The sequence below is a fragment of the Tasmannia lanceolata genome, unplaced genomic scaffold (assembly GCF_043159265.1).
Source record: "Tasmannia lanceolata isolate RefF3 unplaced genomic scaffold, GAP_Taslan_0.1 ptg000019l, whole genome shotgun sequence".
In the NCBI taxonomy this organism is placed as follows: Eukaryota; Viridiplantae; Streptophyta; class Magnoliopsida; order Canellales; family Winteraceae; genus Tasmannia; species Tasmannia lanceolata.
Genome location: NW_027518696.1, coordinates 19286848 through 19358936, shown reverse-complemented (window position 1 = coordinate 19358936; position 72089 = coordinate 19286848). Strand labels below are relative to the sequence as shown.

The following is a 72089-nucleotide window of genomic DNA, read 5'->3' as shown; positions in this document are numbered from 1 at the left end:
GGTTTAGAAAAGAGAACAGAAAGAAGGAAAATATCTGAAGAAGAATGACGATAAGAATACCACAGCTACCGTATCTGATGAAGAGGTAGTGGAACTCTCTTTTGGAGAAGAGTGTTTGCATGTTGCGGATTAGGGAGTAGAGTAGGTTGTTGATACAATTTCTTCCTACCATGATATTCTCAATAGGGAGTTCTTCACTTTATATAAAGCAGGGGACTTTGTTATGGTGAATATGAGCAACACTAGTCTCTCAAAGATTGTGGGAATTAGTGATGTATGCATAGAAACCAATGTTGGGTGCACTTTAACTTTGAGGGATGTGCGGCGTGTTCCTGATTTGCTTCTTAATCTGATTTCTAGGATAAGCTATGGATAGGCAAATCTATGAAAGCTACCTTGATGAGGGAACATGGAAGCTTACCGCTTTTGGCATTACGGAGCATATGAGGTGAAAATCTCATTGTTGCAAACAGGAAGGTTTGTTGCACACTATAGAAGACTCGTGCAAAAGTGTGCAAGGATGTGGCAAATGTTACTGAAGACGGTTCTCCTAACTTGGGGCATAAGAGGCTTGCTCACATAAGTGAGAAGGAGTTGTAGATTCTAGCAAAGAAGGCACTTATTCCTTTCGGTAAAAGTACGCATCTTGACCGTTGTGATTATTGTTTATTTGGTAAACAACATATGATTTCTTTTCTTAAGTCATCAGAAAGAAAAATTAATGTGCAAAACACCTAGATATGCTTTACTCTGATGTATGTATGTGGTCTCATTGAGGTGGAATCCCTTGTTGGCAATCATTATTTTGTCACTTTTATTGATGATGCATTCATGAAAGTGTGGGTATACTTGTTGAGAACAAAAGATCAATTGTTCTAATCTTTTCAGCAATTTCATTTCATGGTGGAGAGAGACAGGAAAACCTTTAAAGTGTCTACGTATTGATAATGGAGGAGAGTATACATCGAATGAGTTTAGCTGCTATTGTTCTGAATACATATAAAGCATGAGAAGACAATTATAAGTACTCCACAACATAATGGCGTAGTAGAGAGGTTAAACCACACTATTATTGAGAGAGTCGGATCCAGGTGAAGATGGCTAAGTTGTCACAGTCATTTTGGGGTAAAGCAATTCGCCCCAAAGCGACACTGCTTGCTACTTAATTAACAGATCTCAATCAGTTGCTTTAGATTTTGATACTCCATTAAAGAGTATTAATAAGAAAAGATGCTTCTAACTCTCATATGAAGGTGTTTAGGTGTAAAGTATTTACTCATGTACCCAAAGAGCAAAGTTTAAAGCTTGATGACAGAGCTCACCATGCATATTTGTGGGCTATGAAATGAAAATTTTGGCTACAGACTATAGGGATCCTGAAAAGAAGAATATACTCACAAGCAGATATTTTGTGTTCCATGAAGACCAAACTTTTGCAGATTCTGAGAGGGTTGAAAAACCTAATCGTGTGGTTAATGATATTTCTAATCTTTTTTTAATAGCAACCAATTATATTAAGACAAGAAGATTGAGATGGTCAATTACAATGCGGAGAATGACAAATGCGGGAAAAACAACATGGATAAATGAGGAAAAACAAACAAAGGCTGATTAAGGAGGGAGATCGTCAAATTAGGCGAGAGCATCCTTAGCAAACCCCTCTCTCGCAAGCCAATCCGCAACATCATTTGCTGATCAATGAACATGCCGAAAGATAATAGCAAAAGATCCTATATGCTTCTTTATTTCATCGAAATATCTGTCGAACCTCCAACGATACTTAATCTCTCCCTTGATACATCGAATGACATTTAATGAGTCTCCTTCCACCACTAGGTTAGCTAACAACTTTTATCCACCAACAAAATGCCTTTATTCAATGCCCAGACCTCCGCCCCCGAGGCATCAATAATCCCAATAGGACCGGCAAAGACCCATGTAACGTCGCCCTTCTCATTCCTCAACACCCGGATATCACTGTACGAACATCATATGCTGGATACCTCATGCACTGACTAAGTGAAGTAGTTCAACACATTGTTGTACGTAGAACAGATTGTGGCACTATCCGAGGTATTTCCGCGAGTCCTCGAAATGGGATGACGGAAAAACATGCGGTGGAAACTACGAAGCTGGAGTACCTATGATTAACTTTTCGGGAAATTTCCAAATGAACAATTTCAATGAAATCTTTCAATTTCTTATTTTACTATGTTCAAGTCTTTGTATTCCTCTATCTGTAGAGTACATTGAATGCACAGCAATGGCTATAACAGAGTTTCTGTTAATTCACCCATTCTCATTCCTCAACATCCCTCCTATTCCTGATGGGCCGGGGTTTCCAAGGTAAGAACCATCAAAGTTAAGCTTAAGGTAGCCCCCTTGTGGAGGCTCCCACTTCGCCAAGACTTTATGTTTTCTTTCTACACTAAAGCAAATATCCTTCCACCCCTGGCAAAGATCATATGATGAAGTGGATCTACAAGAGGGAAGTGCAAACCATGAAAAAGCAGGGGTCTTGGTAGGTTAACATTGCCCTAATATTTCTAATCTTACATGTATTCGTTCTCCATTAAAGCATGTTACACATGAGGGAGAAATGCAAGAAGAAGATAGTAATGATCATGGATCAGATGCGCAGGTGGTCATGATGATATGATAGAGCATGAGCAAAAGGGCAGCCCCCACAGCCAGAGATAGTAGAATCTCAGGTTAGAAGATCTACTAGAGAGCATCGACAATCATTGAGATACCCTACCTCAGATTATATCTTACTTATTGATGAAGGGGAGCCAGAACTTTTTCAGGAAGCACAATCAAATAAAGGAAAAGACAGTTGGATAAAGGCTATGCAGAATGAGATGAATTCTCTGCAGAAGAAATATACTTATGAGTTAGTTGGGCTTCCTGAGGGCAAACAAACTTTGAAAAACAAATGGGTGTTCAAGCTGAAAAAAAGGATGGTAGTCAAAAGCTAGTGAAGTACAAAGTTCGGTTGGTGGCGAAAGGCTTTAGGCGAAACAAAGGGCTTGATTTTGACGATATATCTCTCAAGTTGTAAAAATGACCTTTATTCGAACAGTTTTGGGTTTGGAAGGTAGCTTTGACATAGAGCTTGAGCAGTTAGATGTCAAGACTGCCTTTCCTCATGGTGACCTTAAAGGAAGAGAACTACATGATACAACTAAATGGGTTTGAAGTGAAAGGAAAAGAACACTTGGTTTGCAGATTGAAGAAAAGTTTGTATGGGTTAAAATAGGATACAAGGCAGTAATACAAGTTCGATCATTTATGGCGGATCAGGGTACGAAAGAACAACTGTAGATCAGTGTGTATGTTAGAAAATTTCCTAGTGGTAACTTCATGGTCCGTTTGCTTTTTGTGGATGATATGTTGGTAAAAATGTTAACATGATTGACAAGCTGAAAGAAGATTTGTTCAAGTCCTTTGGCATGAAGTAGTTGGGTCCTGCAAAACATATTTTTGGGATGAAGATATTCTGCGTTAGAAAAACAAAGAAGTTGTGGTTGTCACAGGAGAGTTATGTTGAACGGGTGCTTGAAAGGTTCAATATGAATGATGGTAAGCCGGTTAGTACATCTCTTAGCAGCCATTTCAAGTTGAGTAAAAACTCATGTCCTACTAATAAAGAAGGAAAGGAAGAGATGATAAAGATTCCTTACTCCTTTGTTGTAGGGAGTCTCATATAAGTGATGATTTGCACACGACCAGATATTGCTCATGCGGTAGGTGTAGTGAGCAGATTTCTTTCTAATCCTGGAAGAGAATACTGGGAAGCAGTGAAATGGATAATGAGGTACTTGAGAGGAACTTCCAAGTTGTGCTTGAGTTTTGGTGGTTCAAAACCAGCCCTAGAAGGATTTACAGATGATGATGATGATATGGTAGGTGACCTTGATCGTAGAAAGTCAACTTCGTAATATTGTTTACTATTTTAGGGGAGAGCCGTTTCTCGGCAATCGAAAGTCAAGAAGTGCCTTATCTACGACAGAGCCAAAATACATCGCTTCTACTGAGGCAGGAAAAGAGATGCTATGGATGAAAAGATTTCTTCAAGAACTGGATTTGAAGCAAGAAGAGTGTGTGATTTACTGTGACAATCAGAGTGCCATTGACTTAAGCAAGAATGCTACATACCTCTCTCGCGCCAAGCACATTGATGTTATGTACCATTGGATCCGTGATGTGATCGAGAAGCAATTGATCCAATTGAAGAGGATTCATACTGACGGGAATCCGTCTAACATGATGACTAAGGTTGTTCCTAGAGAAAAGCTTGAGCTATGCAAAGACATGAAAATCATGGACTCCGAGTGAGGGGTCAAGGTTGGTGTTCCCTCCTCATGGGCTTGGAGGGGGAGATTGTTGTGGGGTTCAGCCCCATGATATTGGCCCCATACCCACTACAAGAGTCCTATTATTATAGGAAATGAAATTGTGGGTGTGTCCAGAATGAAAAACGATTAAGAAAAGACGAGAAAGGGGGAGGAAAAAAAGAGGGGAGCAGGAGAAGAAGAAATAAAAAAAACTAGGGTTTTTTTCTATGTGGCTTTCCGGTTTTGCCTCGGGATCAAAACCTATGGCCTAAGAAGCACGGGTCCTCTCCGGAGGCCCACACACCCGTGTTGGGTGCGTATCGGGTGCGGGTGCTCTTGCATACTCTTTGGGTGCGTACCGGGGGTACGCACCCAAACAACAAACAAAATGAAAATCCAGTTTGGGAGTTTGTGTACGTACTGGGTGCACAACCGGTTCGAATTAAATCGAAAATTACAGATTTACAATAAAGGGGTTGTCCCAATTAACAAAAGGGGGGGTTGAATATATCAAAATATTTATAATATATGGGAAAAGTGTTTGTGAGCTAGAGCTCACAAACATAGGGGGCCCACACTGTTTGAATGATCCAAACCATTCATTTGATAGGCCCTAGTATAGATAGGGTGTGCCCAAAAAACCAGCTTCATAGGATCATCCTAACCCTTCCATTTGTGGATGTTAAAATGGACCGGTATGAACCTCCATAAATTTGCCCATTTTTAACTCCGCAAATGGAAGGGTTAGGATGATCCTTGAAGCTGGTTTTTTGGTCACACCCTATCTATACGAGGGCCTATCATATGAATGCTTTGGATCATCCAAACAATGTGGGCCCCCTATGTTTGTGAGCTCTAGCTCATATAAGCTTACATGAGCTCTAGCTCACAAACACTTTTCCCAATATATATATATATATATATAGAGGAATAAGAGTGTGCGCTCAGCCGCACCAAGCTTAGGTGCGGTCGAGGGCCAAAAACTCATGTGGGCCCACATTGTTAGGATGGCCCAAAGCATTCATTTGTAAGACCCCATCATAGATAGGGTGTGTACAAAAAATCAGCTCCATAGGATCATCCTAACCCATCCAAAAGTGGAGGGCAAAATGGACAGACACCGTTTGCCACAAATCTGCCCACTTTTGCCCTCCACTTTTGAAGGGGTTAGGATGATCCAATGGAGCTGATTTTTTGTACACACCCTATCTATGATAGGGCCTTGCAAATGAATGGTTTTGATCACTACAAAAAGTGTGGGACCCATGTGTTTAGGCCCTCGACCGCACACTCTTATTCCTCATATATATATATATGAGAAAACGGTTCCTACACATATGTGTAGATAAGTTATCTACACACTAGCTTAAAATACAGTGTGGGCCACATTATTTGGGTGATCCAAACCATTAATTTTTAAGGCCCTCTCATAGATAGGGTGTCCACAAAAAATCAGATCCATAGGTTCATCCTAACCATTCGAAGAGGCAAAAAATGAACTAATTTGTGAAGGTTTAAAGACATCCATTTTACCTCCACAAATCGTAGGGTTGGGATGATCCTATGGATCTGATTTTTTGTAGACACCCTATCTATGTGAGGGCCTTTAAAATGGATGGCTTGGATCACCCAAACAATGTGGGCCCCCACTGTATTTTAAGCTAGTGTGTAGAGAACTCTCTACACATATGTGTAGGAACCGTTTTCTCTCTCTCTCTCTCTCTCTCTCTCTCTCTCTATATATATATATATATATATATATATATATATATATATATATATATATATATAGAAAGAGAGAGAGAGAGAGAGAGGAAAAGGATTGTACACTCGAGTGTACCAACCTTATGGTACGCTTGAGTGCCCAATTACATGTGGGCTCACAATTTTAGGATGATCCAAAGCATTCATTTGAAAGGTCTTTATATAGATGGGGTGTGTACCAAAAATCAGCTCCATAGGATCATCCTAACTCATCCTTTTGTGGAGGTCAAAATGGACAGACATTGTTTGTCCACAAATCTGCCCATTTTTGCCCTCGACTTTGGAGGGGTTAGGATGATTCAATAGAGCTGATTTTTGGTACACACCCTATCTATGATAGGGCCTTGCAAATGAATGCTTTGGATCACCACAAAAAAATGTGGGACCCATGTGATTGGGCACTCGAGCATACCATAAGGTTGGTACGCTCGAGCTTACAATCCTTTTCCTCATATATATATATATATATATATATATATATATATATATATATATATATATATATATATATATATATATATCCCGTAATTAAAAACCTAACAACTTAAAAGTAATATTATATTTTGGTGAAGTAATACTAGATTTTGGTGATGTTATTGTTTTTTTATTGTTCTCCAATTAAATTGTTTGAATTCTTTAACAAATTATTTAAATTTTTTTATTTTTATAAATATATAATAAAATATAAAAATATATTATATTCAGCGTACCCCCAACGTACTCGTATCCTATTTTTTTTAAATCGCGTATCCACGTACCCGTATTGTGTTGTACCCGCACCCCATACCCGTATCCATGCTTCTTGAATATTTTCACCATCGTTGAAGCCTCTTGATGCAGGGAGAGTTTACCAGGATTTGGTTTCTTTGATTTGAAGAATAGAATATGTATTTGTGGTAAGAAAGTGGGATTTATCATTACCAAAGAGGTAACCTTTATATCACTCTGAGTTTTGTATTTCCTCAATTTTAGGTGAAACTTGAGAGAGACATATTACCCATTTTAATTAGTGGAGAATACGTCGGATTTGCCTCCTGGTTTTTCACTCTTCATTGGAGGGTTTTCCATGTAAATCTTTTGTGTTCTCTTGTGTGAATGCTCTCTTGATGGTCCGATTCTTTAACCCACATATAAACTTCCTTCGAAATTGTAGTGGTTTTCTTCGACAAAAAAACCCTACACTTAAGCCCTCTCAATTCCTTCCCACTCCCAGCCTTAGAAGCAGGAACCTTCTCTAGGGGTGCCGCTCCCACCTCGGAACCTCGATTTAGCGCTCCTTAGGAAGGAGCTTCTAGGGAGCGCAACCACAGAGAGACAGGAACCGCTCTAATGACGCTCCCAGCCTGCTTCTATTACTCTATAAGTCCCACCATCACTAACTTCCTTATATCAAACTCCTCCAACTCTTCAAAGTACTTCATTGGAGTAAGCTCAAAGGCTTGTGCATCTTCAAAAGGCACGAGGAACGAGTGCACACAAATGAAGATGGTGAAGATGGTTAGAAATTAGCTTTTAGATGTACTTAAATTTTGAAAGATACATATGAAAATGGTTAGAAACTATTATTTTTTTATGTCCTTGAATTTTGAAAGATATATAAAGAAAATATTACATACACGCTCCCACGACGCTCCCAAACATAGACTCTTCTAGACCCCCACATTTCCCCGCCCCCGCTCCCGCGTCCACCCCCGCACCCACTTTGTGCTTCTAATCTCCCAGCCTCCTTGCCCCTCTCCCACCAAACATGACCTAAATCGATAATTATTCCAAAGAAACATGAAGTTCAAGATGAAATATGATGCTGGTGATTAAGAGGGAAGAAGAAGAAAGTAAAATACAAAAACACAACCAAGAGAGGAAGAAAATGGGAGCAATTCTCGACCAAATTGATATATTATCAATAATCTAAGTCTGTGCAAAATCCCCAATTCCATCTCATACAACTCATTTCATAGAACTCTTACATGGGACTCTTCCCGCAACATTAAGTACTACAATTTTCAACACTACAACTTACTAGACTTACTTACAGAAACACAATTTACTAGATTTAGTTAATGAAATATACCATACTAGACACTAGTTAATGAAGCACAACTTACTAGGCCACTTATTGAAATACAACTTATTATGACTAATAAATAAGGTGGTTGTAGAATAAGTCTTCCAAGCATTCATTACAAAACAACCTTGGGTTCTTCACCCAAGCCACCTAGGCGTGAGATGCCTGCCAAGCTGGAACTACATCAAAATAAGTCACTTTTTCTATTTTTGAGCTGCAAAATTTAATTAACGATAATCTCATGTCCAGGATTTCACATGCATCTACAATCTATTTCATGAAGCAATTAAGTACTCTTTTAAGTAAGGAAAGGAAGAACAACAAGAGAACATTGAAGATACATAATACATGTAGCCTATGTGAAGAAATTTGAAAAAGCTCATCAAAGGGAAAAGCAGGATTTGTGAGCTCTACAGTTGATATCTCAGGTTGATAGTAATTTTTCTATGGATTAGAAATTTAAGAAACATGGAATAGAATTTCTTTCCTGGGGTGTAAATCTTCATAAACAGATTTAATCGGTAGTTTTTTTCTCCTTACCTGGAAATGAATGTTTCACTGTGCATAAGTTGTTGCTCAAATGGTTTTTTGAGTCAATTTCGCAAGCTTTCTGCAAAGAGATGGTGGAACCAAAATTCAGAGACGTCTTCGGTGGCCTACACCGCTTTTTCTGTTCATGAAAGAAGGTTTGTTCTTGAAAAATGTTGCTGGTTAAAATGTCTTCTCTCTCACACACAGTTTTATCGAAAATAAGTACATTGAAACGCATATTTCCATCATATCTAAAAACTAGAAATTCAGAAACCCTTAGGGAATGGGCTTTGGCAAATTCCTGCCAACCATCCTGTAGATATGTACCATTGACAGTTTTGCTCAATTCCACATGCCAAACCCTACTGCTAGGACCCTCTAGAATGACTGTTCTTTTAGATGATGCTTCCTTTGAAATATGCTTCATGAAAGCTGGCGGAATCCGCTACAAATTTAAAAACAGTTACAGTTTCAGCATAGCATTTAGGTGTAGTATAATGGGTTATTGTCCATATTTAACTTCCCGGGTAAATGAAAAAGAACACAAATAAGAACTAAAAAATAGTACTAACCAGGAATAAACAACAAAGAACAGAACAGACCATTAAAGCAAACAGATACAACATCGATTTCATAGCAAATTTAAATACAGTTGAACATTCAGCACGCCATTTTTCGTGGGGGCAGAGGGGAGGTGTTCAGAATAGTGGGTTATTTTGCATATTTAGTGTACCGAATAAGTAAAAACGAATAAAAACAAAAGGTATAAAATAGTTCTATCCAAGAAGAAACATCAGATAACAGAACAAACCCTTAAAGCAAACAGATGCAACATCAATTTCATAGTAAAAAAAAATCCATACACTCTAAAGCAAATACAATGCAATTAGCAATGAAAGGCAGTATCCAAAGAAAGCAAAACCTAAGATTTTCATTTGGAAATAGAGAGAAACGAAATGGATAAGAAAAAGAAATACCAGACGGTTGGAGAAGTCTCCCAACAGAACTTTGAAGAAGTGGGGCTTCCTTTCCAAGCAGTTTCTAAGTGGTGACCTTGCCATTCTAGAATCAAAACAAGGGTTTGAAGTGCTCTGAAAAAAACAGATATTTCCATTAGTCAAATGGTGCATTTGGAGATGGGATGGAAGAAAAAGCAAATACTGGCAGGTGACATGTGGCATCTTCTTCCCAAACAATTGTACCTTGAACCACTGTAGTTCAATTTTAATGAGGAGACCTTCAATTTATGACAGGGAAATGATATATTTGTCCCTTTTTTCTTACTTAAGACAACCCTCTCTGGTATATTTTTCACTGCTCTTCTACAGCTCTTCCAAGTATAAAAGGGTATAAAAAAAGGGAAATGTTATCAGCACTAATGTATTTTGATGAGGGCACTCCTCACTTTATTAAAAGTACTGTTTGGCCCACACCATAAGATGATCCAAACCGTCCATTAGATGGGCCACAGCCTAAATAGTTTATGTCCCAAAAATTATTTCCATAGGTTTATCCTAACCCTCCGATCTATAGAGGGTTAGGATCAACCCTCTAACATCCAGATTGGAGGGTTAGGGTCAACCTATGGAAATAATTTTTGGGGCACAACCTATTTAGGTTGTGGCCCATCTAATGGACGGTTTGGATCATCCTATAGTGCGGACCATACCGTACTTTTAATAAAGTAAGGAGTCCCCTCATCAAAATACAGTACTGCTGATCACATTTCCCTTAAAAAATCATTTCCCTTTAAATAACCATTTCAAAAAAAAAAAAACTCCTTTAAATAAGCACGTATCTTTTCCCTCTAAAATGTAGAAATAAAACTATTCCAAGGAAAAAAATTTCTTAGATAAATATTTTCGTGCAATCTACACAGGGCCTAAGGATCAATGCTGAGATCAATTCTTGAGTCCCACACGGGGACATGCATGTGTAATCTTGACCGTTAGTCTCATAGAACACATCATGAGACGACCCACATGGTTTTTGATCTCATGCCAAATAGACATCCCATGCGGACTAAAGAGAATCAACAATTTAACTTTCCAACAAACCTAAAAGAGTCTCCATGGATTAACAGTCTAGGGTCTTTCAAAAGATGTGAATCTCAATGAAATTTGACTAGACTTATGGTCACAGTTGCATCAACAGATCTAATCACATCTAGATTGCACACGTGAGGCCCATAGTGACAAAAAATCATTCTAAGCGGCAATTTAGACTAAAAAAAGATACTAATATTTGCACTACCATGTTTTGATAATGAAGCGAACTCAACTTGTCTTTTCTTTTCTAAATAGGAAGTTGATAGCTTTTGCGGGAAATTTAATTGCCTTTGATGGCTGTATAAAAAATCAAAAGGCAAGTTGAGTTTGTCCCGTTGTAAAAATAATAATGATAATTGGGAAAATCATTTAAAAAATGTAAAGTTTATGCGAAATTGTGAACAAAGGGTATTGATTTGAAATTTATAAAAAAAGTGTTGCCAGGTGAAAGAAGATGGTTTTTCGGACAAATATACTCCTCCTACCTCTTTTTTCTCTCCACCTTTTTGCACCTATCCCTATGCACTTATTACCTTCTCACCTACCACCTTCTTCTTCCTCAAGACTTTTCTAACGTGGAAAACTCCATGGAAGGGTTTTGAAGGTTGCCATTTACAACAGGGTTTGGTAATCATGAGGGTTTATTCATGATAAATTTATCGAAGAAGAGTTACAAAATGCAAATAAAATGAATTTTGAGCTTAAAACTGAATTTTGTTATTTTCTCTATTTTCAAGATAAATCTATTTTCTTTGTATTTTTTTATTCTAAAACATCAAAATCAAGCTTCAATTTATGGTTGCCTGCATGACACTAAGATCAAAATGTATATCCCTATTATCCTTCGAATTTTTACTCAATTTGAAAATAAAAATCTTTGGAATTATCCCTATTCTACTGGCTTCCGTCGGAAGTCCGAACAAAACTTCGGACTTCCAACGGAAGACAGTCAAACTTTGTAGTTCGGTAATTGTCATATGTTAGTGCATCATTTTGGTATTTTTTTCGTAATTTTAATACTTTGCTTCTATTTTTTCATAATTTTTCATTTAAAACTTAGCACTTCAGCCACAAATCCGTAATGATTACTATTTTTTGCAAGTAATGATTACTATTTTTTGCAATTATGCTTTTGCTAGCCACCTTTGCACCCATATTACTTCTGCCAAGCATCAAAGGATGGGCCACAAGCCGAGAAGTTGCCTCGGCAAAGGTGGCTAGCAAATTACCATACAAAAAAGGGAAATGTTATCCACACTACTGTATTTTGATGAGGGCACTCCTCATTTAATTAAAAGTACGGTATGGTTCCCCCATAGGATGATCCAAAGCGTCAATTAGATGGGCCACAGCCTAAATTGGTTGTGTCCCAAAAATCATTTCCATAGGTTGATCCTAACCCTCCGATCTATAGAGGGTTAGGACCAACCCTCTAACATTCTGATCAGAGGGTTAGGATAAACCTACGGAAATGCTTTTTGGGGCACAACCTATTTAGGCTATGGCCCATCTAATGGACGGTTTGGATCATCCTATGGTGCGGGCCATACCGTACTTTTAATAAAGTGAGGAGTGTCCTCATCAAAATACGGTAGTGCGGATAACATTTCCCAAAAACATCTTAAAAAATACGGCAAAAATCCGGGTGACACGCGGGTCGACTCGGCCCGTACGGGCCCGGCGTGGGAACCACATTTTCTACCTCGGAACCACTAGGGAATCAAATTTTATACCTCGGAACCACTAGGGAACCACATTTTCTACCCCGGAACCACTAGAGAACCACATTTTATACTCCGGAACCACTAGGGAACCACATTTTATACCTCGGAACCACTACTGAACCACATTTTATACCCCAGAACCATTACGGAACCACATTTTATACCTCGTAACCACTGTGGAACCACATTTTATACCTCGGAACCACTAGGGAACCACATTTTATACCCTCGAACCACTACCGAACCACATTTTATGCCTCGAAACCACTAGGGAACCACATTTTCTACCCCGGAACCACTAGGGAAACACATTTTATACCTCGAAACCACTAATTAACCACATTTTCTACTCCGGAACCACTAGGGAACCACATTTTCTACTCCAGGACCACTAGGGAACCACATTTTCTACCCCGAAACCACTAAGGAACCACATTTTATACCCCGGAACCACTACGGAACCACATTTTATACCTCGGAACCACTATGGAACTACATTCTATACTCTGGAACCACTACGGAACCACATTTTATACCCCGGAACCACTACGGAACCACATTTCATACCTCAGAACCACTAGGGAACCACATTTTATACCCTGAAACCACTAGGAACCACATTTTCTACTCCGGAACCACTAGGGAACCACATTTTATACCCCGGAACCACTAGGTGACCACATTTTATACCCCGGAATCACTAGGGAACCACATTTTCTACCCCGGAACTACTAGGGAACCACATTTTCTACCCCGGAACCACTACGGAACCACATTTTATACCTCGGAACCACTAGGGAACCACATTTTATACCCCGGAACCATTAGGAGGGGTATATTTGTCCTAAAAGCCATCTTCTCTCACCTGACAACACCTTTTTTATAATTTTCAAATCACTACCCTTTGTTCACAATTTCGCATAAACTTTGCATTTTTTTAATGATTTTCCCATGATAATTTGAACGACAGCAATTCAAGTTTTTTGTTTACAACGACCTTCAATATATAATTGTATCCCTTTAAGTCATGACCATATCATTTCCCTCTAAATCGTGTAAATGATAAAGAAATTATGAAAAAAATGTTACACAACAAATGTTTTTCACACAATCCAATTGAGGCCAACTTCTTTCTTTAAAAACTTTCTTAATTCCCTATATTATATTTTTGTGGTCGTCTCTCAACTGCATCGACTGGTCTCAAATCGGATTCTTTCCTTAGGTTGAAGAAGAAGTTTGATAGCGACATTTTGCATGGATTTGCTAGGGCAACTGAGTACCTTCCACGAGTTCAAAAGAGAGTTGTTGAATACCAAGAATGGGAGGTGATACTAGACTTGAATTCATTTTATTAATATTTAGAGCTAGAAATCATAAATTGAGAGTGATATATATGATGAATATTCGGATGTGGATATTTAATCACTACTAAAAGTTCAAATGAGTTATTAACTTTTGATGGTGACAAAATGATCAGGAAATCACTTAAAGGCGATGATTGATATGCTCTACAAAATTATGAAGGGACAACCAAAAGAATTTGGATCTAAAAGCATATTAGGTAAACCAATAGAGATTGAAGAGATCTGTTAATGGAAAAACAATACATCATTTTCTTCGTCAATTTTCATTGACGCATTTCTAAGGGCCTCTTTGGATACCTCTAACATTTTATTTGCATATAATCTTATATTCAAATGGTTTTGAAGTTAATTGTGATTATTTTCAAATAATAGTTATAATAGTTTTTGAAATGACACGGGGCAACTTACTAAGCAATTACAAAACTTCCTAAATTTAGGACAAAAATGCAGTAACTATTCAAATTAGAGTCTATACAGTCTAAAAGACCGGTTTACCCTCTTAGTGTTAGAATATGTGAGATCTCACCAATAGGTTAGATTAGGCAACTATGATTTGATTAGGTAGAATAAAATCACATCTTCCAAGATTTGATTTGGGTTAATTGGGGAAGATTATGCAGGCATGCTAGATTAGGTATTGAGATTATCTTCTCATATCTTGTCAAATCTCTTTCCATAAATCTTGTGATACTAGTTTCTATGTTAATCCTCTTGAGTGTTCTATATAAACACTCATTAGGCTTGATTGTAAGATAAGCAAAGATTAGTGAAAATCTTCAATATTTACATGGATCAGAGCCAGCGATCTTGGAGTGATCACAAGACAAATAGTTGCTCTCTCCGGTGGACGGCCGATCTAGCCGTCCGCCCGGCAACCATCGCTCCCACATTCTCTTTCTCAAATTAACACCACTAGTACTGCCTTCCTTACCAGCTTCATCAGTTTCAATCTCCTTGCATCCTTAGCATAATTCCTTAGCATTCTTGTTCAGTCTCCTTGCATTCTTCTCTCATCTAATTCTCAAGACTATCGTGGTTGCCGTCAATAACCCCTCATCTTCTTGAATGTACCCCTCTCATTATCTTGTGCCAATTACATGGTCTCCTTATTTCGCTGTCAACACCTTCACAAATAAAAAAAAGGGATTTGCATTTGCAAAACACATATTTGATATTTGCACACTTTTTCCCAATGTCCAATTTTTAGTCAATAATTGTTGCCACCATTCCTAGCCGTTGTTTGTCGCTTTCTCTTCTACTTCTTTCCTCTCTTTCTTTATATTTTTATCTTTCGCATATTTCGGTTGAGGTACCTCGTTGTGGTGTGTGCCCGAAATAGGAGCTCTACTCAGTTGAGGGGCCTCTCCTTGAGGTTCGTGCCTGAGAGAGCAATTTCTCTCTTTCATAAGGATCGGTATCTCAAGCTGACCTGTGAAGTCTGCCTATTGAGGCTTTCTTTTACCCATAGAGGCCATTTCTTGCCCATTCTGGCATTGGTCCATTGTGACCCATTTTCAGAAGGTTCGATATTCTAATCGGCCTAATGACTCGCCCATTCAGGCTTGAATCCAATTCAGTTCATTGAAGCTCTTCGCGGCTCACCTTTTAATGCAACACATTCTTCAACAACAGGCGGCCATCATCTTCAACAATATTGGCAACATACATCAAGCAGACATCAATTGCGACAACGTGCAACAAAATTGGCAAATTTTTACATTTTTTTGGGGATATTCATTGTAATCAAACGTATATCGATTTTCAATCCATATACGTTTGAGGGGGCATGTTAGAATATGTGAGATCTCACCAATAGGTTAGATTAGGCAACTATGGTTTGATTAGGTAGAATAAAATCACATCTTCCAAGATTTGATTTGGATTAATTGGGGAAGGTTATGCAGCAGGCTAGATTAGGTATTGAGATTATCTTCTCATATCTTGTCAAATCTCTTTCCATAAATCTTGTGATACTAGTTTCTATGTTTATCCTCTTAGAGTGTTCTATATAAAAACTCATTAGGCTTGATTGTAAGATAAGCAAAGATTAGTGGAAATCTTCAATATTTTACACTTAGAATGTCTCCTGCCATCTCATTTTTTTTCCTACTTATTCATCTCCTTCAATTGATATCTTTTTGTTCTTCGTGTGATTGTATTCAATGCACTGATGTCCTCCAATTCAACTTGGAAGGAGGAGGAGGAGGAGGAGAAGAATCAACCAAATTTGGCAAAAAATCACCTTAAAATCAGCAAAAATAGGGTTGGATTGGTACAAATCGGCTTAAATTGAAAAGTCAGGTTGAATCAGTAAAAAATCAGGAATCGCCGAAAAATAGGTTGAATCGGTAAAAAATCATGTTGAATCATCAAAATATTGAGTCAAATCGATTAAGATTGGTTTTTTACCGATTCAACCTGATTTAACCCAACTTTTTTATTTAAGCCAATTTTTCACTGATTCAACCCGATATTTTGACAACTCAACCTGATTTTTTGACATATCAACCCAATTTTTCGCTGATTATCGAATTTAAGCTGGTTTTTTTCCGAATTTTTTGTTAACTTTGCTGATTTTTTTTTCTTCACCCTCTCCTTCCACTTCTCCCTATTCTTATTCTTCAAGGGTGATAGAGATCTTCAAACCACACAACAGCAATAGGTTCACAGGTAGAGAGAAGAACAATAGCAGAAGAGAAAAGAAATAAAATGAGTGAAAGGTCAAAAGTAAGAAAGAGAGAGGGAAAAACAGTATTTTGAATCATAAGATGTCCCTAATGGGTGAATAGTTTTGAAATTACCTTTCTTCATTCATTTCAGCTACTTAGGGGCCGTTTGGATATACGGATTTTAGAATCCGGGATTTCTTCAAAATTGTAGCTACGAGATAAGAGAAGAAGTGGACCAGCCATCGTTTTTGACTTCTCACCCTTCTTTCTGTCAGCAAGAGAGTGGCAGATCCTCCCATATTTCCAGGTTTTAGAAATCTCAGGATGCGGGAGAGATTTCTAAAACCTGTATTTCTCACTTAAAATCCAAGAAATGCTGTGACGACAGCACACAACTGCTTGATCATGAACCCTCTTTTGCACTGTTTTCAAACTAAAAACCTGGATTCTAAAATCCGTGTATCCAAATGGCCCCTTATTATAATTACCTCGAAGAATGCCCAATGATATATTTAGTGGCTTCCAAAGATGTGCCCAAACAAAACTAAACTACACTAATATTGTTTACAAATAAGGATCAATTTTGGTGGCATGCAAAGTGGCTTAAAGTCCGTCTTAATCCTAGTTGATTGTAAACATCCACAAATTGGCATAAGTGCATATATACACACTACCTGCTATTGATGCGCTTCCCAGGCAATGCACAAGTCAGCTCTGGTGAGCCAAAAGAGTTCATAAAGGAAATATAACTAGTAAAACATACAAAATATATGCAGTTTTAGTAGTAAGTTCTCTTTCAACCGAGAAAAGATATATACAGAGCATGTTCACTTTCAACTAAAAAGGAGATATAAATACAGAAATTTATCCATCAGTATTTAGTTACATACCATGTCTGCGTAGAAACATCTTCCTTCGCTCAAAATTGAAGTAATGCACAGAACCAAAGCTCCAACATCTATACAGAGGACCAAAAGAACACAACTTTAAGCATCCCAAGAACCAGTAATAGCTAATCAGTAGAAAACAGATAAACGAGGAGTAACTTTAAGCCGCAACGCATAAAAAAGACTTCTTATTGATATTTTATTCATAAAAAGAGAAATAGCAGCCTACATCTCTTGAGTACCTCTATCAGCTTTCTAGACAAACATCCTGGCTAATGAGTGCAAAGAAAGTCCCAGCTAAGTTCCTCTTATTATTATATGGGATTTTCTAATGTCCATCGCAAAAGGCACAGTCCGAATCTCCAAACAATTAATTAATAAAATCCATCGCGGGTCACAACCCTATTACTGTTGGGAAAAAACCATTTCCCGCTTTGATCGAATCTGTGAGGAAACGATTGAACACAAACAATGGAAATATACGAACAACAAATAAAGTATCAACAAACAACCGCAATCAACGCAAGAGAATTTTTAAGTGGAAAACTCCTTCAACGTGAAGGATAAAAACCACATGACCTTTCTCAGAGTCCACCCAAATCTCCACTATAATACTTTAGGTACAAAAACTAATTATCAACATCATCAATAGGATAAACATCCCCCACTCCAACAACAATGGAATCCATAAATATGAGTGAAGATAGAGCAACAATATCAACTCCAACAAAGAAGAAAAAAATGAAGAAAATGGTGAAGATCTCACTCAAAATCTATAGTCCGTAAAAGACCCAGAAACCTGATTTAGAGAACTCCAAATCAAAATCCAACAGTTCAGAATGTAGATCAGGAAGTCATGAACCTACTGTCCAAAAATCAGCTCAATCGGACCACGGATCAACCTCCGATCGTCAGTTTGATTACTGTTGTGCAGAAACCCCTATTTCCTGCGAATTTCTCCTCTTTTCTCCTCTATTTTTGTTATTCTACTGTTGCCAAAGATTAGGGCTACACTTGGAGATATACTTTAAGTATAGAAAGACTATAGTGCCCCTCTAGTTCAAACAAATTCCAAGTACGCCGTTATTGGGCTGGACTTTAACCCAACAAATCTCCCCCTCCAGCCCAATGATGGAGATTCCAACACTAACTCCTTAAGTGGAATCCATGCCGATCAGATGCCGGCAAAACTCAAACTTCTCTCTCGGAAGTGCCTTTGTCATCATGTCTAAACCATTGTCTTCGGTATGTACTTTCTGTAGTTCCAACTCTTTGGACTCTAAGATGTCTCGTATCCAATGATACCTCACATTGATATGTTTCGACCTTGCATGAAAAGTGAAATTCTTTGCGAGGTGAATAGCACTTTGACTATCACAAAGTAGCACATACCTTTCTTGAGTGAGACCAAGTTCCTGTGTAAGCCATTTCATTCAGAGCAACTCCTTGCAAGCTTCGGTTGCTGTGATGAATTCTGCCTCTGTTGTGGACAAGGCAACACATTGTTACAATCTTGACTGCCAAGCCACAACTCCCTCTATAAAATTGACCAAACAGCCTGAAGTAGATTTCCTAGTGTCAACATCTCCTGCCATGTTTGAATCGGTATTGTGGACCCCGATCCGAGAGAGAGGTGGGGGACGAGCCCCTAGCGGCCTCTTAGGATCATCCATGTGAAAGGAGAGCTCTACCAAGGAACTCTCAAAACGGTTGCCACCTTCATAGCATAGCACGAGTGGCGATATAAAAGAGATACATCTCGATTCGGGAACAAGTCCGGATTCGAAACGTACCTAAACAAACTCAGAGTCGCCATCCACGGTATACGGCCATGGATCCTTTAAACAAAAATATGCTCTGTATACCATGGATAACCAGAAATATATATGGGTTCATGCCTGATTACGAATGGAGAAGGTCTGAGAGCACCCTCAATTCGTCCGAGTGCAAGCACTTGGTCTCTTATGCCATTTATTATTAAATTTAAAGAGTTTTGGGCGAAAATCATATGAAATAGGAACAATTCTCAGGAATCGTCTACCTAAGCATGCATTTCCTGAGGATAAAGAAATAAGCATACACAAAATTAAATGAAAAAAATGTGTCACCTAAGCAAAGCTAGGTTATAAGTGACATGCCTAATGGGGGTCTAAGTTCTGGTAGACATACACATGCAAGCTACAACTAAAGGTATAGTATCAATGCAAGAAAGTAAGAAAACACATCAAAACATAAAACACAAATCAATCCTATATATGACAGGACAAGACAAATCCTAACTCTAATGTGACTTGACTCGGACCAAGATGGCTGTCCATCCCAGCTGCTCTACGTATTCCGACCTCGGGAAGAATCGGAGTCAACGTAGTTCGATGACCTATTCTAAACTACGATGCCTAATCATCTAGAACCGCTATCCTAGACTCGATCCACTAGACTCGATTGATTTTTAAAGTTTTTTTACACGATTACTTAAGTTCAGGTGAATTGTAGTTTTCAGGACTCTCTATATGCCATAATTAATGCAAGTTGATTAGCCTTAAACTAATGCAGGTGGGCCCTACATCCTATGTATATCTAGGCTGTGCAACCTAATGAAAACCATGGGCTGACTATATGCTCCCTAGTCTAGCCATCGGTTCGACTAAATGTCTAACTGATCGACTCGAGGCCTCCTAACTCTAGGGACACTCACTCGACAGGACACACCATATCAATACAAATCAAGACAACCTCCTAACTCTAAAACAAATTAAACAGCTAGGACAGACTCCTAACTCTAGGGGAAGATCTTTTAAAAAGATTTTGAAGAAGCTTTGTATTTTTTAAGTTTTGACAAATTTATTTTTAAAGGTTTGGCTGGACCTGGGATGTGGATCCCAACCTGCACTACGTACCTCGTGGAAGAGGATCAAGCCAACGTAGTTCGAAACGAACTCTCCTAATTACCACTAAAAAGCTTAACATTCCAAATGATTTAAAGCTTTTTTTATGTTTTAAAGTTTTCATATGTTTTTGAGTTTTAAGATATTTTCAAATGTTTTTGTTTTAAATTTTAAAGTGTTCAAGTATTTTTTTTTTTAGATTTTTTAAAATATTTTCACTCTTTTGGTCAAAGACCTAAAGAGAACACACAAAACAACAAACTAGGGCAAAACCCTAAAGTTACGGGAAAACCCCGAACAAGCAAACTAGTGTCAAAGACACTTGAACTAAACCTCAAACAAGTAACTGAAATCTAAAGTAAAGAGAAAGGATAATGTCTCTAACAAATCAAACTCGAACAAGACTACGCCAGTCTCCAAGGATAAACCTCTAAACCAAGCGACACTAAAAAGGGATTACAAATTAGGTACAAGTAGGGGAGGTTCTATAAATGAGACACTGTATGCCTCCTATGAGTATACTCCTTACCAAACTAAAGCGACCTCCCTAAGGGTAGGTCCAAAATGAGGCTTGTCTCCAAAAGAGAACTACCTCAATGAGATAGAGTGTGTCTCCTAGCACGGAACTCGCTAATAAGACCACAATGGTCTCCTAAATGAGGAAGAGAAACTACAACTTAAATGTTTCTAAAAGACTAGAGAAGTCTCTTAATAAAAGAGGGGAAGCTCTACTAAGACTGAACAAGTCTCCTAAAATAATGGGCTTGGGCTAGCGCCTTCATCGCCCTCATTTTGCATGTGAGCACACTCGAGAGTAAATTTATGACTATATAGCATTAGCTTTATAAGTTTGTAAATAAGATTCAGGAATAGACACAAGAAGGTAATACCAATCATCATAAATTTATGAAAGCGTGCATTTTCAAAATAGGTGAAGCGGGCTGCTATAGGCATTATCAGGTCTCAATAACAAGAGGAGGGTCTGCTATGAGTCACTATCCTAGATCCATATCAAGACAAAACTTGTTCAATGTTTCTCTCATTAGCACAATTACTAAGAATCAATCAAAAGCTTAATCATTCATTGATTTGGAGAACATTCTATATAAGCACTTGTTAAAAATACTTCTCAAATGATCATGCGACATCAATTAACCATACAAACCATGACATGAATTATGCAAAACAAGGGATGAACTAGGCGAGCACAAAGGCTGATATATGGACTGTATTATTATCAAAACAAAAGTTAAATCATGAACTGTATAGTGTTAAAATCTGTTGGACAGCAGCTATATGACACTGGACAGCAAATATGTACTTCTGAACCAAGTAAAAAAAATCACAAATATGCCTGTATAACCCGTGGAACAATAATGGGACAGCAATGGGAGGAATCAAATACTCAAATATACATAATGACACAACTGAACTGAAATTAATCATGTACTCATTTTAGAACGATGCTTTACCAATATCAACCCCTGATGCGATTATGCATACTACGCTATTTGGATAAAGTCCAATCACTCATCTGCTTGAATATTGACTACACAAATGACATGCCATGTAGGTAAATTAATCATTAAAACTGATAAATGTAAAATAATATAGCAATGCTCTCAAAATAGAATAGTGTAAATATTAATCCTTTAATACTATCTTAGGGTAATTATATCATCACCAACGTACTAACTTATTTCGTCTGTCGGTATTCCAAGAGATATCAAAAAGTTATTATGATCTCCATATAAAGCTTTTACATGCCCAATAAATAAATAAATAAAATTCAGCTAAAACAATATGGATAATAAAATAAGATTGTATTGTTATCATACATAGAGTAGAAAATGGGAATGATATTAAATTAACCATATATTAATTTATATATATGCAAACAGACCTTACCTTTTTGACATTCTAAAAAAAATCAAAGTATGATTATAACTACCATAAAGGGACTCTTACAAGACAATAAAAAAAAACAAACCTGAGCACAAAATTATCAAAACATGGTTAAACTGAGTAGAAAACGACATTTGCACCATCATGTTTAGATACTTGAATTATCCTTGAAGGTCTAACGGATTGTCACAATATTGCTAAAAGTTCCCAAATGGTTCTTGTAAGCCAATTAGAAAGAAAAGATAATATCAAATGTAGCTATAAAAATTTGTGAACGTAATACAATGTTCCTAAAGAACAAAATGAGGAGACATTTGTTTATTAATAGAACCTAGGAACGTGTACCAAAGGTATGACCCAAATACTCTGATTACCAAGGGATTATCTAACACCTCAATAATGTGAATGAATACAAACAACTAGTGTGAAAATATCTTGCAGACTCTTAATCATTCGGTTCAAAATTAAAATTGCAAAAAAGGGCTAGAAATTATCTAAGCAGTATGCAACAATGAAATAAGAGTTGAGAATCTTACATAAACAATGTATAGGTATTATTACAGGACAACTTCAACAGACATGGACAGAGTTTTTGTCAAAACAGCGCTAAGCTATGGACAGATTTGCATCTCAAACAGAGGCTGAAATGCTGACCAAACTATACCCAAAACAGAGACTGGATTATTGTGCAGAAAATGTGCAATATTTGCATTAAAACTGGGTAGCAACATAGTGAAAACTGTGCTCAAACAAAGCTAAAGTGGGGTTGGATCTGCGTTTAAACAGGGGCAGCCGTGGGGCTAAAAGCTGGGCTCAAACAGGGGTAGATTTGGGGATGAAAACTGGGCTCAAACAGGGGCAGATTTGGGGATGAAAACTGGCCTCAAACAGGGGTAGATTTGGGGATGAAAACTGGGCTCAAACAGGGGCAGATTTGGGGCTGAAAACTGGGCTCAAACAGGTGTACCAATACCATATAGAAACAAAATATGCAATTATAATGACCCAGCTGTCTATATAAGACCATACTCTTCTATTGACGTATTCCATTCACAGCCTAAATATATGCACCATGTGACAGAACAGACATCTCTAATCATTTTATAAATGCATGGATAAATAGTTACTTAGTAGTCCATTTGCAGAGTCTAACACATGCTCTAAATGATGCCTGAAAGATGGAGAGAAAATAATGATTTGCTTTTATCTTTTTCTTTCTTATCATAGACTTAAAAAAAATTTGAATTGATTTGTTCTATCCAGTTTTAATTCCTGTCCTGCACTAGTTCAATTCGGTTATGTTCTTCTTGTAATTGTTCAGTTCAGGAAACAAAAATATATTGTTCAAAAGATACTTATGCATACAACTCAAGCTTCAAAACAAATAAACTCCCAACAAAATCATGAGAACCAATCACCTCGATTCTAAATCTGCCACTAACCAAATATACCCTTGCTCAAATAAATGGGAATAATTTTTGCATAGCTATTTAGATATTCACATTCACATCTTCAGCTAAAACTAATATTACAGCCCATACTCTCATTCTGGTATACATGTGACATGATTCTAATTTCAACAGCTCACAGTGACTCAAAAACAACCTTGTATTTTAAGTAACCATGGACAAATAATTTGGAATTGAATATGTAACTAAATTTCCAAAATAGCTCTATTTAAAAACTTATTGCAAAACATAGACATGAACATGATCGTTAAAACCTTACTTATATCCAAGCTTGACAACATTACCATCCAAACAGGCAATTCTTTCAAAATAATAATCAATTGTACCAACCTTAAGACGTCAAATCCAAACTAACCAGAATATAAAGAGACTTGATACAGTAGCACACAACAGGTTAAACGCTTGAGTACAAATCAAAACCTGTCCAACTATGATTGATGGAAGCTAAAAATGATATACCTACCATGAGAGTTAAGTGCACAATATGAACCTGAGGACATAATTATATTTATTTGAAATTAAAAATCACACCGAACAAATCAAACTGCATATTACTAAGGCCAAAGCCTATCCTCATACCATCAGCTCTGAAACAAATCATGGGAAATGATAAAAAGAATTTATAAAAATCGACTCAGCTTGAAAGAAAGAACTCATCTTGGAATACATCTTTTATAAAACTATTACAGAGCCTGATAATTAGGCTATTACAGAATTCCAACCAATTTCTAAAAAACAGAACATTAAGCCTTTAAAATAGCTTAAACCTCTTGTACAACAAAGCACAAAAATCATTTTTATACAGATCATATATTCACATGAGGCTCGAATAAAATATATATATATATATATATATATATATATATATATATGTTTATTATCTAAGATTAAGAAGAAACCTATGCAAATCTTACAAAAAATGACTAAAATTAGTAGACAAAAATATAAATTAGAATATTCACGTTTTCTTTAATCAACAACAATATTAAATAGATCTAAAATGTCAGGTTTGAAATTTAAAGTCTGATTAAAAATAACATCCACTAAAAAAAAAATAACACAACAACACTAATTTGAGAAATCAAACAATCCATACAGGTGATAGAAAGAATCAATCAAGATAAAAGACTAAAAGAATACCTTGAAAGTGATGCAACCTTGAATTTACCTCCGTATAGCTCCAAATTTGACTCTCTTCCTCTTAGATTCTCTTTTCAGCTCTCAATTCCCTTGATCTCTTTTCCCCTTTTTTTTTTTACAAAATTACTCACTCAAATATCAGATCAGATCTTGAGCTTACTGGCGAAGAAGAATCGACCAGAAATTTGACCGGATCTGACAGATTTTACCGGAGGAAAATGATCAAAGAGTTTAGAGTTTATATAAGAAAAAGAGTAGAGGCTAGGGATTTGAGCTAAAATTTCAAAAAAATCAAAAATCAGATCTGAACCAGATCCGATCGGAGAAGAAGATATGAAAAATGAACTCGAATTTTAGGGTTTTTGCTAAAGGAGATCTAAGGTTTGAGGAAGGAAAAATTACAGATCAGAGATGTAAAAGGTTAGAGCAAAGAAAATGACCGAGGATTGCCGGAGATGTGGCCGGAGTTTCGGGGATCCGCCGGAGAAGATGATTCCTAGCCAGAAATTATAGAGGTAAAGATAGATCTGGGGGAAAGAAAATGGAATAGAAGAGGTGATCCGAGCTTTGGTAAGGTAGGTGGAGGATGATAGTCGGATTTCCAGCAAAATCGCCGGTGAAGACGACCGGAGATAACGAAAAGAAACACAGATCTAGTTTCTCTCTCCTTTTCTCTCTCTCTCTCTCTTTCTCTCTCTCTCTCTCTTTCTCTCTCTCTCTCTCTCTCTAAACGAATTTTCCTTTTTTCTTCTTTTTTTTCTTAAAATGAGAAAAAAACGTATATTTATATCAAAATAAGGGTGTGGATATTAGCACTCATATTTGATGGGCGCACAAAAATTGATGAACGCGCGCGCGCAATTTGTGTCTTTTTAGGCCCAGATTCGTGCTTTCCAGGATAAATTCGCCCCCCTCTCAGGATGTATTCACCTCCCTTTCTGGTTTACACTATGACACCATCTCAGCTCGTTCGCTAGGCAAACGCGCTCGGATTTCGACGAAATTTTACAGGGATCTTAGTGAGACCCTAAGCTAGCCTAGGGTGAAGTTTGGGACCCTACCTAGTTGATTTGATGGGGTTTCGCACAAAATTGGAAGGCTTAGGGCACGGTCAAAATGGGGTGTCTACAGGTATACCCAACAACAATCGGCTTCTCACTTCCAAATGAAAGTTTCAAACTAGAAGTGCCTCGGAGATATCTTAGGATCCACTTCACTGCATTCCAATGCTCTCTTCCTGAATTTGAAGTAAACCGACTAACTACTCCAACCGCATGAGCTATGTCCGGCCTTGTGCAAACCATTGCATACATCAAACTACCCACAACGGATGCATAAGGAACTCTTTCCATGTCTTTCACCTCTTTCTCACTCAATAGACATTGCTTCCTACTAAGCTTGAAGTGTGTAGCAAGAGGCGTGCTCACCACTTTAGCTTTATCCATTTTGAACCTTTGAAGCACTTTCTCTATGTACTTCTCTTGAGACAACCATAACCTCTTGGCCTTTCTGTCACGACTGATCCTCATATCAAGAATTTGCTTAGCCGGCCTCAAGTCTTTAATTGAAAACGACTTGCTCAAATCTTGCTTCAACTTTTCAATCCTCGAAGCGTTCTGGCCAACTATAAGCATGTCATCCACATAAAGCAGTAAAATGATGAAGTCATTTTCTGAGAACTTCTTCACAAAGACACAATGATCGGAAGTGGTCTTCTTATAGGCTTACTCCCCCATAAAAGACTCAAACTATTTGTACCATTGTCTCGGCACTTGCTTCAACCCATATAAGCTCTTCTTTAGCTTGCAAACATAGCTCTCTTTGCCTTTCACTTTGAAACCCTCGGGCTGCTCCATGTATATATCTTCCTCCAAATCACCATGAAGGAAAGCGATATTCACATCTATTTGCTCAACCTCAAGATCAAGACTAGCTGCTAGACCCAAAACAACCCGGATAGAAGACATTTTCACAATGGGTGAGAAGATCTCATCATAGTCAATTTCCTTTTTCTGACTGAAACCCTTAACGACCAGCCTAGTTTTGGATCGAGAATGTGAAGAATTGTCATCATCCTTTAACCTATAAATCCATCGATTCTTCAAAGCTCTCTTGCCCTTAGGCAGTGTCACTAACTCAAAGGTGTGATTGGCATGCAACGATTTCAACTCATCTTGCATCCCATCAACCCGTTGTTTCTTGTTCGCATCCTCCATTGCTTCTTCAAACTTTTCAAGCTCACCTGCATCTGTCAGTAGCGCATACTCCTCGGGAGAGTATCTAACTAATGGATGGCGGTCTCTAGTAGACCTCCTCAAAGCGGTAGCTGGTGGAATTGTAGGTGCATGCTGCTGAATATTAACAACACCATCTGCCTGAGCATTACTGTCATCTGCACTCTGTTGGGCATTCTGAGTCTGATCCTTAATCTGACATGGAATCTGATCCTGAACATCATACTGAGTATCGTCTTCAATCTGATCTTGCAACTGTCTCTGGAACTCGGTGGACGGGGCTGAGTTAACATCAACCCACATATCAAAATCTCTGGATACTGTCTTCTCAATATCCATTATGGTCTGATTCTCAACAAAAATAACATCTAGACTCCTCACAATTTTCTTCTCAACTGGATCGTAAAGTCTGTAGCCGAACTCATCAGAACCATGACAAAGAAAGATGCATTGTCGCATCTTGACGTCTAACTTGGACCTCTCATCTCTCGGAACATAGACAAATGCTTTGCAGCCAAATACTCTTAGATGGTTATAAAAGACACCCTTGCCAAACCAAACTCTATCAGGCACATCACCATCTAAAGCAACAGTGGGGGATAAATTAATAACATGTGCCACTGTACTTAAAGCCTCACCCCAAAAGGATTTTGGCAATTTGGCATATGAAATTAGGCATCTGACTCTCTCAACCAATGTTTAGTTCATTGTTTCTGCTATACCGTTCAACTGAGGTGTTTTAGGAGGTGTCTTCTGATGTCGAATACCCTGCTATCTGCAGTACTCATCAAATTGTCAGATATACTCACCACCATTATATGACCGGATGCATTTCAACTTCTTTCATGTCTATCTCTCTACTGAAGTCTGAAACTGCTTGAATACATCCAACACTTGGTCCTTCGTCTTTAAGGCATAATTTTTTTGACACAATTTTTTTTTATCCGGTTCGCTACCCAGAAGAAACAAGCTAAAACTCAATAGATGTAACAACTGCTACTATCTTCTACCCTTTGAACTTATAAACTACAAACATCAAAATTAAATAGTTCTACCGACATCAAACATAAAAAGAGAGACATATCAAGACAGGATATTCCGTCAAGGCCACATAGCTAAACCAACCACTCCGTATACTCCTATTTACGCTTCCACAGTTTCATTAACATTTATCTCAATGTTGTTGATTTTATCAATGTAGGTTGGATTTTTTGTGTTAGTTGAGAGAACTATACATGGTCATTCGGTAATCTAAAGAAGTACAAAAAATAATTACTAAATTAAAGTGCATAATTGAACCATTAATGAGCATAAATAATAACAGTATCTGCAAGAATATGACAACTAATAATTAAAAAGAGAAACTATATATCATAAAATAATCATAACTGCACTACACATGGCATATCCAACAATTATAACTCTAACTAAGCAATGAATGTGTAACACGAATTTAGAATTCTTTAATTATGAGATGGGTAACATGAGACAGCTTTCCCAAGGTACTCATGCTCCCAAATCGGCTGTTACCTCCCCCACCAATACGTTCCACTACCCCTGCCAAAGATAGTGGGCATGAGGGACTTTTTACGATACGCCTACTGGCCTCTCCACCTCTTGACATCATGGTCTAGGAGGATGCATTTACCGCCAAGGGGGTGCGCTAAAACCCAAGGTCGGTTTCGAATTCTGTGATTCCTGAATGACTCATACCTCCGCCCAACCACCATATAACCCTCATGCTTATGCATTTATATCTCTTGCCAGTGTGTTGGTATTATTTACCAACCATTAATCATATGCTCATTTAAACAATTCATATGTTTCAATTTATCAATCTATAGTAATACCAACATAGCAGGATATGAAACTAAATGTTACATAAGAAATCACTGTTATTTAATGATTTTGCAGTTCAATCATATGATGATAATAACCTCATGCTTGATAAATAATTCTTATCATGCACATTTAAAATTAATCATTGTTTGAAACACTAAATTAGAGTACCGTCACCTGCTTAATCACTTGGAACGAGGTTGAAAATCTTCTATGTCAGAAAAGAATATGCTACCAAATCTGAAACATGAATCATGCAACCACCCTAAGTTTCCCATTCAAATAAAAATTAAATTCTTATTCTAAGGGAGTTGTAGAGTGATTAACTCTTAGGTTTTGTTTCCTTAATTTGGTGCCCAAAATTAATACAACAACGTTCCTTAAAGTTTTTAAAACTTGTCTTTAAAAATATCATCTTGTTAATACATTTTATCACTACAAGGTCATAAATCCAATTACATCTGACATGGCTAACAATTTCCTTGAATATCATAGCTTTAATTTTTTATCCTAGCTACAACATGTAAAGGCCATCCAAATAAAATTATTTTGTAATATATCAGACCTAAACATTTAGGTGTGGATTTGATCAACAATTTAAGAACTGACAAATGAATTAAATGAGTTCCAATTAAATCACCATTATGAGCATAATTACTCAATGACATACAAAATGTCTCCCACGAGTCTTGTAGAGTTCCAGGCAACCAAAGCCCTTGTACTTCATCTTCAAATTTAATATTCATGGCTGAGAGTTGGTCTATCGCTCCTTGAAACTCATTCAAGTGATCGGATATAGATTGGGCATCTCTATATTTTAACCCCATAAATTGTTTTATCAAGTACATTTTGTTGTTTCCGGTCTTTCGCGCATACAACGACTCGAGCTTGCTCCATAGAGTCCTGCCATGTGATTCTTTACTGATGTAGTTCAAAACATTATCATCCACATATTGTTGAATGAACTCGCACACAATTTTATGCTCAAGAGTCCAATCGGCATCAGTCATGTTGTCAAGTTTTGCATCGCCGAACACCGGTAGATGCCAACGCTTCACATATAGAAGGTCTTCCATTTTACCCCTCCAAACATGATAATTCCTTCCATTCAAGCTGATCATTCTATTCAAATTTGGTTCCATCGTTTAATCAAAGTCAATAACAACCTTACTTTTCTCAAGCAATATCACAAACACCTTGTGTGCGAAAAACCCGGACGCTCTGATACCACTATGTTGGGAAAAAACCCTTTCCCGCTTTGATCGAACCTGTGAGGAAACGATTGAACACAAACAATAGAAATATACGAACCACGAATAAAGTATCAACAAACAACCACAATCAACGCAAGAGAATTTTTACGTGGAAAACTCCTTCAACATGAAGGATAAAAACCACAGGATCTTTCTCGGAGTCCACCCAAATCTCCACTATAATACTTTAGGTACAAAAACTAATTCTCAACATCATCAATGGGATAAACATCCCACATTCCAATAGCAATGGAATCCACAAATATGAGTGAAGATAGAGCAACAATATCAACTCCAACAAAGAAGATGAAAATGGTGAAGATCTCACCCAAAATCTGCAGTCCATAAAAGACCAGAAACCTGATTTAGAGAACTCCAAATCAAAATCCAACCATTCAGAATGTAGATCAGGAAGTCATGAACTTGTTGTCCAAAAATCAGCACAATCAAACCACGGATCGACCTCCGATCGTCTATTTGATCATTGTTGCGCAAAAACCCCTATTTCCTGCGAATTTCTCCACTTTTTATCCTCTATTTTGTGTTGTTCTACTGTTGCCAAAGATTAGGGCTACACTTGGAGATATGCTTTAAGTATAGTGTTGGAAAGTTGCCTTATTTCCCACCCACCGTAGGTGGCTTGGGTGGGAAGGCAAGAGGCAAAGATAGAAACCCTCTTATTTGGATTTCTTGAAAACAACTAAAAAGATGAAGTGACTTTCTTCTTTGGAGAGTGGAAAAATCAAGAGAGGGAAAGAGAGAAAAAGAAAAAGAGAAGTGAAGAGAGAGAGACAAAGGGAGAAGAAGAAGAATAGAGGGTTTTCTATCTGGGTTTTCTTCTTGAGGTATTCTCTTGGGTTTCTCTTGGGGTTTTCTCTCGGGTTTTCTCTTGGGTACGATTGAGAAGCAAGGAAAGGGTTGCGGGTTTGTGGGTTTGTGATTAATCCATTGTAATCCTTGTATATTGTTTTTTCTCATAGTGGACGATCGTGTTTCTCGCCCGTGGAGTAGGCTTGGCCGAACCACGTAAAATCTCGGTGTTCATCTTGTCATCTTATGGCTTGTTTGTTTTATTTTTCTTTTCCGTTTAATTTGTGCACGATCGGATTGGATTGCCCGGCGGAATTTTCTCAACATATAGAAAGACCATAGTGCCCCTCTAGTTCAAACAAATTCCAAGTACACCTTTTTTGGGCTGGACTTAAACCCAACAATTACCTCCAACATTCTTAATCCTAAATGCCGTATAGCACCCTAAATTTGAACTTTGTTCTTCTTGGGAAAATGCCCAATTTGATCCTCTTATCTTCACTATTTTTTACTCAAATTATTCCAACTTCATTGCGAAAAATATGAAGTACTCTATACACAAACTTTGATTAAAAAAAACATTTAGAAAAAAACCATATAAACTTACCAAATTCCTAAGTCTTCACTCTTGCATCTAAGCTGCAAAGGATTTAACATAAGCTGCAAAGGATTTAACTAAATATTGAGTTAAATAGATCAAAATTGGTTTTTTAGTTAATAGTCGGAATAAATAGTCAAAATATTGAGTTAAATCAATCAAAATCGATTTTTTACCAATTCAACCTGTTTTTTACATGTTCAGCCTGACCTTTTGATTTAAGCCAATTTTCACGGATTCAACCTGACTTTTTGACAGCTCCAAAATTTTCACCGATTCAATCCGATTTTTTGACAGCTCAACTTCATTTTTGCCGACTCAACCCAATTTTTAGCTGATTTTTTAATTTAAGATCATTTTTGCCCATTTTTTGTCGACTCTTCGCCGATTTTCCTGTTTTTCTTTCTTTCTCTTCTTCAATGGTGATGGAGATCATCGAATGGCTCAGCAAGAGGTTGACAGGCAGATGAGAACCATTGCAGACGAAAACAAAACAAAAAAGTCGATTAAGGCTCCATTTCTTTCGACATAAAATTGGTCATAAAATTTGTTTTATGTTCATTTTTACAACATAAAACAAATTTTACGTCCATTTTTACGTCAAAAGAAAAGGAGCCTAAAGGTAAAACGTTAAAAGGGGAAAAACTGTTTTTTGGATCTTATGATGTCCCTAATGGGTGAATATTCAGTTTTGAAATTACCCTTCCGCAGTCATTTCAGCTACTTCATTTAATTACTCAGGAAAATGCCCAATGATGTATTTAGCGGCTTCCAAAGATGTGCCTTAATGCCTCATCTGCAAATAAAACTAAACTAAACTAATCTTAGTTACAGATAATGATAAATTTTGGTGGCTTTCAAAGAGACCTCATGTCCCTTCTAACCTGGTTTACAGGAAAAAGCCCAAAAAATAAATAATTAAATAAAAAGATAACCAGTCTTTGGTTGAATGTAACATCCATAAACTGGCCTATGTGCATATATGCACACTACCTCCTATTGATGCGGAGTGCTGCCCATGCAAGGCAGCCAGAAGAATTCTTAAGACTGTTTCTTTCGATGTAAAATGGGTGTAAAACAAATTTTACACCCATCTTTAAGTGGAAAAATGGTGAAAATTTTGTTTTAAGCCGAAAGAAACAGACCGTAAAGAAAATATAACTGGTAAAACATACAAAATATATGCAGTTTTTTGTACTATATGTTCACTTTCAACCAAGGAAAGATACACATATATACAGAGTACCTATATACAGATCGTGTTCTCTTTCAACCAAGAAGACATATGTACAGAGCATCTATACATCAGTATTTGGTTACATACCATGCCTGGTTAGAAACAACTTCCTCCTCGCAAAATGGAAGTAATTTCCCTACTGCAGTTAAGAGACAGAATTGCATGGTGCTGCACTGCTGCTAGAGGACCAAAGGAACAGAACTTTAAGCATCCCAAAAACCATCAGATGGCTTGAGATTTGATATGTGCCTTATTTTCTTTGGACAGTCGGAAAATATGGACATGCATTTTGAGCTTACCCACAAGCTCAAATATGCAGGAATCTCCTTCTTCAAGATTGTTACCTCGTGCAAAGGCAATCCACCCAGCAGATAAGACACTCCACCCACTGGATATAGTGGTAATATACCTCACTTCCCATGCCTTCCCATTCGGATCTTGGAGGATAATCATGAATTTTCCTCTAGGAAGATGTGCCCTCGCGAAACGAACTGGTATTACCTACATATGTAATAGCTAATCAGTAGAAAACAGTTACTGGGACAACAACATGCAAGTTGGTCATGAACTCATGATCTAAATGTTGCAACTAAAGCATTGATTATTACATGAGGAATGCTAATTTTTTTTTTTTTTTTCACGAATTCTAAACCTGCCTGTCCAAGCCGGGGAAAGGGGAGTGGGAAGAATTTATTATGTTCAACCCATCTCAAGATTTCTCTCTCCTCTCTTCTCTTCCTACAAACTTACCTACAAAAAGAAAAAAAGGAAAGTGGAGTCACACGAGCATATTCACGGGCGGGCGCATGCGCGCGCGCGCGAGAGAGAGAGAGAGAGAGAGAGAGAGAGAGAGAGAGAGAGAGAGAGAGAGAGAGAAACCAATCATGTCGCAGTTCTTACAAATTACAATGGAACCAATTCATTATTACAATTTAATATTATTTAACAATCTTTTTCCGAATGTAACAATTTGTATCCATTTACAGAGAAACCAATCATGTCGCAGTTCTTACAAATTACAATGGAACCAATTCATTATTACAATTTAATATTTAACAATCTTTTTCCGAATGTAACAATTTGTATCCATTTACAGATGCTTCTTTGACATCTTCACCAAGCACCGATCCGTAGTACCTTAAGCCCGAAATCATAAAAACGCTTTCTTAGTGGTATTTTTTCATTAAAAAGATAAATAAGCCCATACAGAACTAACCACCAGCAGCATAGATCTCCTGAGGAATTCTATCAGCTTTCTAGACAAACATCTGAGGAATTCTATCAGCTTTCTAGACAAACATCCGGACTAACGAGAACCGCGAAAGTGGCAACTATGTTCCTCTTATTATCATATTTATTACTCTTGTACTTCCTCAACAGACACACACCCTCTCAAAAAAAAAAAAAAACTCACACCCAGAAAAAAAGAGTCAAATATGATCATGAAATTACATGTGGAATATAGTCTCAAACTCCCAACAGTTCATTAATAGGATCCATCATGGAGCACGACCCCATTACTTCCAGCCTTTTTTATCCCAAGTGCCATGTAGCACCCTAAATTTGAATTATGTCCTTGAGAAAAAATTCCAAAGCAATGTGAATTGTGAAGCACGGTTGGTCCTCTTATCTTCAATATTTTGACCCAGCTTATATCTAAGTTCATTGCGTAAAATATAAAGTACCAATATACAAACCTAGATTAAAACATTTAGAAAAAATCATAAAACTTCACCAAAATGCCCAATGCTGAGGATTATTTGCGCATTTGTCCATAATGTTTTGTTTGATACTTTGATTTTGTACTCAGAACACACGCGTAAAATGGATGTCCAAAACAAGGTAGGGTCTCATTTGCTCAAAGCCTTTGAGAGCCCAACACTTGGTCAGGGGTAGAGTGTTCTAATCATCAATATCTGGCATGCAAGCTTCACGAATAATGAAGAAATCTCATAAAATGTTCTAAAAAAGACAATCAATCAAAACGTAATCAAAGAGTAGTTAATAGGAGCAAACCGGGTCTTTTTCGTTTGTCAAAGGGAACCAATGTCCAAAACATAAAGTAGAATTGCAGCATTCCTGTACTCCTCTCTACTAAAATGTCTTTTGTTACCATTGACCTTATAAATGCAATAGCACTCTTGTAAGGTGTTAGACGAAGCGGGGTAGGGGTATTTTAGACATTGTACATGAACCCTAGTTACACACATACACACACGTGTGTGTGTGTGTGTGCAGCTGCACATAAGCTATCTGTGCATGGCTCACAAACCATTTTTAACATCCACAAATCGAAGGGCTAGGATGATCCTATGGAGCTGATTTTTTGGGCACACCCTATCTATGCCAAGGCCCATCAAATGAATGCTTTGGATCATCCAAACAACATGGGCCCACTGTGTTATTGGTCGGTGGACTAGAGAAGGAAAAACTTTCCTCATATATATATATATATATATATATAACATGTTATGAGAGGGAGAGCTATTCTACTCTCCTCTTTCTCTCCACCTCTTCTCTTCTTCTCTTTTCTCCCTTCTTTTTTTTTCTCTCCAATGGAGCTTCAAATACGACGAACATGGTATCAGAGCTATAGGTTCTTATTAGCATCGAAAAAGTGAGGAAAAAAACCCTTTGGGTTTTCTGATTTCCTGGAGCGCAGCGCCCCCCCCCCCCCCCCCCCCCCCCCTCTTTCATGTAGTGAACAACCCCCCCCCCCCCCCCCCGCCCCCAAAAAAAAAAAAAAACTTACAAAATGTTGCTACCTCCCTCCCCTATCCTTTTTCTTCCCTCCTAGCCGCACCACCCTACGCTCGTCAGAACCCTAACCGCCCCCTCCGTCATCCAAAACCTAGCTGCCCCCCCTCCCTGGCCGCCTAGATATGCCCATCATGTCTCTATTGCTGCCCTGGAGAGTTCTTCCTCGGTTCCTGTTGAGACGACTAATACTTTGGTTGTTTCCCAACCATAAGAATATGATGAATTTTTTAAGTCCAAGGAGAAAGGCATACATCCTACGGCCATTCTCGCCAAGGAAAGCACCCCATCATGTTTTCTCAATAGTTCTAGCTCTTGGCTCATTGACTTTGGAGCCTCCAACCATATGACTGGTAAATCTGATTTACTTCATTTTAGTCATATTCTTCATCTGGTACTTCTGTCACTTTGGCTGACGGGACTAACTCTCTAGTTTCAAGGGTTGGGATAGCCTTCCTAATTCCAGCTTGTCCATTTCCTTTGTTCTTTGTGTTCCTAGTTTTTCATTTAATTTGCTTTACGTTAGTCAACTGACTAAAAAACTCCATTGTTCTGTGACTTTCTTTCCTACTTATTGTACATTTCATGATATGAAGACTGGGAGGGGGATTGGTTCGGATCATGAAGGGAACAACCTACATTATCTTGATCATGGTAAGCTTTATGGAGTATTGTTGACTCGTTTCAGTAGCATTGTCATTTGGGCCACCCTCTCGCGAAAAAGCTACAATGTTCTTCGCTTGTTTCTAATCCAATTAGTATGCTTCAATATGAGTCTTGTTAGTTTAGTAAAAATCATCGCGTCTCTTTTCCTTCTAAGTTGTTAGTCGTGTATCAAGTACTTTTGAGTTAGTCTAATCGGATGTCTGGGGTCCATCTCGAACTACCTCCTCATTTGGCTTTAAATATTTCGTTGTATTTGTTGATGACTTTTTTAGAATGACACAGCTTCTCTTCATAAAAGATCGTTCTGAGGTGCTTATTGCTTTTCATCATTTTTATTGTGAAATTTCTAATCAATATTACTGTTCTATTAAATGTTTGCGTAGTGATAATGCTCGTGAATACTTCTTCACATCTAATGGCTTTAAGCAGTTCTTAGAAACTCATGGTATTGTTCATCAACCCTCTTGTGTCGACATTTCTCAGCAGAACGGGGTTGCCGAGAGGAAGCTTCGGTATCTTTTGGATGTTGAACGAACCATTATGTTTCAGAAACGGGTGTTGAATCCTTAATGGGTCGATGCTGTCCTCACTGCTTGTTTCCTAGCAAATCGTCTTCCATGTTCTATTCTAAATCATCAGACCTCTTTCTCTTTTTTGCACCTATATAGCGAGTCGTTTCCTCTTCTTCCTCGAGTTTTTTGTTGTGTTTGCCTTATACATAATATATCTCCTGGCCTGGATAAGCTCTATCCTTGTGCTAGGAAGTGCATATTTCTTGGCTACTCCAAGACCCAAAAGGGCTGCCCTTGTTACAGTCCTAACTGAGAAGAGTCTATATCTCTACCGATGTCACCTTTTTTAAGGATACCTTCGTTGACTCTCCTGACATGTCTACTGGAGAGCCTCCACTTCCTCTTCCTTTTACCATCCTCATCTTTGTTTTCTTTACCGTCTACAGTACAGGTATATACCCGTGGTACTCGATAGATTGTTTTCCCTACTTATGCAGAACGCCCTTCATGTGACCCTCCTCCTTCCCAACCTAGCAGATCTGACTCCGTCTCCCAAGTACTGGTTCCTTCTCTTATAGTTTATGATGGCCTAGTTTCTTCTCGCACACTTTCTTATTCTGTTACATATTCAATTTCTGATGTTGTGTCTTGTGCTCGCTTTCGTCGGGTTACCGTTCTTTTCTATCACCCATGTCCTCTATTTCTGTTCCTCGTTCTGTTGCAGAAGCATTAGCTCATCTAGGTTGGCGAGCTGCAATGGATTCTGAGATGAGTGTACTTCACTCTAATGATACTTGGAAGTTGGTCCCTCTTCCTTCTGGTGCCCAAGTAGTAGGTTGTCGTTGGGTATTTTCAATGAAATACTTACGAAATGGACAATTGAAAGACTGAAAGCACAACTGATTGCCAGAGGGTACACACAGGCTTAACCCATACGGGTGTAGCTCTTTGGCTTAAATTCATGGGTATGCTCCCCATTGAAGCGAGTTCAAATCCCCCCGGGCTTACCCGATGCGCGTGGTTTATGGGTGATTGCGCACATCCGTAGGGAATAATCCCGCCCTAGAAATTGGGGTGGGGATACCCTATGTCATAAAAAAAGGTTACACACAGACCTTTGGCACCGATTATAAAGAGACCTCTCTGGTTGCAAAAATTTCGTCTGTTCGTATTTTGATTTCTACGTCGGTGAACATGAGTTGGTCACGTTATCAATTGGACGCAAAAATGCTTTTCTACATCGTGACATGTAGGAAGAAATCTTTATGAAGTGATGCTGCTCAAATATGTCGGGAGTGCTAACAATTCTGATACGGAGATCCTGCCTCCTATTGGGTATATCACGGTAGGTTGGTTCGATCTATGACCTGCGTCCACAGAGAAAACGTTAAGGACCACCCGGAGTTCCGTTCGACACTCAAGCTAGACCAAGTCACTAGTAAAAAGAAGAGCTAGACGAAGGAGAGACGAGAGGATCGTCGTGAGAAAAGGGCGGATACGCATGCCTGAGAGCATGTTTACCAGAGGAGAAGAACCTGTTTACCAGAGGAGATGAACCTGGTTCAACTGGGTGCCTAGTGTATGTGTTGGTGTTGGAGATGGAAGAGAGAGTTTCCTTTCTTAAGTGGGGGTTCCCCTATGTAGGTGTGAGTGTCAGTTTCCTACGTGCGATGTTGCGGTGACGTGGACCACATATAAAAGAGATGACGGCATGGCAAGTCATGCGTGTACGATCCTAGAGAGTGATGTGACATGATAGCTAATTTATTTCTCAAGTGGTGACAGATTGGCGGCCTGACAGGTACAAAATCTTGTACGACAGAGGCAGGATCTAATATGGATACTTGTGGAGACAGCATGAGACAGTGACAAGACGGCTAGCGGTCCCCTTGGGGATGGCATCATGCGACTCAGGAGGTTTCCACTCGTAGTGAGCGCTCTGGTCAATATCACTCGGAGTCGGAGGCATTTTGGGGCGAGCACTCCATCGAAGGGGTCGTGTACTGCTGCTTTGGACGAGTGGTCTCATTGTGAGGGTGGCGCCACGTGCAGGCATCACATTAAAGTCTGATTTTTACCCCCAACATATAAGCCCCCCACTTCCTTGAGTTAGCACGAGTGAAGTAGTGGTAGTTGCCTTAGAATCTGCGTAGTATTCTCTCTGCGCAGGATTGCTTGGAGGGAGAGTATGCTTTGGACGAGAGTCGCTTCATTTTCCGAAGTTAATGGAGAGATCCTGAATCGAAGGGGCACGGTTAAAGCACACGTTTTTGAAACGGTTAAGGATACGCATTCTCTCAGGCGCAGGATTGCTTGGAGAAAGAGTATGCTTTGGACGAGAGTCGCTTCATTTTCCGAAGTTAATGGAGAGATCCTGAATCGAAGGGGCACGGTTAAAGCGCACGTTTTTGAAACGGTTAAGGAGTTAAAGCGCGTAGGAGTCCATGGGAAGCGAGAACGAAATGATGATGGCGGTAACATGGGAGTACCAAAGGGATTTGGACCGTGCGATCTGTGTTGCGATCCACACCACGGATGCGGTCAGTGGCATCTCGATCGGTGTGGAGCAGTCTATAAAAAGGACCAAAAAGGAGCATCTCTGCTTCCATCTTTGGTGTCTATCCAATGTTCAATTTTCTTTACTCCTTTTCCCTCATGAGAGGTGATGCTTCTTCCTTCTTTCGGCAGACCTGGAGAATGGGACTTGATTTCGAAAGGATTTCACCATTTGTTTGCAATTGGGGTTCGCCTCGTGTTTCCACCATGCAAAGTGGAGTCGTCTCGGCCGTAATGTCTACATACGACCAGACTTCACAGCCTCCTCTGCGGGTCCTCCCTAAGGATAGTATATCTGATGCTACATCTGGTAGTTTAGGGGACCTTGGCGGGGGTAGCGAGCTTGGAGTGCCCTAGCCTTCTCATACACCCCGGTGGCAGCACCTATCTTTCCTTCTCTTCTTGTGTTGTTGTCTGTTTCGGACTAAGGGAGACTTTTAAGAGGGCGGCTGGGGTAGGAGCGAAGGCAGAGTGGTGCCAGCGGACTGGAAGTGCTCGCAGCATGTTCTCAGAACGACTGCTCAGGCTAGAGTATAGGTAAAGGCAACCTCAGGTCTCGTCCTGGGAAGCAGTGTTCCGTGTATGTAATGGCATCGAGCCTTTCTTGTAAAACTTTGAAATAATAAATGAGAATTTCTCTACGTACCCTGTGTCTTTGAAAGGTGTGAAAATTTGATTGGCCTCGAGGGGTTGTAAAACTATGAATTTTGATTGCTACGGCTAAGGTTTAATCCCAAAATAAGTCCTTCAAAGTTTCAAGATGAGATCTTAAACGATGTAGGAGATATTTGGATTATGGGTTTTTGTATTTTAGGGTACAAGAACACAAAAAAAATTGAAGAACTAATGACTTGCTTGTTTATGGCTGATTGGAGAGGAGAATAGAAGTGAGAAGATGAGAGTGGATTGAGAAGAATGGCTCCAAGCCACCAAGAAGAGAGAAGAGAAGAAGTTCCGAGCTTCAATAGCTTCTTTTGCAAAAAAACTTTAATTCCTTATTCAATAGTCAAAAGTCCCTTACAATGCTTTCATAAGATATATTTATAAGAAAAGAAACCCTAGAAGATAACTTAAAGTTAAAAAACTAATCTCAACCATTCATCTAATCTAAAGTAAAAATAAATAAAGATATAAACTTACCTAAAATAGTAATCATGTAATAGACCTATACCACTTCCTAAAAACACCTATAACTTTCTCAAATCACATTCAAATCATGTGATCTTGGGCTCATTAGATAGGTAATTGAAAAATCTTTCTAATAATACCAAAAACATGCTAAACGGCTGAGATTTGATGCTTAAAAAGTAGGCTACAAATAAAATGACGAAAATAAAAGATAAATAATAAAAAAGGACGCCCATGTTCGTGGCCCATGCTAGTCTCCACCATCAGTCTCGTCCACGTCTGCGCTTATAAACCTTGAATTCTTCGCATTGTTGATGTCCCCATCATTTCTCCCCGGCTTGGAAGAATTCGCCTCTGGTGAATTAAATTGCTCGTACTGCTCCCATAAGTCTGGATGGAGCTCCTGAAGCTCATTGGCTATGATCTAGGAATCATCGATCTGTGGTCGTCCTCGCCATCGAACTAGGAACTTTCTGACTCCGCCGGTGTGAGTGGAAACAATCTTCTCATCCAATATGTCTTCTATTACCTCCTTTGTTTTGTCAAATCTTGGTAATGGTGGGGTAGAAGGGGGTAGCACTGGGATGGGCGGTGATGAAACATATTTGGAATTTTCAACGGTAGAAAAGGGTTCATGATATGGTGCAAGGTCTTCAACATTGAATGTACTACTAATTTCCATGTCAGATGGAAGATCCAAAACATAAGCATTAGCACTGTTAACAGGTCTTTAGGTCTTTATTATAATGCCCAAGGGCATACTTGTCTTTGTACTTCACTCTTTATTATTTATATTACATGAGTGAGGGGGAGAACCCTAACTCAATCTTTTCTCTCACTCTTTACTTTCTCTCTTTTCTCTACCTCTCTCAATATGGTATCAGAGCTCTAGGGCATGGATGCCTAGGGCCATTTTCTTTTCTTTTCTTTTCTTTTCTTTCCTTCTTTTTTCCCAAACCCTAACCTTAACATCCACCTCCATCTTCTCCATCCCTAACCCTAACCATAACCCCTCCATTCTTTGCTACAGTACCCGCTATAGTATTGCTACAGTGAATCGCTACAGTACCTCTACAGTACCCTCTTTTCCCCACTCTTCCTTGCCCTAATCTGATCCATCATAATCTCTTCTTCTTCTTTTGGGTCATAGTTATGCCCTAGATTTTCTTGTTCGGCTTGATCACTATCTTCATGGTGTTGTTCTGGATTTGTACTTACATCATTGTGATGTTTGTGGCTCGGAGTTGTCTCGACTTTGTCTTTATGTCGTGAGGCTATCTCATGCCTCCCTTATGCATATGTTGTCCTCACGAAGCCGCGGTCTATTAGCTTGCTTATAGTCTTCATCCTTGTCTCTACTTGCTCGTTGTTGGTCCTCTTCAGTCTTCTTCCCGGTCTCTTATGGAAGATACCCCTCATATTGAGGACCCTACTATTCGTACTCCAGCTATGGCTACTAGTTCCCAGCCGCGTCAGGCTGCGTCGTCGTCTTTGTCTTCGGTGGATGCGTCATTCCCACCGATTACCACTTCCCGTCTTGATGGATCCAACTATTTGACTTGGAAGATTGCTGTTGAGACATATCTGAAGGCCCAACGAAAGATTTCTATTATTCGTCGTGATCCCCCTCCTGAGACTGACCTTACCTTTGATGATTGGGATGTAGATGATGCCCTTGTTCGTACACTTCTATGGCAGAGTATAACCCCTGCCATTGGTAGCACCATGATGGATCTCCCTGCTGCCAAAAAGGTATGGGAGGACACTGCGGCATTATATTCTGCCAAAAAGGTATGCCATCAGTGTATCCTTCAATTCTCTGGGGCCCATGCCTCTGAAATAACAACCCTTTACCTGGCGAATAGGCTTCCCTCTTCGGTCCTTGGTGGCACCTCTCCGTTCTCGATTCTCCGTCCTACCTCTGACCCTTTCCCTCTTACACCTCGAGTTTTTGGCTGTCTCTGTTTTGTCCACGTTCTTGGGTCAGGATTAGATAAGTTGGGTCCTCGGGCCGAACGGTGTATCTTTCTAGGTTACTCTCGGACCCAAAAGGGTTATCGTTGCTACAACTCTCACCTGCGACGACCCTTTGTCTCGGTGGATGTTAAATTCTTTGAGACTCAGTCATTTTTTAGTCCGCTCATCTCGTTGGATCCCTCCCCCTCTACACTTCAGGAGGATTCCTCGCATACTCTTGTTCTTCCTCTTCCGGTTCTTCCTGATCCCATCCCTGTTTCTACACCTCCGGTGTCCAGTTCCTCCCCTACAGTTGATTCTACAGTTATGCCGACGTCAGCGCCTTGTGCAGCCCCTCTTCCTCCACCATTGAAGCAGTATCAGCGTCGGACCAAATCTGTTGCTCATTCAGCCCTGCCCGAGCCATCATCATCTCAGCCGGAGATCCCCACTTCTGAGGTACATTCTGACTCTCCCATTGCCTCTCGCACTCGGTCTCGCAGTACTGCTCATCCCATTTCCTCTTTTGTGTCTTATGACTTTCTCACCCCTGTATTTCGTAGTTTTGTTTCGTCTTTGTCCTCTATTTCTCTACCTAAGACTCTACAGGAGGCACTTGATCATCAAGGCTGGCGGGCGGCTATGGATCTTGAGATGCAGGCCCTTCAGGCCAATCAGACATAGGATTTGGTCCCTCTACCATATGGTGCTCGCCACGTTGGTTGTCGCTGGGTTTATGCAGTCAAGCACCTTCCTGATGGCACAGTTGAGCGCCTTAAGGCTCGATTTGTTGCCAAATGGTACACGCAGACATATGGGATTGATTATGGCGAGACTTTTTCACCAGTTGCGAAAATTCCTTCTGTCCGTGTCCTGCTATCCCTTGCTGTGAATCATGGCTGGCATCTTCATCAGTTGGATGTAAAGAATGCCTTTCTTCATGGTGATTTGGAGGAAGAGGGTCTATATGGAGCAACCTCCTGGATATGTTGCTCAGGGGGAGAGATCTTCTCTTGTTTGCCGTTTGAGGAAATCCATTTATGGTCTCAAACAATCTTCGAGAGCATGGTTTGGGAAGTTCAGTGCTACACTTATTCGCTTTGGCATGAAGCAGTGTACAGTTGATCACTCCGTCTTCAATTTTCAGTCTCAGGCTGGTTGTGTTCTGTTGATAGTATATGTCGATGATATCATTATCACTCGTAGCGATACAGGTGGCATTAAGAGGCTCAAATCCTTCCTTCAGACAGAGTTCTCTACTAAGGATTTGGGTCGTCTTCGGTATTTCCTGGGCATTGACGTTGCCTATTCGACTAGGGGTATCTACCTCTCACAGAGGAAGTATGTTCTGGATCTTCTTGATGAGACAGGTTGTTTGGGAGTCAAGCCTGCATCAACTCCTATGGACCAGAATATGAAATTACTCCCTGAGGAGGGAGTCCTGTTAGAAGATCCAGGGCGATACAGACGGTTAGTTGGTAAGCTCATTTATCTTACTGTTACACGTCCAGATATTACCTTTGCAGTTAGCGCTGTTAGCCAGCATATGAGCTCACCTCGCACTCCACACTGGGTTGTTGTACTTCAGATATTGAGATATCTGAAGAGTTCACCAGGTAAAGGGTTGTTATTTCAGAGGCATGGGCACCAGAGAATTGAAGGATACACTGATGCAGACTGGGCAGGATCTCCGGCTGATAGGCGGTCTACTACAGGATATTGCACCTTTATTGGAGGTAATCTTGTTTAATGGAGAAGTAAGAAACAAGATGTCGTGTCTAAATCCAGTGCCGAGGCAGAATATAGAGCTATGTCTCATACGAGTGGGGAACTCATGTGGCTACGTTCCTTACTTTCAGAGATTGGATTTCCTCCTTCTTCTTCTCCAGCTCAGTTATAATGTGACAAAAAATCCGCCATTTACATTGCCACAAATCCAGTCTTCCATGAGAGGACCAAACATATTGAAGTGGATTGTCATTTCATTAGAGATTTGATTCAGCGGGGCTACATATCTCCTGTGTTTACCAGATCTACAGATCAATTAGCAGACATGTTCACAGAGCCTCTAAGTAGAGCTAAGCTAAGTTAGTTGATAATTGTAACAAGCTAGGAATGTTAGATATCTACATTCCAGCATGAGGGGGAGTGTTAACAGGTCTTTAAGTCTTTATTGTAATGCCCAAGGGCATACTTGTCTTTGTACTTCACTCTTTATTATTTATATTACATGAGTGAGGGGGAGAACCCTAACTCAATCTTTTCTCTCACTCTTTACTTTCTCTCTTTTCTCTACCTCTCTCAACAAGCACTAATCTTTTTAATTATTTTAAAAGGTCCCTCGCCACGAGCATGTAGTTTGCTAACTACGCGCTTACCATAACGTTCTGGCCTAATCCTTACCATTACCATGTCACCTTCTTGGAATTCCTGTAACCTTTGATGTACATCTGCATAAGATTTATATGTTTCATTGCTAATTATAATATTTCTTCTTATTTATGCATGTAAGTCTCGAATGTGTTGCGCAAAAGACTCGGAAACTCTAGAACTGGCACTAGCTACAGCAGGAATAGGGTCAACTGGTTTCCTAGGGGAATAGCCTGTGATAATCTGAAGAGGGGAAAGACCCGTTCTACGATTCACAGAACTATTATAGGCAAACTCAATTTGAGGTAGAACTCTATCCCAACTAGAAAGGTTGTCACCAACAAGACACCGAAGGAGATTCCCTAGACTCCTAGTAATGACCTCTACCTGACCATCTGTTTGTGGGTGGTACGCACTAGAAAATTTCAACTCGGTTCCCATCATACTATTCTGATGTTGGCCACCTTGGTTTTGATTGACGACTTCTATTTCGAGATCAAGTGCTGGATTTTGGATTCCTTGGTTTCCTTACCTAGGTTGTTCATTCTGGACAGTTCGTTGTTCAGGATTAGTTTGCCTAAGACCTTTTAAAGCAGCAGGCCTTCTCTGCATGTCTTAAATCTCATTACTAACGGCTTGTAGCTCCTGAGTGTGAGCTTCACGGTCCATTATGCTAAGCCGTATCTTTTTGCGGAGAAGATTCAGATCTGCCCTCGTGTCTCTAATAAGTTGAGCTAACACATCATCAGATACTGGATTGCTAGAAGTCATCGTGTGGTAATCTCTACCACTCCTTGTGGGCATGCAAAGGAAAATTAAACACTAATATGGACACTAACACCCTAAAGGTTTCCTACAACTAACTCTAGGCTCTGATACCAAGTTGATGCAGGATAATACCAAAATAAGGGAAAAACCCTACACTCCTAATGAGATTAAAGACTATAGGAACTCTTAGGGCTGAATCTAAAGGCTAGAGGCACTTACGGGTTAAGTAGGGTTGATTTAAAGCAAAATTAATTTTGCGGACAGCAGCAATATCGAGGCTTAAATTTGCATTAAATAATGAGAAAGAACACAATTAGCATGAAATAAACCTTAAACAAATTAGTCGATAGTTAAAGGGTCCTTTGGGAACTAGTTAAGGGTAAAATTAGTCCAAAACAGGGTTTTAAACGTGCGACCAAGTAGAATAATTAAAACAGTACCAAAACCTATGAATTAAACCTTATTTTGATGAGAAATCAGCAATAATCTAATGAAAAAGCAGTAATAAATTTCTGCAGCAATAAAAAAGGGTCAAATCGGTCCAATTTAGGCCATACGGGTATTTAGGTAATTTGGACAGATCTGGAAATTCAGGGTAAACTGCTGTGGGTTGAAAGATAATAGGTTTAAATGATGAAAGAAATCAGATTTGCAGGTTTAGGAGGCAGCTACGTTGGCCGATTACGCTTTCAATCCCCAAAAGCAAGTTGTGGGGCTTGAAAGGTGTGAAAATTTGATTGGCCTCGAAAGGGGTTGTAAAACTATGAATTTTGATTGCTATGGCTACGGTTTAATCCCAAAATTAGTCCTTCAAAGTTTCAAGATGAGATCTTAAACGATGTAAGAGATATTTGGATTTTGGGTTTTGTATTTTAGGGTTCAAGAACACAAAAAAATTGAATAACTAGTGACTTACTTATTTATGGCTGATTTGAGAGGAGAATAGAAGTGAGAAGATGAGAGGGGATTGAGAAGAATGGCTCCAAGCCACCAAGAAGAGAGAAGAGAAGAAGTTTCAAGCTTCAATAGCTTTCTTTTGCAAACAACTTTAATTCCTTATTCAATAGTCAAAAGTCTCTTCCATTGTTTTCATAAGATATATTTATAAGAAAAGAAACCCTAGAAGATAACTTAAAGTTAAAAAACTAATCTCAACCATTCATCTAATCCAAAGTAAAACTAAATAAAGATAAAAACTTACCTAAAATAGTAATCACGTAATAGACCTATACCACTTCCTAAAAACACCCATAACTTGCTCAAATCACATCCAAATCATGTGATCTTCGGCTCATTAGATAGGTAATTGAAAAACCTTTCTAATAATACCAAAAACATGCCAAACGGATGAGATTTCATTCCTAAAAAGTAGGCTAAAATAAAATGACGAAAATAGAAGATAAATTTTAAAAAAAGGACGCCCATGTCTGTGGCCCATGCTGGAGTCCCCACCATCAGTCTCGTCCACGTCTGCGCTTGTAAACCTTGAATTCTTTCGCATTGTTGATGTCCCCATCAAGTTGATTAGGTTATGGAGAAGTCTAGTAAGCGAGGCATGTTTACCTAGGCAATGAGGCTTCTCTGTTGATGAAATGCAAGAGGCACTCGTCTAGCTCGTGAGTTGAACTCATCTGGGGCCGCGTGGCTGGGGCATTCGACAAGCCCGCGAGTTGCACTCGTCTAGGGCTGTGAAGCCGGAGAAATCCGCGAGATGGTGAAGTCCACGAAGCACACGTCTAGCCCGCGAGTTAACCTCATTTGGGGACGTGAGGCAGGGGCGTTCAATGAGCCTGCGAGTTGCACTCGTCTGGGCTACGATGGGGCTACGAAGCAGGAGAAATTCGCGAGACGGCGAAGTTCACGAAGCATTCTTCTAGCCCGCGAGTTGAACTCGTCTGGGGCCGCGAGGCTGGGGCGTTCGACGAGCACGCGAGTTGCACTAGTCAGGGCAGCGAAGCCAGAGAAATCTACAAGATGCCAAAGTCCATAAAGCACTTGTCTAGACAGTGAGTTGTACTCATCTGGGGCCGCGAAGCTAGGGCGTTCGACGAGCTCGCGAGTTGCACTCGTCTGGGGCTATGAAGCTAGAGAAATTCACGAGATGGCGAAGTTCATGAAGCACTCGTCTAGCTCGCGAGTTGTACTCCTTTGGAGCTGCGAGGTTGAGGAGTTTGACGAGCCCACGAGTTGCACTCGTCTGGGGCTGCTAAGCCGGAGAGATCCACGGGATTACGAAGTTCATGAAGAACTCGTCTACCCCACGAGTTGTACTCATCTGGGGCCGCGAGGTTGGGGAGTTCGAAGTGCCCCCGAGTTGCACTCATCTAGGGCTATGAAGCCGGAGAAATCCACAAACTGTCGAAATGCCAATGTATTGAATGTTGCCGGGTCCCTTCCCTCTTGGGTGGGACGTGAGGAAAGAGTCGACTCATCCGGTGAGGTGGCGAGCTCATGTTAAGCTTCCCTGGACACAAAGAAGATACAACGGGCAGAAGGAACAGACTCATCCGGCGAGGTGGCACGTATGAAGCGTGTGTTGAGCCCCCTCGACGTAGAGAGGATGTAAGAAGTGGAAAGAATCAACTCATCCAATGAGGGGTAGACGCGTTGAGGTGCGTGTTGATCCCCCTCGACGCGGAGAGGATGTAATGAACAAGATGGGAACTAAAGAGTCATTGTTGTCTCAGGGAGAGCAGGGGCGGCAATTTAGGATAAGGTCCTGCGCGGTCTGTCGCATGGATGGAGCGTTGTGAATGCCGCATACTACCACGGGGGTAGACTCACGATGTATTCGCGGAAGAAGCCCTACTAACTGAGTTCTTCGATTTGGTCTTTTAACAGAAGACAGTTTTTTATGTCATAACCGTAGCCCTAGTGGAACCGACAGAACTTGCTTTGGTCAACTCTTTTGCCACCAGAGCGTAGCCTGTCAAGCCATCGGAGAAGGTTTCCGTTTTCTTGGGATATGTGCGCAAAGATAACCCCAACGGGGTGTTGAGTGGGGTATGATCCCCACGCTTTACGGAGGTATCTCCGAGATACGTTGAAGGCGGTCTTTCTCGAAGCGGCGATCTTCTGGGGTCACTCTCGAGTCGGGCCAATGTTTAGAACTCAGTAGTGATGGAGGGGCGGATTTCGTGCTCCTCCGTGATTTCAGGTGAAGATGTGCGTTGCTCATGTAGATGAAGGTGTTAACCCTAGCGGCTAAATCATTCATGTTTTGGGGAGGCCTTCTCCGCAAAGACTATTGGAGGGAGGGCGAGGTGTCTAGTAAGCCCCCTTGGAAGGAGAATGTTGCCGTCTCTATGTCTGTCCGAACCTTGAAGGCTGGCCGCGTAGGCCCTTGCGTTGTATCAATGAAGGTAGCTCTTAAGGGATTCACCTTTCTGTTGTCTAAGTGTGGCTAAGGAAGATGGAGGTCCCTAGTATCCTCGAGTGGCATCAAAGCATGCGGCCATTTGCTCATTGAGTTCCTTGTAGGACCTTATAGAGTTAGGTTGGAATATAATGAACCAGACCCATGCTACCTTCCAAGGTGGAGCGGAAAACTCAACATATGATGATGTTGGGCATGCTGCCCATAAGTAAGGCGACTGGAAATGCGTCCATGTATTCTTTGAAATCAGTGAAGCCTTTGTATGGTTCGAATGACACGACTCAAAGATTCTTCGGAATTGAGACGCATGTTATCTTAGTTGTGAAAGGGAGGTCATGGTCAAGATGATGGTTGTTAGCCATTTTCAGTGTCAGAGGCGAAGGTGGGACATAGAAAATGATCCACGCCTTGCAGCGGGGTCGGATCTAAATGAAAGCACCAATCTGATGCTACTCAAATTTGTACGCGAGTGCAAAAGGTCTGAATGCAGGGGTCCTGTCTCATGCTGGGTCTAGCACAATAGGTTGGTTTGAATTGTGACCTGCGTCCACAGACAAAAGGTTAAGGACCACCAGGAGTACGAACTCCAGGGGAATCCTTCGACACTCAAGCCAGACCGAGGCACCAGGAAAAAGGAGAGCTGAATGGAGGAGAGGCGAGGAGATTGTCGTGAGCTAAGGGTGGATGAGCTCACCTGAGAGCATGTTTACCAGAGGGGAAGAACCTATTCGACTGGGTGCCTAGTGTATGTGTTGGTGCTGAAGATGAAGAGAGAGAGAGAGAGAGAGAGAGAGAGAGTCCTTTCTAGAGTGGGGTTTTTTTTTTTTTTTTTTTTTTTGAGGGGGGGGGGGGGGGGGTTGTTCCCCTTTGTAGGCGGGAGTTGTGGTTTCCTAGGCGCGATGTTGCGGTGATGTGGGCCACATATACCACTGGAGATGCAAGCGTGGCAAGTCATGTGTGTACGATCCTGGAGAGCGATGTATAGGATAGTTGATTTGGTTCTCGAGGTGGTGACAAATTGGTAGCTGGCAGGTGCAGAATCTTATACGACAGACGCGGGATTTGATACGGATACTTGCATTCACAGCATGAGATAGTGACAAAATGGCCAGTGATCCACTTGGGGATGGCGCAGCTCGACTCGGAAGGTTTCCACTCTGAGTGAGAGCTCTGGACAAGATCACTCAGAGTCGGAGGTAACCTGAGGCGGCCCATCCATCAAAGGGTCCGTGTACTGTTGCTTTAGCTGATTGGTCTCATTTTGATGGTGGCGCCACATGTAGGCATCACATTAAAGTCCAGTTTTTACCCCCAACGTGGAGCAACGTCATGGGTATGATGCTCAGGGGGAGATGAAGCATGTAATATGCCGTCAGCGTAAAGCATTATATGGCCTTAAACAGTCTCCTTGAGCTTGGTTTGTGAGGTTGATAGAGGCGGTTATGCGATTTGACTTGAAACAATGTGTTGTTGACCATTCTGTTTTTGCTCTCAGTCTAACAAAGGATACACCTTCCTAATAGTTAAAGTGGACGACATTAATACCGGAAGTAATAGCAAAGGCATACAAAGACTAAAGAGTTTTCTTAAGAAGGAATTTTGCACCAAAGATCTTGGTCGCCTTAGGTATTTTCTTGGAGTGGAGGTAGCCTATTCACATGGTGGATTGACTCTGTCACAAAGAAAATAAGAAATGGGACTCTAGAGAGTGAGACCTACTGAAGTACCCATGGATTCCAATGTCAAACTCTAACCTAATCAAGGGGATTTACTAGAGGATCCAGGGAGAAACAGAACATTGGTTGGAAAATTGATTTATCTGGCTATGACCCATCCTAACATCTCATTCCCAGTCGATGTGGTGATCTAGCTCATCAGCTCACCGTGTGCATCTCATTGGATAGGAGTGTCCTAGATTGTAAGATACATGAGGAAAGCTATTGGTAAAAGGGCTATTCTTTAGAAGGCATAATCACATGAGATTAGAGGACTATACTGATGCTGGGCTTGGTCACCTGTTGAAGGGAGTTCTACTACAGGGTACCACAACTTTGTTGGAGGCAAGTTGGTTTCATGGAAAAGTAAATAGCAGGATGTGGTAGCCAAGTCAAGAGCAGAAGCGGAGTATAGAGCCATGGCCCGTATGTGCGGGGAATTGATTTTGTTGATATCTTTTCTGTCAGAGATTGGCTTGCCTTCCTCATCTCCGGCATCACTATATTGTTATAATAAGGCAGTGGTTCATATTGCTTCAAACCCAGTCTTTCATGAAAGGACGAAGCACGTTGAGGTGGATTGCCACTTCATTCGTGAGAAGATTCAAAAAGGGAAAATATGTATTGTTTTTACTAGATCGGGAGATCAGGTAGCTAACATGTTTACCAAACCACTAGGCAGAGCGAAGTTAAATGATGTGTGCCAAGTTGGGGATGTATGACATATACACTCCATCTTGATTGGGAGTGTTAGACAAAGTGGAGTAATTACATACCCGATTAGGGTATTTTAGACATTGTACATGAACCCTGGGCACACACACACACACACACACACACACACACATATATATATATATATATATATATATATATTACATGTTATGAGAGGAATACCTATTCTACTTTCTCTTCACTTTCTCTCTATCTCTTCTCTACTCTTTTCTCCTTCCTTCTTCTTCTCTCCGATGGAGCTTCGAATATGGCGAACATAAGGTAGAGAGGGTTTCTAAATAGAAGATGAAGGAGAGATGACACACCTGGTGATGGCCGAAGTTCCAAGGACGATATATGAGGGGCAAGAGGAGAAATTTTTTGGCTCCCAGGATGCATAGCTCCGAGTTAAGGGCATCCATAAAATTTAGCCTCTAACACGATGAAAGATGTAATATATACACACACACACACACACACACACGTTATCACAACACTTATGTCACAAATTGGTTTGATGGAGATTAAAGGGCATAATTAAAAAAATGAACTGAATGGCATAAAAATTGGCAAAATAGACTCACCACAATGAATCCCCTGCGCACATTTGATGTATTGATAGTTTTCGTAAAATATGGAAATTTAGAGGTAAAGGAGTTGGCTCTTTCTGGGGCTTTTCCTTTTTCTTCTGACATCACATGCTGCCTTCTTCGCAAGTAATGAACTCTCCCAGCAACACAGGCAGGCAGGTAAAGATCCTCTGCTTCAATCCTTACAACCCCCTCTGGTTTAGGAGATGGCTTGTATTTGCCTGTATCATACAAACAATGGTTATCTAAACCCTGTGGTAGATTTAGAAATTAGAAATGGAAGCAGCAAACAGTCACGCATACATTCTTTATTCTTCAAATGAATAGTCATGCATATCTGCATACATTCCTTATTCTTCACCTTAAGGCCATGTTTGACAACTATGGAATTTTTTTCATGGAATATTAGTTTACTAAGTGGTGAAAGAGGGAAAGAATTGAGAGGCAAAGAGTGATGGTGCAGAATGGCTGAAAATAGGGGAAAAACTATTTTGAGTAGAGTTTTTCTTTTCCCTGTGTTTCAACGACTTCTCATCCTCTCCTTGTGCCCTCTCAATTCTCTCCCTCTCCAACCCTCGTTGCCCCTCTCTCTCACCACTTAGTAAAGTAATATTCCATTGAAAAAAATTTCAGTGCTGCCAAACATGGCCTAAATAGATAATTATTCCAAAGAGACATGAAGTTCAATATGAAATAACAGTCACTTTTTCTATTTTTGAACTTCAAAATCTATTTGCAGGGTTGTTCATGAAGTAATTAAGTCTTATTATATATAAACACATGAATAATTATTTGGAAAATTGGAAAAGCTCATACTCAACTCAACTCAACTAAACTCAACAAAGCTTTTGTCCCAAACTAGTTGGGGTCAGCTAAATGAATCCTTTAGAAAAATTTCAAGAAGGATAAATTGATATCCTAGGTTGGAAGCAATTCTTTATATGGATTACAAATTCAAGATTCAGGGAATAGAATTTCTTTATAAAGAAGAAGCTAGTTCAAAGAAGTTTCTTCTCCATACCTCGAAGCGAGCCACTCGGATGATCTTTCGAGTCAAATTCGCAAGCTTTCTGCCGAGAGATGATGTGACCAAAATCCAGAGACTTCTTCTGCGGCCTACCTCGGTTTTTATATCCATGGAAGAAAGTTTGTTCTTGAAAATTGTCGCTGGTAAAAATTACTACCCTCTCACACGCGGTTTTATCGAAAATTAGTACATTGAAACGCATATTTCCATCGTATCTAAAAACTAGAAATTCAGAAACCCTCAAGGAGTGGGCTTTGGCAAATTCCTGCCAACCTTCCTGCAGATATGTACCATTGATTTTTTTACTCAATTCCACATGCCAAACCTTACTGCTAGGACCCTCTAGAATGGCTGTTCTTTTAGATGATGCTTCCTTTGAAATATGCTTCATGAAAGCTGGTGGAATCTTCTACAAATTTAAAGTCAGTTACGATTTCAGCACAGCATTTGGGGGTCAGAATAATGGGTTATTATCCATTTTTAAATTCCAAGACAAATGAAAAAGAACACAAATAAAAACTAAAAAATTGTACTAAGTAGGAAGAAACAACAGAGAACAGAACAGACCCTTAAAGCAAACAAATGCACCATCGATTTCATAGTAAAAAAAAAATTCATCCACTCTAAAGCAAATACAAAGCAATTAGCAATGAAAGATTATGTCCCAAGAATGCAAAACCAAAGATTGTAATCTGGAAATTGAGAGGAACAAAAAGAAAAGGCAAAAATATTCCACAAATTTAAAAACAGTAACATTTTTAGCTCACCATCTTGGGGTCAGAATAATGGGTTATTTTGCATGCAAAGAGTGCAAACCTAAGATTTTCATCTGGAAATAGAGAGAAAAGAGAAATACCAGACTGTGGGAGAAATCTCCCAAGAGAACTTTGAAGAAGTGGGGCTTCCTTTCCAAGCTTTTTCGAGGTGGCCTTGCCATTCTAGAATCAAAAGAAGGGTATGAAGTGCTCTGAAAAAACAGATATTGCCATTCCTCCTTTCACTCAAATGCTGCTGCATTTGGAGATGGGATGCTAGAAAACCCAGATATTGGAAAGTGGCAAGTGGCATCTTCTTCTTCTCAAACACGAAATCTCGGAGAGAGAGAGAGAGAGAGAGAGAGAGAGAGAGAGCACTCTTACACGATTACACATGAAGAAATGGTACCTTGAAGTTGAACTATTTTAGTTCAATTTTCATAGGGGATTTGCTAGGGACCATTGCAGAAGGAATTTCGCAAACCCTCTGTTGCATGAGAAAGCAGAGGGTTTCAAAAGATTTTGTCTAATTGATGAGGTTACTGCTCTCTCATGCAACAGTGACCTTGATTTATAATAGGGAAGTTGAAGTATTCAAACTTGGGACAGCCCCTTCTGGTGTATTTATCAGTTTGTCACTACTCTTTTACACTAGGCGAGGCTGTCCCAAGTAGAAAAAGGGGGAAATATATCATTTCCCTTTAAATAATATCCCTCAAAATTGTAGAAATAGAAAATTTTCCAAGAAAACAATTAGTCAAGAAATATATTTCCTGGGCCTAAGGAACAATGCTTAGATCAATTTTTGGGTCACTACTCTTTTACGCAGGAGGTGAGTGTCCCAAGTAGAAAAAGGGGGAGAATAAATCATTTCCCTTTAAATAATATCCCTCTAAATTGTAGAAATAGAAAATTTTCCCAGAAAAAAAATTCTTCAAGAAATATATTTCCTGGGCTTAGGGATCAATGCTTAGATCAATTTTTGGGTCACACACGGCGACAGCTATGTGTAATCTCGACCCTTAATGTCAGAGAGCGTCATGAGATGACCCTATGGTTTTGATCTCATGAAGAATAGGCATCCCATGCTCGAGATTAAGGACTGAAAGGAATCAACAATTTAGCTTTACTAATATTCGCACTACCATGTTTTGATAATGTAATGAACTCAACTTGTCTTTTCTTTTTTTAATAGCCAGTTGAGAGCTCTTTTAGGATTTGTAAATGCCTTTGATGGCTTAGCCGGTTAAATAATAAAAAGGCAGAGGTGAGTTCATCCCATTGTAAGAAAATAATTTCAGCCGTAGCAATTCGAAATTATTATTATTAATTTTTTACAAAGACCTTCAATTTATAATTATAACCCATTCAGTAATTTATAACCATATATCATTTCCCTCTAAATCGCGTAAATGGTAAAGAAATTACAAAAAAAAAAGAAAAAAGAGAGAAGTGTTAGTGCGCTTAAGTGGTTATAATGCCTCCCATTCGTTTAAATGTTTGGGTCCCACATACAGGAACCAATGGGAGGCATTATAACCACTTAAGCGCACCAAAAAAATTGTGAGCTTAAGCGCACTTCTTTCTATTCAAGGGCTCTTCTTATATTCAAATGGTTTTGAAGTTAATTATGATTATTTGCAAATAACAGTTATAATAATTTTTGAAATGGCATAGGGTACCTTACTAAGTAATTACAAACACTTGCTGAATTAGGACAAAAAGATCAAAAGACCGGTTTACCCTCTTCTACTTCTTTTGTTGTCTCCTTCTCCCTTTTCTTCTGCTTGTCATCTCCTTCAATTGATATCTTTTTTTGGTTCTTCATGTGTTTGTTTTCATTGCACTGTTTCCCTTCAATTCGAGTCTTAAGGAGGAGAAGAAGAATTGACCAAAATTGACAAAAAAAACCTTAAAATCAGCAAAAATCGGGTTGAATCAGTACAGTAAAATGAAAAGTCAGGTTGAATTGGTAAAAAAATGGGTTGAATCACCATAAACTAAGTTGAATCGGTAAAAAAATCATTATGAATTATCAAAATATTGAGTTAAATAGATCAAAATTGGATTTTTACTGATTCAACCTGACCTTTTGATTTAAGCCAATTTTTCACCCTGATTTTTTGTCAACTCAGCTGGGTTTTGCCCATTTTGTCAACTTTTGCAGCTTTTATTTATTTTCTTTTAATTCTTCCTCTTCTTCTGCTTCTCCTTATTCTTCTTCTTCTTCAAGGGTAATGGAGATCTTCAAACTGTGCAGCACCAAGAGGTTTATGGGCTCAGGAGAACAGTTGCAGGAGATAACATAAATAAAAATGGGTGAAATGTAAAAAGTAAAAGAAAAAGGAAGAAAAAGAGGAAAACAGTATTTTGAATCATAAGATGCCCCTAATGGGTGAATAGTTTTGAAATTACCTTTCTTCAGTTATTTCAGCTACTCACTGTAATTACCTTTCTTCAGTAATTTCAGCTACTCACTGCAAATAAAACTAACCTAAACTTATGGTATTAACAAATAAGGATAAATTGTGGTGGCATTAAAAGAGGCCTCAAGTCACTCTCAAACCTAGTTTGCAGGAAAATGGGAAAAAAATATCAAATAAAAAGAAACCATAGTCTTTAGTTGAATGTAAACATCCACAAACTGGCATAACTACATATATATACACACAGGTACCTGCTATAGATGCACAGTGCTGCCCAGGCAAGGCACAAGACAGCCCAGGTGAGCCAAAAGAATTCTTAAAGGAAATATAACTAGTAAAACATACAAAAAGTATGCAATTTTTGTAGTAAGTTCTCTTTCAACTAAGAAAAGATATATACAGAACATTTATCCATCAGTATTTAGTTACATACCATGTCTGGGTAGAAACATCTTCCTCCTCTCAAAATGGAAGTATTTAGTTACATACATAACTTTAAGCATACCAAGAACCATCAGAAGGCTTGAGATATGATCTGTGCCTTATTTTCTTCAGACAAACGGAGAATATGCACAGACATTTTGAGCTTACCCACAAGCTCAAATATGCAGGAATCTCCTTCTTCAAGATTGTTACCCCGTGCAAAGGCAGTCCACCCACGAGATATTGAGTATTTATTACTATTGTAAACAAGCAGCTTCACTTCCCATGCCTTCCCTTTCGGATCTAGGAGGATAATATTGACTCTTTTGTAAGGAAAATGTGCCCTTGCGAAACAAATTGGTATGTCCTGCATAGTTAAAGCTAATCAGTAGAAAACAGTTACTGAGACAACAGCATGCAAGTCAATCATGATAAATGTACCAACTAAAGCATTGATTACTACACAAGGAATGCTAATTTCCTATTCTTCTTTTTCTCATGAATTCTAAAACTGCCCGTGCAAGCCAGGAAGCGGGAAGAGTTTATTATGACCAACCCATCTCAAGATTAATCTCCCCTCTCTTCTCTTCCTACAAATTTACCAACAAAAAGAAAAGAGACATCCATGCACATGCACACGTGAGAGAGAGAGAGAGAGAGAGAGAGAGAGAGAGAGAGAGAGAGAGAGAGTTCTTACAAATTACATTGAAACCAATTCATTACTACAAAATAATATTCACAGTTCATTCCCCAATGTAGAAATTTGGACCTATTACCCATGGTTCTTTGAGATATTCACCACAAGAAAATTCTTCACCAAGCACCGATCTGTACTAGCTTAAGCCCCAACTAATTAAAACGACTTCTTATTGATATTTTTTCATAAAAACAAAAATAAGCCCATACAGACATCACCACCAGCACCATAGATCACTTGAGGACCTCTATCAGCTTTCTAGATAAACATCCTTGGCTAATGAGAACCCAGAAAGTCCCAACTAAGTTCCTCTCCTTATTATATTTAGTACCCTTGTACTTCCTCAAACAACCTCCCCACCCTCCACCCCGACCAAAAAAAAAACACCACCAAAAAACTAAAAAGGAATTTGAACATGAAATTGCAGATTTAGCAGTCTTAATCTCCAAACAATTCATGGATAAGATCCCTCACGGAGCACAACCGTATTACTTCTAGCATTCTTAATCCTAAATGCCATATAGCACCCTAAATTTGGACTTTGTTCTTCTTGAGGAAAATGCCCACCTGATGCAAAGCTTGGTTGATCCTCTTATCTTCACTATTTTTTACTCAAATTATTCCAAGTTCATTGCGTAAAATATAAAGTACTCTATACACAAACTTTGATTAGAACATTTAGAAAAATCATATAACTTAACCAAATTTTCAAGTCCTCACTCAAGCATATAAGCTGCAAAGGATTATTTGAGCATTTGTCCAATTTTTTGCTTTATTCTTTGATATTGAGACTACTTAAGTCATTGAAATGCTGAAAAAGTTCTATTAATTTGTAGATCGTACTCAGAAGTCAGAACACCTGCTTAAAATGGATGTCCAAACCAAGCAAGGGTCTCACCTGCTCAAAGCCTTTGAGAACCCTAGACTTGTTGAGTGGGTAGAGTGTTATAATCATCAATAACTGGCATGCAAGCTTCATGAATAATCAGCAAATCTCAAAACACGTTCTAAAAATGACATACAATCAAAACATATCCAAGAGTAGTTAATAGGAGCAAACCAGGTCTTTTAATTTTTTTGTCTGTCAAAGGGATACAACCAATGCCCAAAACAGCAAATTTGCAGCATTCCCTTATACCTCTCTACTAAGTGGGAGATGCAGAAGAAATGACACGGCTACTGATGACAGAAGCTCCAAGGATGATAAATGAGGGGCTAGATGGGAATTTTTATTTACTCCAGAGACGCATAGCTCCAATTTTAAAGCATCCACAAAGTTTAGCCTCTAAACACAATTGTATGATATAATTTGTGTTGAAATATATTTACATGATGAAAGGCAATACAATATATACGTTATCAGAATACTCACGTCACATATAGGCTTGATGGAGATTAAAGGGAAAAATTGAAAATGAACTGAAGACATAAAAAGTGGCAAAATAGACTCACCACAACGAATCCCCTACGCACATGACACGAAGTGATAATTTTCGTAAAAAATGGCAAATTAGAGGTAAAGGAGCTGGCTGTTTCCAGGACTTTTCCTTTTTCTTCTGACATAACATGATGCCTTCTTCTCAAATAATGAACTTTTCCTTTTTCTTCTGGCATAACATGTTGTATTCTTTGCAAATAATGAACTCTTCCACCAACACTAACAAGTGGGTCAAGATCCTCTGTTTGAATCCTTAAAACCCCATCAGGTATATGAGATGGCTTATATTTGCCTGCATCATAAAAAAAAATTGTTAAATAAACCTACGGTAGATCATTGAGAAGCAGATAACTGATAGCTCTATGATTGCAAATGAGATCGTGGACTACTATGTCAAGAAGGGGAAGAAGGGCATATTATGTAAATAGAACATGGAGAAGGCTAATGACCGAGTGGAGTGGAAGTGTCTCCTTTACCTCCTGAGGAGGATGGGTTTTGGAAGTCGATGGTCCTCATGGATTAGGAGGTGCATTTTCTTCAGCTTGCGTCTAAAGGATTCTTCAAGTCATCGCATGGTTTGAGGCAGGGGGACCCCCTCTACCACTTCCTATATGTGATCATAGCGGAGACCCTTAGTAGACTGATCAATAAAGGCAGAGTTAAATTTAATTAAAGGCTTTAAGTCGGGCGAGCAGAACTTGGTGGTTTCTCATCTGCAATTCACAGATGATACTTTGATCTTTAGCTTGTCAGAAGCAGAGAAAATTCTAACCTCAAGGCGATTCTATGGTGCTATGAGTTGATCACAGTTCAGAGATCATACTTTAGTAAATCAAGGCTGATTCTATCACTGAGCTTGCGAGGGTTCTTGGATGTAGGGTAGACAAACTCTCGTCACCTTACTTAGGCCTGCCTCTAGGCGTGGATAAGCTGAAAAAGAATGCTTGTGACCCTATTGAGGAGCAGGTGGAGCACCAATTGGATACTTGGAAGCACAATATGGTGTCATTGGGGGGTCAAATAACCCTGATCAAGGCTGTCTTAGCGATCATTCCTATCTACCACCTATCAGTGTTCCAATATCCCATGAGTATTGTTCACATAATTGAGCAAATTCAGAAAAGGTTTTTATGGGATGGTTCGACTGAAAGTAAAAGTTCCACCTTGTTAGTTGGAGGGCGGTTTTCATGCCTATAAAGTACGGAGTGGGCATAAGAAGCTTGAAATATGTCAACAAAACTGTTTGGGGGAAATGGCTCTGGAGATTTGGGGAGGAAAGACTTCATTTGTGGTCTAGGGTGATCGAAGCCTATTTATGATTCTGAACTGGGCCAATGGCCATCCTAGGACGGGTTTAGATGTAGTGGAGTGAGAGTTTGGCAAGATATTTTAAAACAAAAACATAAGTTCTACTAAGGTATCAGACACATAGTGTATTCAGGCAATCAAATTATATTCTGGTATTACAAATGGTGCCAAGCTTTTGCCCTTAAAGACACATTCCCAGACTAATTCACAGTGGTGGTGGATAAAGAATCCTTATTGAAGGAGTGCTTCGATTAGGTGGATGGAAGAATCTCTTGGAAAGTGAGGTTTAGGAGGAATTTCTTCGATGGGGAAGTGGATCGGGTGGCAAGTCTTTTGCGGACTCTAGAAGCTTGCTTCATAAAAAGGACAGGTGAAGATAAAAGGGTTTGGATATGGTGCTCGTCTGGATATTTAGGGGCTGTTTGATTGCGGAAAATCTAACCTTGAAGAAGGCCTTGTCCCGGAGTGCCAGTTATTAAGGGTAGCTTGTCCTGAATTAGCTTATCTAATGTTTGTCGACTTTGTTTTCTATCTTGGAATTATTTTTGTCCATTGTTTGTTCCATGCTATACTAACAAGGAATAAATAATTTAGAAGAAGATTAAGTGAAGGACACTCGCCGCAACTAGAGCAACCCTACCTCATAAAATGACCAAAATACCCTTATCTCAAAGAAACTAGTTAAAATCTCTTCTCATAGAAAATGGCCAAAATACCTGTCTTATGAAAAATGACAAAAATTCCCGTCATAGAATTATCAAAGTACTACAAATCTCTCATAAAAAAATAATCAAAATACCTTTATCCATATGAGGTATGGGGTGAATGAAAGAAGATGGTATTTTTGTCATTTTATAAAAGATAGGAGTACTTTGGTAATGTTTTATAAAATAGGATTTCTTAAAATTTTTGATAAGATATTTTTTATCTTCTTCTATGAGATAAGGGTAATTTGGTCATTTTTAGGCAAGACTATTTTTCCATTTTTCTCATTAGATAAGGGTATTTGTGCCATTTACAATGAGAAAAGGCTATTTTGGATAATTTTATGAGATATGAGTACATAAAATTGTTCTAGGATTTTTTAATTATTAGTTATTTATTATTTTTCTTATTTTTTAATTTTTATCAAACTTAAAATGGCTTTTTGTAAGGGTATTCTGGTCATTTTCTATAAGGCAAGGTATTTTGGTCAATTTCCCTGAGATACCGGTAATTTTATCATTTTCTACAAGATAGGGGTATTTTGGTCATTTTATAAAAAAGTGGTATTTTGGACATTTTCAATGAAATGGGATATTTTGGTCATCTTCTATGAGATAGGGGTACATTGGCTTTTTTTTTTATGAAATATGGGTGTTTTAGGATTTTTTTTCCTTTTTTAGGACTTGTAATTTTTTGTCCTGGATAAGTGAAATTCCATCTCTCATCTAGAATTTCACTTGCCCTCATTTTCTAGGTTAAGTTCATAAGTTGAGATTGTTTTTGTCCAGGACAGTTGTTCAACAAATGCTGAATAAGCACTTGTCCTCGAATAAGTTCTGGCCCCAAAAATTATCCTGAAATCAAACAGGCCCTTAGTGTCAAATTTTTCTACTCTGATTTGGCTATGAGTTCTGGCCCTCGCTTCTAGCCAGGGTGTGGAGCATTCCAGTGCCTCCCCAGGTCAATGCCTTTGGTTGACTCCATTTCAAGACAAGATCCACACTGTAGATCATTTTCACAAGTGGCATATGTTGATAGTGGAGCATTGTGCCCTTTCTGTCCAAGCTGGGGAGACAGTACATCATATGTTTCTACATTGTTACACAGCCAAAGAAGTATGGGGTAAAACCTTACGTAAGTTTCGCTTATTGTGGGACTTTTCCCAAATATGTGATCGATCTTTTGGAGGAGTGGTCGTGTGTGCCTTGGTGTTCAAAAGGGAAGACTCTTTGGAAAGTGGTGTTACTTGCCACTTTAGTGCTTTGGAAAGAAAGGAACGCTCAGGTCTTCAAGGGCACAGTTAAGTTGCCTCACATGGGTCAAAGCCCTCCCGAACTTTCGGGTCATATCTTATCAGTTGTGGCATTGTTGGATAAATATTTGCTTTAGCTATGAGGAGAGGCCAGTGTCCTCACTAAAATGGGAACCTCCAGACCCATGGTCCCTTAAGCTAAACTTTGATGGATCCCGTCTTGGTGACCCTTGTAACCCTGGAACAGCGGAAGTAGGAGGTCTTCCAAGGGAAAACCAAGGAGTTACTAAGAGGGCATTCTCAGGCCCCATTGGAACATCGAAATCGAATGAGGCAGAGGTCAGAGCGGCATTATAGGGCTTTCATCTTTTAAAGAGGCCATTCATGGATAATCTCCTGGTTAAAGGAGACTCCCGGAATATAATTAGGTGGCACGACGATAGTTGTCCTCCCACTAGGAGGTTCGCGCTTGGATCAACGAGATTCTCGAGTGAGCAGAAGCGTCTCGAACTCGCTATAACCTCTAGGCATGTGAGGAGATCAGCCAATGGTATGGCTGACAGATTAGCTAGGGCGGGAATGGCCAGAGATTCCTTAGAGTTGTTTGACTTTCTTCACCCTAGACTCCATTTTTAGTTGTTTGCTCTTTTTGTTGCTTTACCTATTTTCTTAAATGGCCATCTGGGTCCTCTATTCTTTGTCCTTTTCTCTCTTCAAAAAAATTTCTTGCCATTCAAAAAATAACTAAACCTTGTGGTAGATTTATAAATTAGAAATGGAAGCAGCTAACAGAAGCATTAAATGTCAACTTAAAATGAATTGTCAAGCATATCTGCGTACATTCTTTACCTTAAGGCCATGTTTGCCAACCATGAATTTTTTTTAATGGAGTATTAGTTTACTAAGTGGTGAGAGAGAGGTACGGAGACTGAGAGATGGAGAGAAACTGAGAGGGCAAGAGTGATGGTGCAGTGTGGCTGAAAATAGGGAAAAAACTCTATTTTGAGTACAGTTTTTCTTTTCCGTGTTTTTTCAGCCACTCTGCACCATCACTCTTGCCCTCTGAATTCTCTCCCTCCCCCACCCTCCTTGCCCCTTTCCTACCACTGGATAAACTAATATTCCATGGAAAAAAATTTCATGGCTGCCAAACATTGCCTAAATAGATAATTATTCCTCAAAAAAAAAACATGAAGTACATACGAAATAATAGTGACTTTTTTCTAATTTTGACCTGCAAAATCTAATTAACGATAATCTCATGTCCAGGATTTCACATGCATCTAGAAACTATTTGCAGGGCTGTTCATGGAGCAATTAAGTATTGTTAAATGCAAACACATGAATACTTATTTGGGCAAGGAAAGGAAGAACATCAAGAGAACATTGAAGATACATGATACCTGTAACCTATGTGAAGAAAATTGGAAAAACTCATCCAAAGGATACAGTTGATATCCTAGGTTGGCGGCAATTCTTCATATGGATTACAAATTCAAGATGCATGAAATATTATTTCGTTCACAGGGTGAAATCTTCATAAAGAACTATGAATAAGATAGTTCGAATTAGTTTCTTCTCCTTACCTCGAAACGAGTCACTTGGATGTTTTTTCGAGTCAATTTCACAAGCTTTTTGCAGAGAGACGAAGTGACCAGAATCCAAGGACTTCTTCGGCGGCTTACCTGGTTTTTTAGGTCGATGGAATAAAGTGGGTTCTTGAAAACTGTTGCTGGTAAAAATATCTTCTCTCTCACACGCAGTTTTATCAAAAATTAGTACACTAAAATGCATATTTCCATCGTATCTAAAAACTAGAAAATCAGAAACCCTCAAGGAGTGGGCTTTGGCAAATTCCTGCCAACCATCCTGCAGGTATGTACCATTGAATTTTCTGCTTAATCCCACATGCCAAACCCTACTTGTAGGACCCTCTAGAATGGCTTTTCTTTTAAATAATGATTCCTTTGAAATATGCTTCATGAAAGCTGGTGGAATCCGCTACAAATTCAAAAACAGTTACAGTTTCAGCACACCATTTGGGGATCAGAATAATGGGTTATTGTCCATTTTTAACTTCATGGGTAAATGAAAAAGAACACAAATAAAAAGAAAAAAATAGTACTAATCAGGAAGAAACAACAGAGAACAAAACAGACCGTTAGGCCCTGTTTGGATTGCAGGAAAATTATTTCTTGAGGAATTTTTTTCTTAGATCTTTTTTCTTTTATTTCACAATTTTGGAGAGAAATGATAAATTTTAGGGATATCGTTATGCATAAAGGTCACTGAAACAACTTAAACTGTGGTGGCACAAGTTACTTTTTTTCATGTGTATTCAATCAATAAAATCGCATAAAATTTTAGAAAAGTTTTATCTTTTCCAAACTTTTACAAAAAATTCCTCCAATATCCAAACTGGGCCTTAAAACAAACAGATGCAACATCAATTTCATAGCAAATTTAAATACAGTTACAAATTCACCACACCATTTTGGGTTCAGAATAATAGGTTATTTTGCATTTTTAACTTCCTTGGTAAATGATAAAGAATAAAAAGTAAGAGTAAAAAACCAGTTCCAACAGGAAGAAACAACAGAGAATATAGTGTACCACTCATTTCAGGAAAAAAAATCGCATGCAAAGAAAGCAAAAACTAAGATTGTCATTTGGTAATAGAGAGAAACAAAAAAAAAAAATACCAGACGGCGGGAGAAATCTCCCAAGAGAACTTTGAAGAAGTGAGGCTTCTTCCTTTCCATCCTGTTTGAAGGTGGCCTTGCCATTCTTGAATCAAAAGAAGGGGATGAAGTGCTCTGAAATGCCTCCTTTTAGGAACCCAATTCAGTTCAGTCAAATACTGCATTTGGATATGGGATGGTAGAAAAAGTAGATGTTGGCAAGTGGCATCTTCTTCCCGAACCCCAAATGTGTGTGTGTGAGATAGAGAGAGAGAGAGCTTTTGCACGATTTCACATGAAAAAAAATGTTAAACTTTCAACAACCAAGGTTTTAAATTTCACGATTTCAAATGAAGCTTTTGCACGAGCCAATGCCGTTTTATAAGCCTTTTTAAAAAAAAAACACTTTTGTAACAATTATTTGCAAATAATCATAATTAATTTCAAAACCATTTTCATATAAGGTTATATTCAAATAAAGAAAACATTTCCTACACACTTGTGTAGGTAAGTTACCTACACACTAGCTTAAAATACATAGGGGGCCCACATTGTTTGGGTGATCCAAACTATTCATTTGAATGGTCCTCACAGAGATAGGGTGTCCACAAAAAATCAGATCCATAGGATCATCCCAACCCTACGATTTGTGGAGGTAAAATGGACGTGTATAAACCTTCACAAATTAGTCCATTTTTTGCCTCCATAGTTTGAATGGTTGGGATGATCCTATGGATCTGATTTTTTGTGAACACCCTATCTATGTGAGGACCATTCAAATGAATGGTTTGGATCACCCAAACAACGTGGGCCCCTATGTATTTAAGCTAGTGTGTAGGTAACTTACCTACACAAGTGTGTAGGAAATGTTCTATCATTCAAATAATGTTTAGAGGTATCCAAATAGGCCCTAAAACCTGAGTTTGGCAGTAATTTTAAGTCTTTTTTTTTTTTTTTACCTTTGTTCATTGTCAAGGGCTATAAATTCAGCCTGACATCGACTTATGTTTACAATTTAGGGGAGGTTGATATCTCACCTTTTTTAATCATTCCACCTCTTTCTATTTGCTTTGTTCTGTCTTTTTAATTTGCTTTTCGGAAGGGATCGAAATTCATTTTTGTTCACCCTCTGCTGTGCCCGAAAAGCAAAGGCATGTAGTTGAAAAATTGGAGGTACCTCGTTACTGAGCAGAGGAGGCAAAATGAATAAAATAAATTATATGGGCCAGTCGATCGCCATCGTAGGAAATACATTACTTTTATTACTGTCAAAGTGGATGATATTCACTTTGATCCCACGAAAAGGCTATTCCCGGCTCTATTTTTATAAGAAAACAACCACCGAAGACAAGGTTTTCAATTTTGGTCTTCACCAAAACCGAAATTTTAACTGAAATCTCAAAATTCGGTAAAGGCGCTCAAAATGGCGGCTTTTTGGGCCAAAATTTTCGGTAATTTTGGCTGAAATTCTGTAAGGAGATAAAAAAATTAATATTTTATCAAAAAATTTACCAAAATTTCCTAAATTTCTACCCAAATTTGGTAAATTTGGCAATTTCGGTTAAGGAAATCCTAAATTTCTGTCTCCGCCGAAATTTAAAACCTTGTAAAAGGTTTTAAATCGAAACGGGATAAACCTGAAACCGTCTATAATTTCGGCTGAAATTTTGATTTCATTTTTCCTGAAATTTTGGTCTGTAATTTTAGGAAAACCCCAAAAAATCTTTGAATTATTCTATTATTTAATATTATCCCGAAATTTCTTAATTTTGAAATTTTTTCCTGATTTTCGAATTTAAGCTGACTTTGCCCATTTTTTCGACCTTTTGTCGATTCCGAAATTTCTTAATTTTGAAATTTTTTCCTTGTTTTCGAATTTAAGCTGGCTTTGCCCATTTTTTCGACTTTTTGTCGATTCAAATTTTTTTTTTTTCCTTCTTCCACTTCTCCCTATTCTTCTTTTTCTAGGGCGATGGCGATCGTCGAACCGCGAAGTGGCAAGAGCTTGACCAGCGGAGGAGAGGAACAATTGCAAGTTGCAGAAGGAAACAAAAAAAAAATGAATCAAAGGTAAAATGAATAAAAAAGGGGAAAATTGTCTTTTCAATCATATTGTGCCCCTAACGGGTGAATAGTCTTGAAATTACCTTTCTATAGTCATTTCATTTCCTTAACAGAAATTGCTTGGGAAAATGCTCAATGATAAATTTAGTGGCTTCCAAAGATGTGCTTTAATGCCTCGTCTGCAAATGAAAAACTATACTAAACTAATGTTATTTTCCCACCCTAAAAATTGGGGTGGGATACCTAATGTCATAATAAATTAAATAAAAAAAAAAAAAAAAAAAAAAACTAAAGTTATTTAAAAACAATGATCAATTTTGGTGGCATCCAAAGAGGAAATATAACTACTAAAACAAACAAACAAAATATAGGCAGTTTTTTTTGGAGTACGTTCTATTTCAAGCAAGAAAATATATACACAGAGCATCTAAATGAGCATGTTCTCTTTCAACTATATATATATATATATATATATATATATATATATATATATATATGAGAAAACGGTTCCTACACATATGTGTAGATAAGTTATCTACACACTAGCTTAAAATACAGTGGGGGCCACATTATTTGGGTGATCCAAACCATTCATTTTTAAGGCCTTCACATAGATAGGGTGTCCACAAAAAATCAAATCCATAGGATCATCCTAACCATTCGAACTGTGGAGGCAAAAAATGGACTAATTTGTGAAGGTTTAAAGACATCCATTTTACCTCCACAAATCGTAGGGTTGGGATGATCCTATGGATCTGATTTTTTGTAGACACCCTATCAAAAGTGAGGGTCTTTAAAATGAATGGCTTGGATCACCCAAACAATGTGGGCCTCCACTGTATTTTAAGCTAGTGTGTAGAGAACTATCTACACATATGTGTAGGAACCGTTTTCTCTCTCTCTCTCTCTCTCTCTCTATATATATATATATATATATATATATAGAGAGAGAGAGAGAGAGAGAGAGAGAGAATGGTTTGTGAGCGCTGCAGTGTCAAAAACTCATGTGGGCCCACATTTTTGGGGTGATCCAAAGCATTCATTTGAAAGGCCCTTACATGGAGATTGTGCCTACAAAAAATCAGGTCCATATGATCATCCTAGCCCATTCAAAAGTGGAGGGGAAAATGGATAGATATTGTTTCTCCATAGATCTGTCCATTTTTTCCCTCTACATTGGCAGGGTTAGGATGATCCTAAAGGGCTCATTTTTTGTACACACCTTATCCATAGAAGGGCCTTCCAAATGAATGCTTTGGATCACCCCAAAAATGTGGGACCACATGAGTTTTTGAAGCAGTTGCTCAGATAAGCTATCTGAGCAGCTGCACAGGAACACTTTACTCGCACTCACACACACACACACACACACACACACACATATATATAGAGAGAGAGAGAGAGACAGAGAGAGAGAGAGAGAGGAAACTGTTGGTGCGCTTGAGCTCACCAAAGTTATGGTGCTCTTAAGCGCCCAATCACATGGGGGCCCACTTTGTTAGGATGATCCAAGGCATTCATTTGAAAGGCCTTATCATAGATAGGGTGTGTACCAAAAATCAGCTCCATAGGATCATCCTAACCCCTCCATTTGTGGAGGACAAAATGGACAGACAGTGTTTGTCCACAAATCTGCCCATTTTGTCCTCCACAAATGGAGGGGTTAGGATGATCCTATGGAGCTGATTTTTGGTACACACCCTATCTATGATTAGGCCTTGCAAATGAATGGTTTGGATCACCTATTGAGCTGTGGGACTCATGTGATTGGGGAGCTTAAGCGCACCATAGGTTTGGTGCGCTTAAGCTCACCAACAGTTTCCTCATATATATATATATATATATATATATATATATAGGGATTTGCTACGGACTATTGCAGACAAAATCTATTGAAAAGTTAAAAAGATATTACTATTGGGACCGGTAGAGGTCACCCTCAAAAGCTAGCCGTTAAGGGGAGGGTGCCCAGTTCCTTATAACCCCATCTACATCTACTCACTTTTCCGATATGAGACCTTTGCTTTTGCGTGGAAGCACCCCAACAATCATAATCTTTAGTTGAATTTAAACATCCACAAACTGGATAAGTGCATATATGCACACTACCTGCTATTGATGCAGAGAGGTGCCCAGGCAAGGCAGCCAAAAAAATTCTCAAGGCTCTGTTTTTTGTAGTATGTTCTCTTTCAACCAAGAAAAGATAAAGATATATCCAGAGTACCTATATACAGATCATGTTCTCTCTCAACCAAGCAGAGATAAATACAGAGCATCCATACATCAGTATTTGGTTACATACCATGCTTGGTAGAAACATCTTCCTACTACAGTAAGAGACAGAATTGCTGCTAGAGGACCAAAAGAACAGAACTTTAAGCATCCCAAGAACCATCAGATGGCTTGAGATTTGATCTGTGCCTTATTTTCTTCGGACAATCGGAAAATGTGCACACACATTTTGCGCTTACCCACAAGCTCAAATATGCAGGAATCTCCTTCTTTAAGATTGTTACCGCGTGCAAAGGCAATCCACCCAGCAGATATAGTGTATCTACTCCAATTATTAATTTTCACCACAATAATTTTCACTTCCCATGTCTTTCCCCTCGGATCTCGGAGGATAATTTTGAATCTTTTTTCAGGAAGATGTGCCCTCGCGAAATGAGTTGGTATCCACTGCATAGGAAATAGCTAATCAGTAGCAAACAGTTACAACAGCTTGCAAGTCTGTCATGATCTAAATGTACTAACTACTAATGCATTGATTATTACATGCAGGGCATTCCTCAGCCTACATCTCCTGATATGAGAACCAAGAAAGTCTCAACTATGTTCCTCTTATTGTCATATTTATTACTTTTGTACTTCCTCAAACCCCCTATAATCAACCAAAAAAAAGTCAAATTTGATCATCAAATTGCATGTGGAGCATAGTCTCAATATCCCAACGATCCATTAATATGATGCATTGTACCGCACAACCCCATCACATCCAGCCTTTTTTTTATCCTAAATGCCATGTAGCACCCTAAATTTGGATTATGTTCTTGCTGAGGAAAATGCCAAAGCAATGCGAAACTTGGTGGATTAAAACATTTGGAAAAAATACAAACCTTTACCAAAATGCCCATGACTTGATTCTAGCATATCATCTGCCAAGGATTATTTGAGCATGTCCATAATTTGCTGCTTGATTCTTTGATTTTGAGACTAAATTCATGGGACTGTAGAAGATGTTGTATTAACTTGTAGATTGTACGCGGAACACTTGCTTATTATGGATGTCCAAACCAAGAAAGGGTCTCACCAGCTCAAAGTATTGGAGAGCCCCAAACTTGTTTAGGGGGGTAGAGTATGCTAATCATCAATGCCTGGACTACAAGCTTCATGAATAATGAAATAATCTCCTAACATGTACTAAAAATGCAGACAATCAAAATGTAACCAACGAGTAGTTAATAGGAGAAAACCAGGTCTTTTCCTTTTTTTGTCTGGGGATACAACAACCAATGTCCAAAACATAAAGCAGATTTGCAGCATCCCCTTACTGCGTACTAAAATATGCCTTTTGTTACTATTGACTTTACAAGCACAATAGAACTCTTGTAAGGTAGAGAGTTTCTAAATGGAAGAAGACACTGAAGAAATGACACACATAGTGATGATATACAAGGAGCAAGAGGGGTTCGGCTAACACTTTGGCTGATCAGCTGGCAAAGGAGGGAGTGGGTTTATTGGTTTTGAGTGTTGTATTTAATGATCCTGTAGCGGGACTCCCGTGATCTATTGTATTACACAGGGACATCTTGTCCCTTTTACGTGTAATTATCTTATCTGGAATAAAATAAACTGTTTCCTTTCGAAAAAAAAAGGGGGGTAAATTTTTTGCTCCAAAGATGCATAGCTCCAAGTTAAGGGAATCCACAAAATTTAGCCTCTAACATATTTGTATTAGGTAGTATATGGTGAATAATATTTACATGATGAAAGATGATATAATATATATGTTATCACAACACTTATATCGCATATTGGTTTGAGGGAGATTAAAAGAGAAATTAATGAAGTGCATGGCATAGAAATTGGCAAAATAGACTCACCACAGTGCGTCTGGAGTGCACATGAAATGCGTTCATAATTGTCGTAAAAAATGGAAAATCGGAGGAAAAGGAGTTGGCTCTTTCCTTAACTTTTCCTTTTTCATCTGACTTCACATGCTGCCTTCTTTGCAAATAATGAACTCGTCCAGCAACACTGACAGGCAGGTCAAGATCCTCTGACTCAATCCTTATAACACCCTCTGGTTTAGGAGATGGCTTATATTTGCCTACATCATACAAACAACGGTCACCTGTACCTAATGGTAGATTTAGAAATTAGAAATGAAAGCAGCTGACAGAAGCACTAAATGTCTACCATTCAAAAAAAAAAACACGGAAGCATTTAATGTCAACTTAAAATGAACACTTTTGCATATCGGCATACATTCTTTATTCTTTACCTTAAGACCATATTTTGCAACCATGAAATTTTTTTCATGGAATATTAGTTTACTAGAAGACTTTTCCTTTCCCCTGAATTTCAGCCACTTCTCGCCCTCTCCTTACTCATTGAGAGGGCAAGAGTGATGGTGCAAAGTTGCTGAAAATAGGGAAAAAACCATTTTGACGAGAGTTTTCTTCTCTGTTTTTCAGCCACTTCTCACCCTCTCCTAGTGCCCTCCCAATTCTCTCCCTCTCCCATACTCCTTGCCCCTCTCCTACCACTTGATAAACTAATTTTCCAGGGTAAAAAAATTCATGGCTGCCAAACATGGCCTAAATAGATAATTATTCCAAAGAAGCATGAAGTTCAATATGAAATAATAGTCACTTTTTTCTATTTTTTAACTGCAAAATCTAAATAATGATAACCTCATGTCCAGGATTTCACATGCATCTACAATCTATTTGCAGTATGAAACAATTAAGCATTATTATATATGAAAACATGAATACTTATTTGGGTAAGGAAAGGGAGAACAACAAGAGAACATAGAAGATAAATAATACCTGTAGCTTATGTGAAGAAAATTCGAAAAGACCATCAAAAGGATACAGTTTGTTAGATGTATGTTTATGTCATGTAGACAAGGTTTTAAATTTCGACCGAAAACTGAAATTTTGGGTTTCGGTTGATAGCGAAACCGAAATCGACTAAACCTGAAAGAGGAGTTTATTTCGGTTGAGTTTATTTCGGTCGAAATTTCGTTTATCCCAAAATTTCGTCCAAAATTTTAGGGATTTCACCCAAAATTCTTATTTTTTATAATTATTCAATATTATCCCGAAATTTCAGCCGAAGTTACCAACATTTTGGAAATTTTGGCTGAAATTTAGGAAATTTCGATCGAAATAAAGGCTGAGAAAAAATAGCCGTATAATAGTTTTCGATTGAAATTTTG

General features: G+C 38.9%; 4 protein-coding genes across 11 annotated transcripts in view; all 4 read right to left on the bottom strand.

Annotated features, from left to right (window-relative positions):
- The window catches only part of LOC143853091 (B3 domain-containing protein Os01g0723500-like), a 19191-nt gene extending 9190 nt beyond the window's left edge, over positions 1-10001 (bottom strand). The window contains exons 1-3 of one of the 5 annotated variants that reach the window (XM_077362812.1): positions 9900-10001; positions 9675-9788; positions 8707-9142 (exon numbers count right to left, since the gene is read on the bottom strand). In XM_077362812.1, coding sequence (XP_077218927.1) covers positions 8707-9142; positions 9675-9758 — 520 coding nt within the window. In that variant the 5' untranslated portion in view covers positions 9759-9788; positions 9900-10001. The other 4 variants (XM_077362815.1, XM_077362814.1, XM_077362811.1 and 1 more) reach the window with 4 other exon arrangements.
- A 22668-nt stretch (positions 10002-32669) lies between these two features.
- On the bottom strand, positions 32670-53956 carry LOC143853059 (B3 domain-containing protein Os01g0723500-like). Of its 2 annotated transcripts, none has more exons than XM_077362774.1 (4): positions 53751-53956; positions 52889-53303; positions 51862-52088; positions 32670-33260 (listed from the first exon to the last, which is right to left on the bottom strand). In XM_077362774.1, exons 1-4 carry the CDS (start codon positions 53829-53831, stop codon positions 32982-32984), a joined length of 1002 nt encoding a protein of 333 aa, XP_077218889.1. In that variant the 5' UTR covers positions 53832-53956; the 3' UTR covers positions 32670-32981. The 2 variants fall into 2 exon arrangements, with proteins under 2 accessions (XP_077218889.1, XP_077218890.1); XM_077362775.1 differs by having other exon boundaries at positions 52889-53300.
- Positions 53957-56219: 2263 nt separating this feature from the next.
- Positions 56220-64908, bottom strand: LOC143853038 (B3 domain-containing protein Os01g0723500-like). Its single transcript, XM_077362740.1, has 4 exons — positions 64601-64908; positions 63485-63899; positions 58648-58925; positions 56220-56865 (listed from the first exon to the last, which is right to left on the bottom strand). Exons 1-4 carry the CDS (start codon positions 64682-64684, stop codon positions 56590-56592), a joined length of 1053 nt encoding a protein of 350 aa, XP_077218855.1. The 5' UTR covers positions 64685-64908; the 3' UTR covers positions 56220-56589.
- Positions 64909-68847: 3939 nt separating this feature from the next.
- LOC143853303 (B3 domain-containing protein Os01g0723500-like) overlaps positions 68848-72089 on the bottom strand; it is a 10095-nt gene continuing 6853 nt past the window's right edge. The window contains exons 3-4 of one of the 3 annotated variants that reach the window (XM_077363017.1): positions 70747-71003; positions 68848-69322 (exon numbers count right to left, since the gene is read on the bottom strand). In XM_077363017.1, the coding sequence (XP_077219132.1) occupies positions 69038-69322; positions 70747-71003 (542 nt within the window). In that variant the 3' untranslated portion in view covers positions 68848-69037. The remainder of the gene's footprint in view (positions 69323-70746; positions 71004-72089) is intronic. The other 2 variants (XM_077363018.1, XM_077363019.1) reach the window with 2 other exon arrangements.

Bases quoted from the DNA above. Each gene is read 5' to 3' on its own strand.
- LOC143853038 (XM_077362740.1), bottom strand. From the start codon at position 64,684: ATGGCAAGGCCACCTTCAAACAGGATGGAAAGGAAGAAGCCTCACTTC. The intron at 58,926-63,484 runs GTAAGGAGAAGA...TTTATGATGCAG, and splicing joins TCCAAGTGACTCGTTTCGAG to GCAAATATAAGCCATCTCAT. The intron at 56,866-58,647 runs GTGAGTCTATTT...TTAACTATGCAG, and splicing joins TGCGTAGGGGATTCGTTGTG to GACATACCAATTTGTTTCGC.
- LOC143853059 (XM_077362774.1), bottom strand. From the start codon at position 53,831: ATGGCAAGGCCACCTCGAAAAAGCTTGGAAAGGAAGCCCCACTTCTTC. The intron at 53,304-53,750 runs GTATTTCTCTTT...TTAAATTTGTAG, and splicing joins GAGATTTCTCCCACAGTCTG to AAGATTCCACCAGCTTTCAT. The intron at 52,089-52,888 runs GTATGGAGAAGA...TGTATGATACAG, and splicing joins TCCGAGTGGCTCGCTTCGAG to GCAAATACAAGCCATCTCCT.